Source organism: Felis catus, chromosome D1, assembly GCF_018350175.1.
Source record: "Felis catus isolate Fca126 chromosome D1, F.catus_Fca126_mat1.0, whole genome shotgun sequence".
NCBI lineage: Eukaryota > Metazoa > Chordata > Mammalia > Carnivora > Felidae > Felis > Felis catus.
Genome location: NC_058377.1, coordinates 78,580,074 through 78,652,162, shown reverse-complemented (window position 1 = coordinate 78,652,162; position 72,089 = coordinate 78,580,074). Strand labels below are relative to the sequence as shown.

General features: G+C 36.8%; 1 pseudogene; it reads left to right on the top strand.

Annotated features, from left to right (window-relative positions):
* The first annotated feature begins 30,638 nt into the window (after positions 1–30,638).
* LOC101100331 lies at positions 30,639–63,795 on the top strand (annotated as a pseudogene).
* Positions 63,796–72,089: the final 8,294 nt, after the last annotated feature.

The following is a 72,089-nucleotide window of genomic DNA, read 5'->3' as shown; positions in this document are numbered from 1 at the left end:
ATCAGAAATCGGCAAAAGGTAGAAGCAGCGGCTCCTTATTGCCCGGAACCCTTTTTATAATCCACATTTTCCTGTTAAACTTGCTGTTGAGGGGCGCCTGTGTGTCTCACTGGTTGAGTGTCCTACTTCCGCTGAGGTCATGATCTAAGCCTTTCTGGGATTCCAGCCCCACACAGAGCTCTGTGCTGACAGCTCAGAGCCTGGAGCCTGCTTTAGATTCTGTGTCTCCCCCTCTCTCTGCCTCTCCCCCCGCTCACACTCTGTCTCTGTCTCTCTCAAAAATAAAACATAAAAGGGGCGCCTGCGTGGCTCAGTCGGTTGGGCGGCGGACTTCGGCTCAGGTCATGATCTCACAGCCCGTGAGTTCGAGCCCCGCATCGGGCTCTGTGCTGACAGCTCAGAGCCTGGAGCCTGCTTCCAATTCTGTGTCTCCCTCTCTCTGACCCTCCCTCATTCATGCTCTGTCTCTCTCTGTCTCAAAAATAAATAAACGTTAAAAAAAAATAAAATGAATAAATAAAATAAAACATAAAAAATTTTATGTTTGGAAAGAAAGAAAGAAAGAAAGAGAAAGAGAGGAAGAGAGAAAAAGGAAGAAAGAAAGAAAGAAAGAAAGAAAGAAAGAAAGAAAAGCAAGAGAAAGAGAGGAAGAGAGAAAAAGAAAGAAAGAAGAAAGAAAGAAAGAAAGAAAGAAAGAAAGAAAGAAAGAAAGAAAGAACCTTGCAGCTGCATTTGGGACCAGGGTACATTTCTGGACATTGCTCACTCCCGCTACCCACGCACCTGAATTAGGGGGAGTGCTATGCATTTCTAATTAGAAAAATATGTGTAAACGCCCACTCTACAACCCCAAACTGTTTAATCCGGTGAGGGACACCTACCCATGACTCTAAATGCCCGACAGTCTCTCCCTGTGAATCTGGACTCATTTCCTGCCTAGTACACCCATCTAGTTATTGTCAGATTCGATTTCTCTGGCCTCCATCCCCTCCCCCTGTTCCTTCCCATTCTGGACAGAAGCTGGAATCAATGGTGGCCCAGGACAGGTGCGCAGCTGGTACACCCTAGCGTGGGGCCTTCGTTGGGTCTCTTCCCTCTCCCCGCGCCGCCTCCAGCGCAAGTGACCATGCGCCCTTCGGACTCGGGAGCAGACAGTCCGGGGCAGGGCTGGCCTCTCAGGGGACACCGTCTCGGGTCTCACTCCCCGTTTTCAGCGGGGCCTGCTCCTCCGTCCATCTCTGTCGGCCCACCGCGGGTTAGGGCTTGCAGCCGCCAGTGACAGAGCCAGGCAGCGGGGAGCGACAGGACGCGAGGGAAGTAGAACCCTGGCAGGCGCCCTGTGCCGCTCAGCCCCGCGCACTACATGCTGCCTTTTCTGCAGGCGCTGGGTGTCAGCACCAGGTGGGTCCCGGAGCGTGAGTGACCCGAGCCAACTGCTCTCTGTCACCAGTGGGGGCCTGGGCACCGCAACTGCTTGGTCCTCGCCTAAGTTAAAAATGGGTGATGGGCATGGAGGAGAGCACTTGTCACTGGGTGTTGCATGTAAGCCAAGCTGACAATAAATTATACTTTTTAAAAAAATGTGTCTCTACTATTCAGAATCTAAAACACTAGGGGAGAAGCAAGCCTCATTTGGAGAAAGTGATTCGGCAGCTCCCAACTCGGGGACCAATGGCTTTCCCTTCCAGAGATGTGTTTCCTTCCGACCCTAGCAGTAGTGGACAGGTAAAATTCAGGGAGCACAGAGACCAAAAATAATGACAGACAATGAAGAGGTAAAGAAGAAATTGTCATCAAGTGATGTTCTTGCACTACAGGGGTCTAATTCTCAGTGTGCCCTGCCCTCTGACAAGTGTCTGATAGGGTGTAGGAAGTCAGAGAGCAGATTAGCCATTGAAATGTGGAAGCAACTAATAAAAGCTCTGGAACCCCCAAATGACCTGTCTTAACTTCTTGGACACATTCATCAGTGAAGGAATACCCCACATTTTCATTTGGGAGATCTAAGAACTGGGCTAATTAAAACACTACGCAAGGCAATTAACAGATGACATTCTCTGAATGCTGGTGCAGTGACCTACAGTCAGCAGTATTGCAAAGTGGACTTTCTCATTGCCTTCTCTCATTCTTCTCTCCCTCTTTCCCTCTTTCCTTCCTCCCTTCCTTCCCCCATTCCTTTCCCTTCCTTACCTTCCCTCCTCCCTCCCCACCCTCCCTCCTTCCTTCCTTTCCTCCTTCCTTCCTCTCTCCCTCCCTCCCTTCTTCCCCTTCTTTTCCTTTCCCTTCCTCCCTCCTTCCTTCCTATCCTCCCTCCTTCCCTGCATCCAACCTTCCTTCCTTCCTTCCTTCCTTCTTTCCTTCCTTCCTTCCTTCCTTCTTTCCTTCCCCCCTTCCGTAGAGGCCACTTTCAGGCAAATAAGCTTGAGCAATGAAATGTAGAAAGGGCCACAGAGACCACCTGGCTGAACACAGGCAGACCCATCAGGGGACACACCCCAAGATACCCATAGGCTCTAATTAACCAATAGGCTGCTAACAACCAGGGACAGTTGCCAGAAAAGGGAAAATTCCACACATCACCTTACCTCCTTATCGTACCCCCTTAAATGTTTGTTTATTTATTTTTGGGGGGAGAGAGAAAGAGAGAGAGCATGAGCAGGGGAGGGACAGAGAGAAGGAGGAGAAAGAGAAGCCCAGACTGGGTCCCTGTTGTCAGTGCAGAGCCCTGGACTCCTCTTCCCACTTTAAAAACGACCCCACCCACTGCCTCATTGCAGACAGCCTTCCTCTGCTGTCAGGCCCTCAGCGCCTGAGGTGTATCCAGTAAACTTCCATCTCCTTTGTTCTGCCCCAAGTGAATTCTTTCACCTCCAGTCACTGGCATCCACCCTATTGTCACCCCACATTTGGGGCTCCCCATCCGATGGAGAGACACCCCAATTAGACACAACTTCCTTTCTTCCTCCTCCTTCTCCCTCCCTTCCTCCCTCCCTCCTCCCTTCCTTTCTTCCTTCTTTTCTTCCTTTTTTACTTTCCTTCCTTATTTTGCTTTCAGTATTTTAAAATGAAATTCCTTGCAAAACATCATTTGTATCTGTTCTCACATATATGGCATATTCTTAGGCCTCTTCTTTTTTCTTTTCTTTTCTTTTCTTTTCTTTTTCTTTTCAAAGCCTTCCTTCCTCTCTCCCTTTCTCTCTTTATCTTTTTTCCTTTTTAAACATTTTCTTGTTTTTTTTTCTCTTCTTTCTTTCTTTCTTTCTTTCTTTCTTTCCTTCCTTCCTTCCTTCCTTCCTTCTTATTGACAAGAAAGAAAGAAAGATAGTTGTGCTGAGTAGGTAAGAGAATGGGTATATTCTTCTGTTAAATAAAAGGAAGACCTATGGCAATGAGTCATATCTGCATCAAAAAAAGAGCATGTTTACTTAAACATTAAGAACTTTAAAATGAGTATAGGAAGGATTGAGGAATTTACTGTTGACAACACTAGTCAAACAGAAGCTGAAAGTCAATCAAATAAATAGTGCGCACACAGTATGTTTTCATTGATGCTGTGAGACATCATTACCATTAGGAGATGATTGAAATGCAATTATGTCTGACTTGTTTGCTGTTGCTTTGGAAATGTTTTAATGTCTTCAAATATGCTCTTAAAAGCAAAGTATTGGAAACCATGTGGATAGGAGATTATACACAAAGAACTCAAACTGCTTTGTATTGCATAAACTTCTCAATATAGCTTTGTCTTGGATAGTTTGTTTTACCTCTCACAATTTCTCAAGAGTTATGAGTGGAGGTTATGTGGATCCAGTCATAGCCCATGAAAAACAACTATCAGGCCATTCCTGGAAAGAATGCCCGTGTATGAGTGTTAGAGAAAATCCCACTGCTGGAAATTGTACGCAGTGTTTGTTGCTTGAATGACTTACCTCCAGGAAATCCAAGGTCCTAAGACCAAACATTAGGAGGAAGAGGGTCAGGTTATTTAGGCAGAATGTGAAGGCAGTATCGAACAGTGAGTGGCCTTGAGACGGGGGTCCCAGGGAGGAAGGAGTAATGAGACTGTTTGTTGGGAATATTCATGGCCATGCTGAGAAATCACCACTACCATAAATTCTCCAGCAGTAAGAGGAGCACTGGAGATTGAAAGAAAAGAAAGCTGAGATGTCCCCTTTTGCCATTTCCCAGATTTCTGAACAGAGACTAGAGTCGAGAAGCCTTGAATAAATCTAAAATTTTCAAGTGTCTATGATGCAGCAATTGTTCATCTGGATTTTTTTTCTTCTGGAGCAGATTCTAGAATTACTCAGGGGGCTTAACATGTGGAACTTAAGACTGTCCTCCCCTCCCCAGGAAATTACTAATCTGCTTTCTGTCAAATACATTAGTTTACATTTTATAATAATTTATATGCACACTATGTCCTTTTTTTGTGTGGGATCTCTCACTCCGCCAACTTATTTTGATATTCAACCAAGTTATTGCGTGTTCTAGCAATTAGCCATTTTTTTTAATGCTAAGTGGTATTCTATTAGAGATATATAATAATTTAATTATCTATTTACCCGTTGATGGACATTTGTGTTGTTTCCAGTTTGTGGCTGTTATAAATTAAGTTGCTATGAATATTCTTGTACAAGTCTTTGTGTATTGAAACCGTTTATGAGCTATTTTGTCATCCATTTGCCAATCTAGCAATAATGGGTAAAGTGTAGGTAAAACTATTTTGCTTATTTTCTTTCTGTTTTCGTATTCTTAAGTTTTTGTCATTCTTTATATATTCTTTATATAAGTTCTACTCAGATACATACTATTCAAGGGGCACCTGGGTGGCTCGATCGGTTAAGCGTCCAACTTCTGCACAGGCCAGTATCTCATGGTTCATGAGTTCAAGCGCCACATCGGGCTCTGTGCTGACAGTTCAGAGCCTGGAGCCTGCTTTGGATTCTATGTCTCCCTCTCTCTCTGCCCCCATCGTGCTCTATCTCTCTCAAAACTATATAAAACATTAAGAACAAAAGATATATACTATTCAAATACTTTCTCTCAGTCTATGGCTTGTCTTTCAATTTGCTTAGTGAATTTACTCAATTTACCTTTTGAATAACAGGTATTTTTAACTTTGAAAAAGTTTCCTTTATGGGTGGTGCTTTTGGTGCTGCATCTCAGGAATAGTTGCCTAACCAAAAGTTAAGATTTTCACCGATGTTTTATTCCGATTTTTGTAGTTTATTTTTAACTTATGATCCATTTTGAGTTAATATTATACGTTGTACAATATGTAGAGTTTCAATTTTTTGAATGCAGATACCCAATTGTTCTGGCATCAATTGTTGGAAAATTATCTTTTATTCACTGGAATAGCATTGCACTTCTGTTGAAAATCAACTTATCATATGCCTGTGGTTATGCTAAACTCATCTGGTTCTATTGATCTTTTTGTCATCTTTATGCAAATGCCACTCTGTCTCAATTACTGTAGCTTTATGATAAGGCTTTACTTAAGTAGTATAAATCCTTCCATATCCTTGCTTCTTTTCAAGGTTATTTTGGCTATTATGGATTCTCTGCATTTTCATATGTATTTTAGAATCAATTTACCAATTTCTACCAAAAAAATCAGGTGCAGATTTGATGGGGATTTTTTGGGTCTATTGATTAATTGGAGAGAACTGACATGTAAGCAATATGAGTATTTCAGTCAATGAACATAGTGAATCTCTCGATTTATTTAGTTCTTTTTCATTTTTCTTTTTTTTAATTTAAATTTTTTTTTAATTTTCATTTATTTTTTTTTGAGGGGGGGAGGGGCAGAGAGCGAGGGAGGCACACAATCTGAAGCAGGCTCCAGGCTCTGAGCTGTCAGCACAGAGCCCAACATGGAGCTGGAACCCACGAACTGTGAGATCATGACCTGAGCCGAAGTCTGATGCCCAACTGAGCCACCCAGGCGCCCCTCTTTTTCGTTTTTCAAACAATGCTTTGTACATTTGCACTTGCAGACCTAGCACATTTTTGTCATATTTATCTTAAACTATTTCATATTTTCTGATGCTATTAAATGCTATTTATTTTTGAAAGTTCAATTTTGCATACTTTGTTGTTAGTGTATAGACATAAAAACTGATATATGACCTGAAACCATGATAACACACATATTAGCTTTTTGTAGATAGCTTTTCTACTTAGGCAATGTGCTGTTTGCAAATAAAGACAGATTTATTTCCTCCTTTCCTAGATACTATTATTATTTCCATGCTTTACAGTACCAGCTAAGACCTCCAGTTTGGTCTCTTACAAATCTAAATTTGATTTAACATGTAAAAATCAATTAATGTATTTCATATTTTCATAGATCAACATTTTTAAATCATATGTTCATCTTAATAGCTGCAAAAAGGTTTCTATTCAATAATGTTGAATTAAATTTGGCATATTTGAATTAAATTGGGCATATCTGACTTATTCCTGATCTCACAGATGAGATATTCAGTTTCTACAATTAGTGTGATGGTAGCTGTAGGGTTTTTATAGACACGTATTTTCTAGTTAGCGAAGAGTTGTTTTTTTAAATCACAAATAGAAATTAAATTTTGTCAAATGCCTTTTTGCATTTATATGTATTTTTTTCTTATTCTGGATTTAATTTGCTGTTCTTTTTCAGCTATTAAAGTAGATGCAGATGTCACTGTTTTGAAATCTTGCCTACTTTTCTGATATAAGTATTTGGTGCTGCAAATTTCTCCTTGTAATCAGAAGAAACACTATGCCATGCTCCTCCTTATAATGGTCTTGTCAATTCCTTTCAATGAAAGATCTCTCAGCATCTACTTGCTTGAACAAAGTTTTGTTTATTGACTCATTTTGATGACAGAGATGATATTTAATTGGAGAACCACAAGTCATCTCTGTAGGAGGGTATTAGAAATGACTTACAAAGATTTTGAGCATGTGTTAGTCACTTTTGAGAAGGGTTCAAGGAGGTGGGGTGTTGATTTAGGTTGAATGCTGTCAAGAATTATTAAGAATCTTAAAAATACTTTTCTTTTAAATTCTTACTTATTTTTGAGAGAGAAGAGAGAGGGGCAGAGCACAAATGAGGGAGACAGAGGCAGAAAGTGAGGGAGACACAGAATCCAAAGCAAGATCCAGGGTCAAGCTGTCAGCACAGACCCCAACACGGAGCTTGAACCCCTGGGACCACAAGATCATGACCTGAGCCAAAGTCCGATGCTTAACCCACTGAGCCATCCAGGCATTCCATTAAGTACCTTAACGATTCTTATGTAAACTGTAGGAAGAATGGAATGAGACTGGACCTGGGATTGGGAAAAAGGCAGAAGTCACTCACATTAGTCTGGATAGAAGGTTTGATCACTTTTAGACAATGTTCATGCTTTTTGTCTGCATTCAGACTTTATTACAGAGTGGCCTTATATTTCTTGATTCATCCTGACTCCAGAGTTGTCTTATTTGATGCTGATATTCTGTGACATTTTGTTCAATAGGAAAACGTCACTGACTAGCTATGAATGTCAAGCCAGCTTCCACTTGTTAGAAATCCTTTTTTTTTTTCCTTTTCTCAGTTAAATAGCTTTACATTATTTGGTTCCAAATTGGGCTGTACTAGCCTTTTTTCTCCTGTCACTTCAACAGGCACATATATTTCCAACCAGTACACCTATACTTTATAAAACTTACACATAAAATGCTCCCCCAACAGAACAGTCTCCTTCTCATCTGTTCTCAGCTCAAAAGTTACCTCCAATATCTGTTGTTTCCTCTTTTGTTAATTTTAGCCAGTCTGACAGGTGTGAGATTGTAGTTTTGATTTGTATTTCCCTGATGATCAGTGATGTTGAGCATCTTTTCATGTATCTGTTAGCTATCTATGTGTATTCTTTGGAAAAGTGTCTAGTCCTGTCTTCTGCCCACTTTTTGACTAAGTTATTTGGTTTTGGGGGTGTTGAGTTTGATGAGTTCTTTGTAGATTTTGGATACTAACCCTTTACCAGATATGTCATTTGCAAATATCCTCTCCATTCTGAAGGTTGCCTTTTAGTTTTGTTGATCATTTCCTTCACTGTGCAGAAGCTTTCTAACTTGATGAAGTCTTAATAGTTCATTTTTAATTTGTTTCCTTTGCCTCAGGAGATGTATCTAGTAAGAAGTTGCTACAACTGATGTCAAAGAGGTTACTGCCTGTGTTCTCCTCTAGGATTTTGATGGTTTCCTGTCTCACATTTAGGTCTTTCATTCATTTTGAATTTATTTTTGTGTCTGGTGTAAGAAAGTGGTCCATTTTCATTCTTTTGCACTTTGCTGATGTTAGTAAGGATGTTAGTAAGGATGCTGATGTTAGTAAGGAAACTCTTATACTGTTAGTGGGAATACAAACTGCTACAGCCATTCTGGAAAACAGCATAGAAGCTCCCAAACTACCCTACCATCCAGCAATTTCACTACCAGGTATTTACCTTACCAAAGGATACAAAAATACTAATTTGAAGGGACACATGCACCCTGACATATATATAGCAGCCCTATCAACAATAGCCGAACATGGAAACAGCTCAAATGTCTATTGACTGATGAATGGATAAAGAAGATGTGGTATACACACACACACACACACACACACACACACATAGAATATTACTAAGCCTTCACAAAGAATGAAATCTTGCCATCTGCAATGAAGTGGATGGAGCTAGAGTGTATTATAAGTGAAATAAGTCAGAGAAAGATAAATGTTATATGATTTCATTCATATGTGGAATTTAAGAAACAAAACAAAGGAACATAAGGGGGGAAAAAAGAGAGGAGAGAGGGAAACCAGAAAATAGATTTTTAACTATAGAGAACATACTGAGGGTTGCTTGAGGGGAAGTGGTCAAGGGGATGGGTTAAGTGGGTGATGGGTATTAAGGAAGGTACTGTTTGTGATGAGTCCTGGGTGTTGTATGTAAGTGATGAATCACTAAATTCTATACCTGAAACTAATATTACACTGTATGTTAACTAGCTGGAATTTAAATAAAAACTTGAAAATACAAAAAAAAAAAAAAGATTACCTCCAAAAGAGGCCCTCTCAGTCTCTTTTCCACATGACTCCATTTTGGCTTCTTTATAGTATTGTTATTAGGTGGGATTTTCCTGTGTATTAATTTATTTAATGTAGGTCTTTCCCCAATTTGGGGACGGGTTATCTGTCCCTATCATCATATCCAAAGCAGTATTATTAACACTATTTATATATAGGACCTGATAAATACTTGCTGAATTATTTTTGTATATTATGAATGTTTGAACATGTAACTCAGACATGAATGCAACTTTGATTAGTTCTAAATAAAAATGGTACGAAACAACTAATTTGAATAGCTTGTTAATTAAACTGTATATACCTTAGGTGATACAGAGGTCTTTAGGACTTTGATTCTGCTCTTTTTGACTGCTAAATAGATCTCTCTGGCTTTTGTTTGACATTAATCTGATTTTGAAAAATATCAGAATTATTATCTATGCTTACATGTGCCATTTTATCTAACTTTCAAAGGTCATTGCAGTCATTTACTTTTTTTTTTTTTTGTAATCTTAGGGAGACTTACAAGTCACTTACACCTGGTCTAATGCATTCATTTAACAAAGTTAAATGATTGGAAAATTAAGAGCCACAGAATGAATGGCACAATTCTTTAGTGATTCATTGTTATTTTTATATACAATGTTACTAATTCCAGTGAAAATAGGACACTTTAAATAGTAATATAATAGTTGATTCATATGACACTTTGATAGAAAACATCTTCAAAGTAACTCAGAGCAGAAAAATAGAAAATATCTTCTTTCAATTAAAAATGATGGTTATAGATATACTCTTATTCAAATTCCCCATTCCTTCCCTAGAATACCAATGGAAAACAAACTAAAAGAAATGCTGGAAATGACAGAAATTGTTGACTAAATATAATGTTCTTGAAAACACAACATTAATACTGTGCCAATACAAAATATTTTTAAATCAAATATTATACTCTTGGTTGAGATTTAAATTTCTTAGAAAAGAGCATGAAAATGTTTCATTTTACCTCTAAAAAAACAATATTTTTCTTCAGTATTCTAAGTGTTACATAATTTTCATAGTTACATATTCCTAAAGCACATTAAAATTCAAATTGCCGCTCCAGAAGGTATGACTCTGTCCTGTGTAATCAAAGAGAGCAGAGTAGCAGAGCCTTGCATCCAAGTGACTCATTTTTCTTTTGACCATTTCTAGATGGATAAGGCATTAGATTGGGAAAACAAATCAATGTGACCACCCACACCTATATATACTTTGCTTATTGAAATGTAAGGTTAGGTATGGATGGTATTTTAGTATCTAATGACATGTGAAGATCATACAGGCATGTGAGCTGCTTCAGCAATATTGTTTTTTCTTGGAATTTTTAAGATATTATTTGAGGGGCGCCTGGGTGGCTCAGTCGGTTGAGCGTCCGACTTCGGCTCAGGTCATGATCTCGCGGTCTGTGAGTTCGAGCCCCGCGTCGGGGTCTGTGCTGACAGCTCAGAGCCTGGAGCCTGCTTCGGATTCTGTGTCTCCCTCTCTCTCTGCCCCTCCCCTGCTCATGCTCTGTCTCTCTCTGTCTCAAAAATAAATAAAAACGTTAAAAAAAAAAGATATTATTTGAGAGGAGTCTTGTGACGAGGAAGGGAATGTTATATGTCATCCATGATGGCTCACATAATCAAATCTTCAGTGTTTATCTGAATTATGTTGGGGTAAACCATTTATAATTGATTTGTTTTCTATTAAAAGCCAGCAAAATAGTCAGTTTTACATACATTAAATTCAATTTCAATGTTGAGTTTTTAAAATGGGGCATTTGAAGATCGATCCTGCAGTGAGACACATTGGGGTGTGTCCAAAAAAGTGACCAGAATGCTGAACAGATGCAGAACCACCTGTGAAGGCCATCTGGGGGAAAGAGATAATTCACCTTGAGCAATTATACTAATATTTTCAGCTAGACATAAATTTCATAGTTGCATGCAATGATATTTTTCAGTGTTCCTGCCAGAGAGCCCTAGACTTCCAGCTAGGGTTTCCAAGAAGGCCAAAGGGGAAGTCAAGTAATTGAGTTCTTGGCTTTTCACCCTCTCTAATCACAAGTTAACACTTCTGGTCTGAATTTTATTTAAAAGGATATCACATGTGACTTTTGTTTTATATAAAGAGTTCCATTACTTAAAAAGTAAACAAAAACTAATAACTATATGGATGTAGCACAAACCTCTCCATTTGCAGATAAGGAAACCATGTAAGATGTTAAATCACATGAAAAGAGGAGACATTCAGTTGAGCGAACTATAAAATAAATAAGGAAAAAAATCACCTGTGTTCAAATGTCTGGAAAGCCCATGCCTAAGGATTATGCAGTAAAAAAATAATAATAATAATGTCATAATTGAAGCTGCTTTAAAATAAAGGAGAGTTACCTTTAGGAAACAACTTCTCTCAGTTGTAAAGATAATTGAGGCACAATCTTGAAATCCACTTTTAAAGGTGATACAGAGACAAATATACCAGATACAGAGTTGGAGGAGGTAACCTTCAAAACTTTTTCAGCTCCAAGGACCTTTGGTTTATCATACACAGTAATCTCTTCACTGGTACCCCCCAAGGCTATGGAACATCATGATTAAAGTATATTTGAAATGTCCTGCTGAGCATCATTGTCCTTGTTCTTTGTGCGTATAGCCAACTTGAATTCTAATCTGCTGTATTCCTCCATTTCCTTCTATAACCTATTGTGAAAAAAAGTGCCCATGTCATAAAAATGTGTTCTTCTGTTCCCTCCTGCCCAAATATTATGTTAATATAGTCAACAAATGTCAACTCAAATATCATCTATAAATGATTACTATTGCCTGCCAGGACGATTCTGTTAAAAAAAATCTGAGGTTTAGTTGTAGGTGAGAGAAAACGAGGAGCACTTGATTCCGATACAGGCTATCCCTTATATTCAATCAATCAATCAATCAATCAATAAAAGATTTTATGAGTGGCATAAACAAAGCAACATGCACATGGAATGGCTTAGAAAAATTGTAAAATTGCCTTTATCACACCTTTCACTATTTGCCTATGAGATTTGGAAGTTCAAATGGGTGAAGGAAAGTGGAAGATACAAGGTTGCAGAAACGAAATAAATCGTAGGAATAAAAGGTATAGCATAGGAAATACAGTCAGTGGTTTTACCATAGTGTTGTATGGTGACAGATGGTAGCTACACTTGTGATAAATATAGCATAATGTATAAACTTTTTGAGTCACTATGTTGTACACCTGAAACTAATGTAACATTGTGTGTCAACTGTATTTTTTAAAAATTCCACTTTCTGGAGAAGGAGCAATTGCTGACTCTCTGGAAATTCTATTGATTTCATCAGATTTTGAAGACCATAAACATCAATTATGTATAGAAATCCCCAGAGTGTTACTGGTAGGATACTATTTACTCCCAGACTTTCTTTACAGAATGATGTGCTATAACTGCTTCTGTAATATTTCTAAGAAGCCATTTACATGAGGACTATTTCAACTGAGGATGCCCCTGGGGTAAGTCATTTCACTTTTTGGAGGGGGGAAAAGACTGAACATTGAGTTGTGATACTACTCTTCCTAAACTATCTGGAGTGGGTTATTGCAACATGGTCTTTTATTAGCATAAGTAGTAAATAGGACAATGTATATGAATTTGCACTGTTGTGTAATGGACATTATTTTCACTAGCAATATAAAATTGTCAGGGGAATGAAACAAACGAATCATCTAGAGGCATCAGTTCATCATGATTTCTCTCTCCCCTTTTATGAATTTTCTTTATTACTAAAAGATACCATGTAGCAAGCTGAATTATTTCAGTGGTTTTCATATTGTAATTTATAAAGCCTTATTTTCTCTTTATAAGTACATTTTAAAATACAAACTGCATCATGTTTTTCTTCAAACCTTACCCAGTGGCTTGCCTCATTTTATTATATTATATACATTGCACTAAAGTACAAGTCAGAAATAATTGAGTCTTATATTTTTTGTAGAAAACAGAATTTTCTGTTAAATTAAATTTAAATTTAATCCTACAGGCTAATATTTGCCATTTCCAAAAGAGAGGGTTTACTTTTTTCTTTCTTTCTATTTTATTTTATTTTATTTTATTTTATTTTATTTTATTTTTTATGTTCTGAGGCAAACATATAATAATACAATCGGGAAGAAGAACTCTGGTTCTAAATCTTTTTCTTTTTCTTCTTAATTAGGATAAATTATCCTTTTTTATTTTATTTTTTAAGTTTTTATTTAAATTCAAGTTAATTAACATACACTGTAATATTAGTTGCAGGTGTAATTTAGTAACTCAACATTTGCATCACCAGTGCTCATCAAAAGTGCCTTCCTTAATCCCCATCCCTCCCCACCCCATCCCCCCGCCCCCCCACCTCCTATCTTATAATCATCAGTTCTACAGTTAAGAGTCCATTTCTTGGTTTGTCTCTCTCTCTCTCTCTCTTTTTCCCTTTGCTCATTTGTTTTGTTTCTTAAATTCCATATATGAGTGAAATCATATAGTATTTGCCCTTCTCTGACTGACTGAATTCCCCATCAAATTTACCAATGTGTGTCCTTTTGTAAAACTGTATTACAAAACATGCAAAATGACAATGATTAGAGGAGAAATCTGTAAATTTAACCTGTAAGATTAAATTTTAATGAAGTAAATTTTAATAAAATTTTCATATGATCCTACCACATTATGGGACAAGCATGGATGTTCAAGGAATATCAACTATTCTTATTATCTGGAAGCTGCATTTTACCACACTAAGAATTGAATTTCTACTCTAGTCTTAGAGTTACTCTGTTTCATGAGTGCACTGGCCACACAACTAGTTCGTTCTCTTAGGATTATTAAATTAAAGGTGGTTGGTGTTTTTAAGAAACTATTAGGCAGAAAATGAGAGATCCATTGGTCTACCTCCCCATCATTGAGGAGCAATAAATGTTAGCTATCTAGGGAAAAAAAAAGTTTTTCTTCACGAAGATGCTCATCATGGATAGGTACAACATAAATAAATTCCTCCAAACTATAGGTTTCAATATTTTATTATACTTGCAACACACTGGAAGTGAGGACTTATTTCGTGATTCTTAATTCTAACTAAAATCTCTTCTTTTTATTTGAAATCTTTTGGTTTTGTTTTGTTTTGTTTTCCATTTTCTTTTCTTCTCTTTTTTTTCTTTTCTTTTTTTATCCTTATTTTGCTGCTTTATAACGGCCTTGGAAAACAAATACTCTGACCAAGATTGGCTTCACATTTCCCTCAGCTTGACTAAACTTTAGACAGACTTCCTCCTGACATTGGCCCTAACCTCCCTTTTTCCTAAGAGCATTTACTTTAGAAAACTTGTAATTGTACATTATTATTATACTATGTTAATTAATTAATTTATTGCCCATCTAAGATGTCAATCTCTTGAAGAGCTTCTTGCCAGTTTTGTAACCCAAGAATGTCTTTCTCAGGAACCTGGAAGCCATCTCTTTCTTTTTTTTTTTTTTTTTTTTTTTTTTTTTATTTTCCATGGGAAATGTTGGTAGCAGGACTCATATTGGAATGGGGGCCATCTCTTTGAAATGTAAATATCAAGGAAGGTAGTGTCCCTATCTGTGGGAGGGTCAGAGCCCAACTTCCTCAGGCACTAATTAGCAAACACTGATGGCATAATCATACGAACAAACATTTGCAAACTGAGAAATAACTGGATGTGCTACACATATTCCATAGATCAACCTCCCCTAATGTCTTCCAGTACTTTTCCACAAGCTCACCCCAGCGCTGAGAGCCCCCTCCCTTTGTTTCAACAGAGTTCAAAGTGCTAGACTCTCTTCCCTATAAGAGTTACCTTGACTAAAGTCCATCTTGCCTGTTTAATTTTGTCTTATAAGATTTTTGCTTTGATAACTCACTTCACTGCTGAGAAACAAAGATAGAATTGTTAATCGTATCACATTATAGCATTTTGTAAAGTCAAAGAGCTTAAAATACTCTGTCATTTACTCACAAGCGTTTAATTCCATCTCTATTATTCATTCTTCCACCTTTTCCAGTTTTAACTTACCCTTTTTAAATCCAGGTGGCTGAGGCAAGACGCAGGATTCTAAGGAGGAACTGTTCATTACAGAATAAAAAGACTGACACCTGAATCATTAAATATTCGAATCTAGTATTCCTTTCTAATTATATTTAGCTTTGCCTTCCATGGCCTAATTTATCAGTTTTTTTTTAAATTCCTGGAGTCAGTTCTTCCTTATTCTATATTTGAATTTTTACTTGCTCTATTGCCATTCATTATTTGGCTCTGTAATATCAGTGAATTCTTTTGGACTTCAAATTATGAGCTCACTTAATTCATCACTTACTGAGATAAAATTAGCTTGATCTTGATTCCTTTATTCAAGCTGTCCACAAAGATATGAGACAGAATCTACTTCAAATTGATGACTTGTCTGATAGGGTCTGCCAGATATGGCAAATATTAGGTATTGCCACATACTTTGTAGACATGATCTCATTTAATTCTCCCAGGACTCTATGAAGTGGATGATATTATTCCCATTATTCAGATGAGGAAAATGAGGCCCAGGAATACACACTTGTCTAAAGTACAAGAGCCGGCCTTGAAGATAAACTTATTTTCTACCGTAGGCCATGCTTCTAACCAACTCAAGACACTCTCTCTTCTTTCCATCCTTTTTTCCCTTTACTTCCATTTCTTTTCTACTATCTGGTGTGTTTCCTTTCTCTTTCCTTATCATTTTGGAGGCTGGGGGAGACAACAAGGAATTGGGTAGAGACCTTGCTTTCAAATACTGCATAGGCTCCTCCTTCATTTCATCACAGTGCTATGTATGCATTTAACATTCACTGGATATTTTCAATAAAGGAACAAATAAAATATATGAACCCCCATGTAGCCTAAAGAGAGGATCAGTTTTCCCATCCCATTATTCTACTTACACATACAAAAATATATAAAGTATCCTCTAATCTTTTATTTTAGGTATTTTAGAACTCTAACAAGTCAGCTCTTATTTAGAACAACTTTATTCTATAATCTGATACCTTCATCTTATATTACAAAGATTTTAGGAACATATTTTAGACTTTAAGTAATGGGTGATACGTGGAAGATTTTCAGAAGGGTTTGGTGGGGAAAATATACCTTTGCACAGTTTATGCCTGATGGACAACTTTAAAAATTGCTTTTTGGAAGTAATTGACAGCAGGAAAATAAAAAATGCAGAGTTCACACATGAAAACAAGTCAACCAAATAAACCAAGAAAAATGTTTGCTTTTCCAATAAATCATAGAGAATTAAGCTCTTGAATGAATCTGGGGAAAAAAATGGCATGGTTGAAACAGAAAAGGAATATGGTAAATAGAATTAATCAAGCAACTAATTTAGTTACTTGCACAGGGGGATTTTTTTGAAGTGTTAAATATTAGCATTGTAATGAACTTTTTATTTTGAAGTTCAATGGTTTCTTAGAAATGTAAATGAAAGGAATATAATTATCCATAAGAAACTTCATTATATATTAAATTAGGAAAAATTAATTGCTCTGTTGAGGAAAAATCTCCTAAAAGCAGTAAATAAGTAATGCTTCACTTTAAAAAGGATCTGAGATTTAATGCTTTGTGTTTTTATTTCCTCAGTTAGATGGATTTTACTTAGAATAATCTTTTCAAAATCATTAGCACATTTGCTATGGTAATTACTCTCAAGTCATTGTTTATCTGAAACAATTCAGCTGTCTAAATTAACATTACTTCTGCCTTTTTAGAGTCTTGTAAAAATAAAACCATCTAACTTTATTCATTTATAAGGTATGGAATATCTGATTGTACTTTATTTTCTCACATTTTGCTTTCATTAAAGTTTAACTACATCCAGCCTTACAGCATCAGTTCCTCTCTATATTTTGAGTAAGCAGTGTTGCTCTGGAGAGTTCTCAAGGGCATAGATTCACAGCAATTTTGGATTGATTTCTATGATTCCTGATTTGTTGTATTGTTAGAGTTAAAAAATACAAAGAGATGTGAAGACACAAGATTGTTTCCATCTTCAAGTATTTGACTGCTGATAGTTTCTCTCAAATGTAGCACTGAAAATGAATGGGGCAAGAAAAGGAAGCCTTGCCTCTTAAACAGTACATAAATTTAATATTTGCAATCTGTTGAGTGCAAATTCACTGCCAACAATTGGGTTAATCACTTTGGATGTGTGTTCTCATTTACTTCTTCCAGCACACTCAGTACGATTATTCTTTCAATATTTACTATACTTATTTTATGAACGAATAAAAAGGAGGTTCAGAATGGAATTAGAATCTACCAACAGTGACACAATTAGCATATTAGTTAATAACCATATTTAGCCACAGATAACAAATCTGGAAAACAGTGGCTTGAAACAGATTTTATTTTTCTTACCCAGAGGTTTGGAAGTAGGCATTTCAGATTAGGGTGGCGATTCCACGAGACTGTCGGGGTTCTGACAGAAATCTGAGTCCTCAATTGCCAAAAGACTGACCTAGAACTTGGGGCCAAGTTTGTCAAAGTCTAATCTAGAGCTCTTAGTTGCTATATTATGGCACATCATCTGGATTTCCTGAGATTCAGAAAAATGAAAAACTTGAATAGCTCGTAGTAGGACTTAATAAACACTAAATGTTCCATTAGGAAAATCTTATAAAAACATGGTGGGAACATAATGTACCTGAAGAATGTCTTTTTTTATTTCTTATAATTGCAAACTTATAAAACATTTATAATATGGCACGCATAACCCTACTGAAAACATCATGTTGAAATTTTAAGGATGTGAGAAATGTGTTCTGTAGGTGTAGGAGACAATTACCTTTGTGTGCTTGATTCAAGTTCAAGACCACTGTAGATGAATTAATTTATTTTGATCTCCATTGTCCCATTTTTATAGAGATGTAAGCCTTTCTGTGCAGAATTGCAAGGAGCAAGGTAATTTTAGATGCTTACATTTATTCTAATTCATCTTTTATTTTCTTTGACCTATAAACTCATATACATTAAGAAAAGAATCAGTTGTGTTTTTTAGGAAGCTGGCAGTTTAGAAAATCTATTGAGGTGCTTTTATCTTTCAAAAGAAATAAAGCAAGTATGTTAATGAATGTCACCAATCTAAAACCTTTTTTTTAAATTAATCTCAAACACATGTTAAAAATGAATAATGTATTCTGCTTATTAACTTATACCACAAATACTGACAAAATTTGTATTTTGGTCCAGGTAAGAGTATTATATTCTTAAAGACAGATTTTTTTTTAATTCTTAATGTTTATTTACTTTTGAGACAGAGAGAGACAGAGCATGAATGGGGGAGGGTGAGAGAGAGAGAGACACAGAATCTGAAGCAGGCTCCAAGCTCTGAGCTGTCAGCACACAGCCTGACACAGGGCTCGAACTCACAGATCATGAGATCATGACCCGAGCCAAAGTCAGAAGCTCAACTGATGAACCACCCAGGCACCCCTTATAGACAGACTCTAAGTGCCAGTTGTAAGTTCTTGCTTTATTCATATATGAAATTCAGCTTTGCCTATAAAATAGACTGCAAGAGCCTTTATGCTAGAATCATCCCATGCTTATCATAGGAATTCATTATACTAATATAAAATATGTATAAATTAATAATTTGCATTTTAAAAGAATTCATGACAGATTATTTAAATTGTCAAATTGTATAATATTAACAGATGCACAGGATAGCCTAGTTAATATAACATGATTTCTATTTAGTACAATTTATCATGCATTCACCTGATATTTAATTATGTTTTAGTATATTCTATATATATTTATGTACTTATCTTACTAATCTTTTTTTTTCTTTTTTACATTTCTGGAAGAGCAGTCCACTTACATAGAATGAAATTACCTTAGATTTTATTATTCTGGTTCAGCTTAAAAACAGCATTACTTAACTCTTTTTTATTTGTTTCAAATTAGTAGATCAGACAATTAGAAGCAAGATACCCATCTATCTGTGGCTTACAATACTGGAAAGAATTAGCCATTGCTTGTCCTATAAATAAATAGACTGAGGGTTTATGATAAATACCCTAATGCTGTAGTGAGGTCCCTTAATTTGAGCACAGACCATAGTGTTAGCTAAAACCCTTTCTAGTAACAAAAGCTTCATGTTAATAAAACTGCAATTAAACTTCTGGCATCTCCCAGGTGAAAAAATTTAATCCTTTTACAAAATAAAAAAGGAAAAGAAAAAATTTCCAGTAATTGGGGGAGGGTTAAATGTAATAAACAGCTGATGAATTATTCAATACATGTATTCAATACAGTAATCATTCAGATTACTGGCAAATCTAGAGAATTTAATAAGCTTCTCTAATTGACTTTCATGCCAAATTACATTATTTTTTTCTACATTTTTATAGAAAAGTGCTTGTTAGCAAAATGCTGAGTCTTGACAAATAAGTACAACAGCATGACCACTCCCATGTTAAAGATATAAAAACGTTCATAGGCATCTGGGTGGCTTGGTGGTTAAGCATCCAACTCGAGATTTCGGCTCAGGTCATGATTGCACAGTTCATAAGTTCGAACCCCACATTGGACTCCATGCTGGCAGTGTGGAGCCTGCTTGGGATTCTATCTCTGTTCTTCCCCAGCTCTCTGTCTCTCTCTCTCAGAGTAAATAAACTTTCAAAAAAAGACGTAAAAAAGTTCTAATACTTTCCTTATATCTTATGAGTGTGTTTACTTATACAATGGTCAAATTAGGCAAATCATTCTCAATTCCAAATGAGTAAAGGCATATACCAACCTGAGCTGGATTCACTCAACAGAATTATATTGGGAGGAGAGAATATCTGTGCAGGCTGACCTTATGTAGACAGTCTCCAGGTCTGACCGAGTTGGGAAAGGGAAAGTAATGGTGTGAAGGACAGTGCAAACTATGCTTTCATAGAATCTTATGAAGCTAAATCTTGGCCATCCTCCTCTCTTGATTACTGGCTTTCCTTTGTGTCCAACATAATAAAGTCAAACTTTGAGTTGGCATCCTTAAGAATTTGCTAACAGTGCCTAGACTGTACATAGCAGCACAGGCCTAGTACTAAGATGTTCTACAGTTAAAATAAACGAAAAATCAGCTGAAAATGTGATTTCTTAGCTAATGAACAAATGCGGTTTTAGTCTGTCCCCTCATTCTTCACTCTACTACAGGCTTTGTTCTCACACTGTTATAAAGAGTGTACTTCTTTTTCATTTTTAAATTTTTGTCCAGCTTTATTGAGATATAATTAACAAACAACACCACGTAACTTTAAGGTGTATAACATAATCATTCGACATCTGCATATTGTGAAATGATTACCACAATAAAGATAGTTAACATATCGTCACCTCACATAGTCACCATTTGTGTGTGTGTGTGTGTGTGTGTGTGTGTGTGTGTGTGGTGAGAACATTAACTCTCTTAACAAATTTCAAGTATACAATATGTTATATATTAGACACCCAGAACCTATTCCTCTTGTAATTGAAAGTATGTATACTTTGACCTACAGCTCCTCATTTCTCCCACGCTCAAGCCCCTGGAGGCAACCACCAATCTATTCTCTGTTTCTGAGTTTGATTTGTTTAGATTCCACCTATAAATGAGATCATACAGTAATTTGTCTTTGATTTATTTCACTTAACAATAATACCCACAAATTTCATCCATGTTGTCACACATGTGAGGATTTCAGTGTATATATATGTGTGTGTGTGTGTGTGTATGTGTGTGTGTATGTGTGTATGTGTGTGTATATACACATTTATATACATATGTGTATATACACATATGTATACATATATACATATGTGTATATACACATATGTATACATATATACATATGTGTATATATACACACACACATGCACACACACATATATACACATATATATATAAATGTACGTGCACACACTATATTTTCATGATCTATTCATCCATTGATGGACAGTTAGGTTGTTTCCATGTCTTGGTTATTGTGAATAATGCTGCAATGACCATGGGAACACGTAGAGAGTCTATTTTAGAGGCAGGATCGTGTGTTGTTTAATAGCAGGAACACTTAAACCAGGTTTCTTGGTGAAAGTGTTTGCTCTGGCTTCTACCATGTAATATGGTTATTTATTCACTTTTCTCCCATTTAGGCCCATAGCTACCTGGACAACCATAGTTATAGAAAATGAGTTTTAGGGACCCATTAATATTCTACTGGTCTGAGCGTTTCTTATAAAACAAACAAACCTACAACCATATACGTCTACTCTTAGATACCTACTTAATAAAAACTAAAATGTGTTTAAAATAATCATGTATCTGAATATTCAGAGAAGCTGCATTTGTAATAACCAAAAACTCTAAAACAAACTAAATGTCCATGAAAGGTTCACGGATAAACGAATCGATCATTCTGTGTACGGGATGCTACTCAGAAATAAGGGAAAATCTACTTATTCATGTAGTAGTGTGTCTATACCACAAGATATGCTAAATGAAAGAAGTTGAAACAAACAAGTACATATTGTATGATTCCATTTATTTGAAATTCTAGAACAGTCAAAACTAATTTATTAATGACTTAATAAGTTTTCTGGTAAGATGTGATAAAGGAGCCATGAGCAGGGAAAAGCTGTATCAAGATCAGGAGTGTCAGGACATATATGTTGGAAAACCAAAAATATTGTGTTATTTGGCAAAAAAAAAGTATAGTTTTTGCTTTAAAAATTTTTTTAAATGTCCTTTGATTGGTAAATCTGTTTACAAACTTGATTTTTCTTCCATGCTTTAGTCAAATGTAATGCTTGCTTCAGGGGGGGAAAAATCTCCTGTAATTGAAGACTAGGCATTTATCTGTCAAGACAACAATACTGAGTATGTTGAGTGGCTCTTCTGCATGAATATTTACAAACCTCAACAAGGCAGAGCATTAAAATAGTGACATGAGAGCCTCCCATTGTTTAACTGAATTAGCAATTTTACCAAAAGCAGTGGTAGAGTTTCCATAAAATTCAAAATAACAGATATGAATGTTCTAATAGATATTTGTGGGTTAATTTAAATACAGCTTTGAGAATAACAAAGGGACTTTTTTTGTTTTTAATGCAAAAAGAATTTGTGAAACTCTAATGGCTTATTAAAGGGGAATAAATGACTTGGAAGGAAACTTGCTTTCCATTCTGTCTCCAATAATTTGGATTAGTCACCTAAGTTGTAAGGAATATATTCCCCTTTGCCACCCCTTTGCCCACCCCGTTGCCATCCACCTATTCCATATTCAGATGTCATCATGTTGCTTATAGGCCTGGTGATTGGGGAAACAAAACAAAACAAAACAAAACTTCTTGACTCGAGGGGTATATTTTATATTTTATTTATTTTTTTTATTTTTTAAAGTTTATTTATTTATTTTGAGAGAGACAGAGACAGCACGAGTGAGGCAGGGGCAGAAAGAGGGAGAGAGAGAATCCAAAGCAGGCTCCAGAGCCCAACATGGGGCTTGAACTCACAAACCATGAGATCATGGCCTGAACTGAGATCAAGAGTTGGACTCTTAACCAACTGAGTCACCCAGGCGCCCCTTAAGGGGTATATTTTAAACAATAATAATAATGAAAATAATAGCTTTTTTATTATTTCAAGCTTTTATGTTCTAAGCACTCTGCAATAAAGCTTTTGAACATGAATTATATTATTTAAAAAGCAAATTCTCTGGAGACAAAACTATGAGGAATCTCAGACTCTGAGAAATAAGTGATTTTCTCCAAATCCAAAGCCAGAAGAAAGAGGCAGAGCCTGACCTCACATCTGTGTTTGTCTTGCTACAAGCCTCTTATAATAACTGCATTTTCAGCCTCCCTGGGCTTCTGCTGGATCCACAGTAGCAAGCAGTCCATCATTTGTGTTCTTCCTCTGACTGGTGGGGAATATGGCTGCTCAGCTCTCTTGGTGCTTAAAATTCACCTGGACACTGATTAACTTGTGATTAACTTGGCCACTTGCCCATTTATTTCATTCTGCTCCTCAACTTTTGTAGCTAAATGGCCCCTGCCAAAGCCGTAGGGCTCACAGTGCTATGGCCAATGGACATCCCAACTGAATCTCCTTTGGAAATGGTTCTATAGACTTTTGGTAATTCTCAGTTACCATTCATCTCTACAGATACTCCTGAAGTTTCTGTGGATGACTTCAAGGTCCTAGTATCCTTAGTTCCCCAGGGTTGCTTGTTTCTTCCAATGACCAACTAGGAGATAGTTTCTGTGAGTTGTTTCCCTTTTTTGTAAAATGACATGACCATTATCTATGCCTCTACATAGAAAAAGGTGCTCTGAGAATGCGTAAGTTGATGGATGCAAAAACTTTTTGAAGTTTTTAACACCTTTAATGTTCTCCTCTCTCAATTGAAGAGGATTGGACTAGGTCATCTCCAAAGTTCCCATGGATCAATGATTCTGTGATCTCTAAGTTATGAGTTTCCTGTTCAAAATCCTGATTTGGACTTCAAATGCCTCTGTTTACGCTGAGGCAGACTCTAGTAAGCATTCCATAAATTAATGAGTTCTTAGAATGAACTTAAAAGCACTCAGAAGGCTAATTTCTCAACTCTTGCTTGGGTTGCCTTATTTTAAAGGTCTTCTGATTTTCCTGAAGCGAGTCTCAGTAGACCACTGTAGCTCACTTTTAAAGACATCGGGCCACTAAGAAGTTTTAGATAATAGAGAATTTCTCTTATTTCCTTGGTCTGAGCTGTACCTATTGTCTCAAGAAATTTCAAATTGGCTTATGATGGCTATTGTAAAAAGGCCTGTTCAGTTCATCCAATCCCAAATTGAACATTTTTAATTCTAAAACAAATTTGGGGTATTAAATGACAGCAGTAATGTTCACAGCTGAACTATTGAGGGTGAAATGACGCTGAATACCTTCTAACATTTTGGTACATTGGCCATGTTTCAATCTGTAGGATATTTGGTTTATGTGCAAACAAAACTGTTCTATTTTTGCCTTTGATTTACAACTAAAAAATCTTACCCTCCAATTCAGTGTACTTAACATTCAGTATTCCATTATAAAATATTAAATTTTTATGGAGAATTTTTATAGCAGAATCACCTTACCACTTTCAAATAAGTAAGGAGTAAAAAGCTAGCAAAATGTAAGATTCTTGGAAGTCACGTCTTTGAACACTCTGCCTCGCCTTTTTTAGCTGTAGTACAAGTGATGATCTTCCTACAAATAAAGCTGCTAAGTATAAAAATATCTACATTTCTTTACTGAATATTAGTGTTTAATTGCTTGTTTTCAATTGAGAAAGAGATAGTTAATTGTTATTGAACTTTTTAATGGAACTTTAATTTCTAATGGCTCCATTGTCACATTTACCTCATGATAAATAGAATTTAGTAGCTACTGATTGCTTCATGTTTACAAAAATTTTCACTGGCTTTGGTTCTCAGACTAAATTACCATTTAAAATATATTTAATTCCGTAATTAAATCTTACATGTATCATTTTAATTCAAAACATAGGACTTATTAATGTAAGATTGCAAACGGAGACAGAATTAGGAATAGGAAATACTTTACAATAGGAATGCTTTCTAAAATCAATCACATGATACATATTTTCCTAACAACGTGTTAGCATCTCTATTACCCTATTTCACATGGACTGGAGATGTAAGATTCAATTGTGACATCCCCTCTTTGATGAACGCATCTGAACTACATGAAATAATGATGGCTTCTATTTATTGGACATGTAAATGTACTAGAAAATCACATTATCTTTTATTATTATGTCAGTTCCTCAAAATAGGTAGGATTGTATCTCTTTTCAGATGGAAAAACAGAGAGGGACAAAAATTAAGTACCTGATAAAAAGATTTTATCACCTAGTGAGGAGCAGAGGTGCACTTTATGCGCACATTCGCCCAAACCCAAACCTCTGTTTTTCCTCTACCTGGCCTCTGTTGCCTTTCTAGGATTTATCCTTAACTTCTATAAAGAAATAAAGCCCATTTATCTAAGCAACAGCTGTTGTTTCTGTGCAGCCCCTCTGACGGATAAAGAAAACTAAACTGTGGGGAGTAATGACAAACTTACCTTCAAAATGCAGTGAAAAGTCTCAAGAGTCAGCTTGGTTCAAATGCTGGCTCTGCCTTTTAATGTGCTTTGTGATGATGTACAAGATTCAGAAGCCCAAAGCCCTAAGTCTTCCCATACACAGATCTGACAAATAAGGTTAAATGAGCCTGTAAAAATAGAGATTATGATCGGTAATAAAAACTATACCCATCTTCTTCTTCTGACTCTTCTCTAACTACCTCGCACCCTCCTCTTTCTCCTTTAAATGTATGGGTAACCGAGTAGGTCCAGGAACGAATGGCAGCTTCAGTTCTGTTTCGTGATGTTGGGGAAGTCACAGCCTGCCGGCATGTCTGTTTTGACATCTGTAAAACCAGAATAATAGCCTACAAATGCACACCATACTGTGAAGACAAACGCAGTAACACCCACAAAGCAGACTGAGCTCAGGGGAAGGCAGGAACCCTGTGCAATAAAAAGTAATGGCAGCAACCGATTTAAAACTTTTATTTCCAAGATATTCACTAAGGAGATTTGAAAACCTGCTGTTCGGGACGTAGTGTCCTTTCATGAGAAACAAACGTCTGCCCGTATTCATTCACGTCCAGGTCAGCAAAGGATGGCTGTAGTTTAATATACTTGTTGCACCCTCTGTAGATTAACAAGGAGCCATTGGGAAAATAAACTGTGTGGTAATGGTGCTGGCAGGAAATTCAAAAAGCAAAACAAACAAAAACTGCAACCCCCCCCCCCCCCCGCCCAAGGCCCATTCTGTGCAGTTATCTTTCAGCTGACAGCATGTTTTACTGTGAATTTTATTGGCTTTACCCTAAGCTAGCTTTAACCACCTTAATTGGGAGATTGTGCCAGCATCTTAGATGTCACTTTGCCCGACAACAGGTGTTCCTAATACGCCATGCCATAAGTCCCCCGGTGTCACATTCGATCGGATCTACTCTTTCCACGGAGCTCGGTAATTAGAAATTGTGCAACATTTCACACTTGATTTGAGATTTAGAGTTTTCAACATTCTCCCAGAGGAGTACTGTCAGGAATAGAATGCTTTCAGATGAAATCGTTTGCTTAAAACAATGCATGCAAAAGCATGAGACACACTGATTAAGGGCAAGCGTTTTTACATTTCTTTAGTTTTAGAAATGCCTCAGCTCTCATTGCTCGGCATGGCTGTCGACGTTATAAATGACCATGAATATATCAGCAAGCCTTTCTCCCGCTCTTGCTCAGTGCCCCTGACAGGTTCTGGGGAATGCTAAACTGTTACAGGAGACACATTTGCAGCTCAGCCCGGGCAGTGCAGCCAAGCAATGGGAGTGTGCTGGGGGAGGACTTTTGTCTGGGTGTCACTCTTTGATTGAAAAAGAGCACAGAGCAATGACCTTCTAACTGTCCTGGCAATGAAAGAATTACCTGGTGTGAGGAGAGTTAGTAAAATATTCCTTTTAAAAGTTAGAGCAATATAATAGCAGAGTAGAAAAGGGGGACTAAAATTAGAGAGAAAAGAGGCCAGTCTTTCAGGAGAACGCTTTGTCCCTTTCAGAATAAAATCTTTTAAAAACACACATCAGTAATCCACCCAAGTCAAACACCACCCATTGTTCAATGCCTTACAGCCTCAATGGGCCTTTTTTTATTGTTCTCCCCCCCCCCCGTCAGATTTGATACTGATTTTTTTCTCCCAGTCAGATTTGATACAGATTGACACTGATTTGTCTGTAGAATCTGGTTTTCTTGTTTCAGAAAACTAATGAAAAGTGGTAATAAAAAACAGATTCCTATTTATGAGGCTTGTCCCATTCAGAGTTTTCATGGTGTCTCACACTCAGTAAGTCTTTGGGGGGTGGTGCTGCTGCTCTCCCAGGGAGTCAGACTCCTGGCTTCTCTCATGCCTTCCAAGCACCATCCTTCAGAGCGCTGTGGGGCTAATCCTCCAAAAGATTGTCTGACTCCCAATTTCTTTCCAGATAAGGATGTTCAAGGCTTCCTTGATCCAGTCCCCAATGCTTCACAGTCCCACCTCACCGCCCTCGAGCTTGCCTCCTAACATTCGTGCCACATGATTGCCTATCTCTGCCCTGCATTTCCTGTTTCTTTTGCTATACACTGTATCTGCAGTCCTTTGCCTTGTGTCCCCATCTCCATGTGTCTTTTTTGTCACTTACCCCACCTCTGCCCCTTAAGCTTAAATGAATTGCTATCTGTTCAAAAATCCCATACAATATATTCAGATGCTTCCTAAGTCATTTCATCACATCTTCTCCCGTGCATCATCATATACTGTATCATACGTAGGATAACGTAGTGCAATACGATATACACTATATAATATAAAATACCATATAAGATCGTGTATTTGTGCCATATATTATGTTTCCTCAAGGTCTAGATTTAATTTGGGCTTATGCCTCCTCTATACAGCACCTCCCAGAGTCCACTCTATTCAGTGTGTACTAGATAACCTAAACAGATACCAAAAGGAATATCTGTATTCTCATTTCACTGATTCTCCCTTCGTTGGTACAATTTTCCTCTTGATTTGTTCACAAATGTCTTCATTCTTCTGGCTGAAAATGACAAGGTTGCAATGTGGTCTAGACAGAAGGCAAGAGTGAATAAATCCCAAAGAAACGTTGAGGTGTATTGTGGCAAAATGGTTGTTGAAACTGAAAGGCGCCTGGATTAATTTAGCCCATTCTTCAAGGTACCAACTCCTCCAAGGAAACCTGCCCTGATCCCTCAGGAAATGTTGCCTTTACCCTGGAATTCTGTGGACCACACTATATAAAAATATCACAATTGTGTGGACATCAGCACTAACTCTCACAAAAACTGGGACTATATTTTTAAACCAATGTTGGTTAAGAAAGCAACAGACTTTCCACTATTTTGTTCTTATTTGGAAAACATGCCATTGCCTCCTGTCCACTCAAAATACTATGTAAATTCTGTTTTAGGATTTAACTAGACACACATCAATTAGCAAGCCCAAAACCCAATTGTAATCCTTTGCAACTCCAAACAGCCCACAAATAAAAGCTTTTAGAAAAAGAAGTTAGTCTTGTCATTTGAATTCTAACATTCTCAGTCCTTTTTCATTCAACTTGTGAAATGTCTTTAATAATAAAATTCTGTTTGTGTCCCTTTCTTTATTTGTATCTTTTCATTTCAAGAGTAGGGCATATTATTTTAAGGTTATCAGTTTCATCTTGATAGGTCTCAATTTTCTCATTTTCTACATACACATCATGATACCACCTGCTTCTTTGGCTCCTGGCCATCTTTCAGCTGGTGGAAATTGACTTTCAGAGCATTTGTAAATGACCGAGTTCCCGCTCTATCTACCTCACTGTGCTATTGTGAGGATTACATTTGATAATGTGAAAGTGCTTTCAAACTAGAAAAGTCTTATACTAATCATATCATCTCTGAATTGTGGGTCATTTGAGACTGATGGCACAGTCTTAATGGTGCCAGAATCACCGACCTTTAGATCAGTTAATTCCGTGAAATTAAATAATGTGCCTTGTTTCAACATTTGACCCAGTTGTTCATAGCTGGGATATAAAGTGTTCTGAGGTGTGTGTGCACGTGCACGTGCATGGGTTATATAGAGGAGGATGTTAACCTACTACAAAGTAAGTGCAACATAAAAAATCAATGTCAGTGATGACAACCTTATTTCTCAGTTGTTTAACCTGATCCAGGGCTCAAATTCAGATGGTACAATGACATGGACATGCCATTTGTTAAATATTATGCTTTCATTTGAGTTAAAACTCTCCACTGCTTCCTCTTACTCCTTTCCCCTAGAACCCTGCCCCTTTGCCAAGACAACTACTGTTCTGATTGGTCGGCGTCTTGATAAATATTTGATATTTGCCTTTTCCTAACTGTGTAAGTAGAAAAAAGGATGAAAGAGAAAACGAGATATGGGTTGCTCCTAACCTGGCTTGAACTTTACAGAGGAGGGAAAGAAAAGGGATGAGCTTCCTAACCGGGTCTTTTCTTTCTGATCTCTACATTTCTTATTTTCCGGTTCCCATTGCTGGAGATAGACCCTCCTGGACTGTTGCAGCACCCTAATTCTTTCTCTAGTCTCATAATATGTTCCAGTCTCCTCACGCGAACTGCCATTATGCATCGCTGGCATCTAAGGAGATATTGCCCTTCCTAGGTGCCTTTATTTACACCCTAGGCATTCAGGGTGACACTCCTGTGTGTTCCCAGTGTGCCATAGTCTCATCCTAAAGCGTGTATCACTGTGTACTGTAATACATTGCCTTTTTACTTGTTTTTTATCCCCAAGACTGATCATTCCTTATCAAAGTTCTCCGGCACTCAGGGAATGATCCACAAATGAACGAATAAGTAGGCTTCATGTGTTGAGATTTAGTATACGAGACCATGTGTGACCATTAAATGCATTTGATCTTGGTTAATTCCTGTTTCAGGCACATAAACAGTGATACTCAGAGAGAGTATCACCATTACACAGAACAACTGTCTGGATTTGAGCGGAGTCTGTCTGATTCCAAAATCTGTGTCTTCGCAATGGCCTCACATTACATTTCAAGTGAGGAATAAATCTTTCCTTTCCCACTGAGCCTCATAGCCCATGGGCGTTTGTGGTTCACCGAGCAGCCCCATTATTCTCTGACTCGGTTTTCTCCACTGAGATTTGAGAATTTTTTTTAACCATTTCTAAAGTTTATCCCATATGAATCTTTGCAACACAGATTCTGCTCTGTATCCAGCAATCAAATCAAAAGCCACTGAGGTTTGGGATTCTCCAGGCCATTTGTCAAAACGATTCTTGGGCTTGAATGCTTTATGCTCCAGTATTCTCTTTCTTTTGTTCTTTTTTGGGCCTGTGACATTTTTTAAGGCTTTACTCTTTGAAAACATTTTACAATTCCCATTGTTTGCGCAGATGTATCGCACAATAGAGTGGTGTGGTATCTGCCTTTCCAGCTCTTCCCCTTATCTGATCTTTCACATTGTGCCACACTTTTTTTAAGTGTTTATTTATTTATTTATTTATTTGAGAGAGACAGAGACAGAGACAGTGCAAGTGGGGAAGGGGCAGAGAGAGAGGGAGAGAGAGAGCATCCTAAGCAGGCTCCACACTGCCAGCGCAGAGCCCAACACGGGACTCGAACTCACGAAACTGGGAGATCATGACCTGAGCCAAAGTGAAGAGTCAGACACTTCACCGACTAAACCACCCAGGAACCCTGGTCTTAGTCTTCATCAAATTATCCAAGAGAAAGTTTTTTTTAGAAATGTAACTTGTACCTGGTGTGGTTTATAAATTGGTATTTCTTCTACTCTTCCTAAACATGTGACCTCTTTTTCAATGCCATGGAAAAGGCCCACAGACTTCAGGCAGGTGGGTGTGCCTGCCTAATATGTACCACAAGGCTGGTACCAACGGCTGCTCAGCCCTTCGTCCAGATCCTGGCCAACCCCCGGCTGGTAGCCTTTTTTGGATAAGTTACAGTTTTTTGAACACTTATGAGTTTTCTCATATGCTAAGAGGAAATAGAAATAATAATCACCTTCTTGGGTTGGTAGTAGAAATAAATGTACCTTACTTGACTTAGCCCTGAAGGAATTTTAGTAAACTGATTTTGTATGTAATTCTTTTAAAATAAGGAGATTTCAGTTAGAAATTAAAGAGAGAGGGGCACCTGGGTGGCTCAGTCGGTTAAGCATCCGACTTTGGCTCAGGTCATGATCTCTCGGTTCGTGAGTTCAAGCCCCATGTCGGGCTCTGTGCTGATGGCTCAGAGCCTGGAGCCTGTTTCAGATTCTGTGTCTCCCTCTCTCTCTGACCCTCCCCCGTTCATGCTCTGTCTCTCTCTGTCTTAAAAATAAATAAACGTTAAAAAAAATTAAAGAGAGAGAGAGAGAATATAAATGGTTTTGAAAAAAACTCTTGGCAATGCTAGTGTATTGTATTTTTCATCAGTTTCCAATGCATCCTAATGGTGTATGGGAAAGAATTCCCAGGATTCTTACTATCAATGTGTTTTTAAAAAGCAGGGAGTGGTTAGCAGAAAGGAAAAACAAATTCTCTTCTATAGACTCCAGAAAAGAGAACAGCCCAGCCTACATCCTGACTTTAATCTGTGAAACCTGTCAGGCTTTGGCCATGTAAGATAATTAAGTCTTGTTGTTTTAAACAGTAAGCCCGTGGTAAGTTGTTACAGCAGCAAATGGAAAATGAATACACCTACCTTGTTTCACCCACCAGGAAGTATGCTTCATGTGAACAGGAACTGATCTAGTGGTCACCATATTTCTTGTGCCAAGAATAGTGATTGGTACATAGTAAATATTCACTAAATTGTTGATGAATTTCAATTAATAATTTTAGATTAATTAATCATTTTGTCAGATTCTACATAAAGACTTTCAAAAGAAAAATGTGTCAAACAATACCTGCTTACATTTTGTAATTCAACAAGCATCTTTCTCTGTTATTTGGTTTTATTTTAAGATAGAATATGAATGAAGTACATGGTGCATTTAGTATCATTTTTAATTTAAATACTGAGAAACTGAAGATCTGAGATGTGAAATAAACTTTGCTGCTTCAGGCAGGTGGAAAGGGGCAATCCTGTACTCCAAGTCTGGTATTTGGATTTCAAATCCTTCTGAGCATTTAGTGATTAATTAATTAATTTATATTCACATTCATCAATAATCGAGTACTTAAGAACTGTGCAGCACACTAAGAACTAAAACAAAGTAAATAAATGACCCTGCCTCCATAATTCAGAACCTAGGAACCAATACAGACATACAAATAATCACTCAACATAATAAGATAAAGCTCACAGTTAAAGAAGGCAGATTCGACACAGTTTTCAATGTCTCTCCAGTTACAGTCCCAAAATGGCAACACAGAAATAAAATATGGAAAAAACTAATAACGTCAAAGCAAAGTCAAAAGGACTGAGCACACAAGGTTGCTCCGTCGTGTGTTTTCAGACAGAAGCGAATGAACAGAAGAGGTGACTCCTGTGTCTGGGCAGAAGTGGTCACAGCTCCAAGTGTTCGAGGAGATGGATCCAGAAATTAGGGAACTGCCAACAAATTCCTGCAGAGGGTCAGACCTGAAGCAGTCCAGGTACGACAGAGGAGGAACAAGACACAAGCTGAACACAGGGACACTAATCAAGAATCTGGATCTATCACAGTTTTCTTTTGCATAACTCTCCTGTTTCGAAGATACAAGACACTAAAGTACGCACACGTGCTTTGACAGACAGCGTCGGTTCACTAAAACAGTACCTTTTCTCAATTCCTTTCTTTCTCTCCTGCCTTCACTCTTTAGCCTTAAAAAATTGCATACCTGCCCTTCCCGTTCTCTAAAGCGTTTGGGGTAGCTTTGTGCAACCAGTTTGGCTGATGAATTCCAGCCAATAAGATCAGAGTGGAAACATTTTGGAGATCTTTCTAAAAGGGTGTAATGTACAAAACAATGGCAGCATATTTACATGACAGGATACAGAGGAGAGAATTAAGAATACATTGTCCTGATATTGCTAAGCTTTTAAACCAATGACAGTAACTTTCTAGTTCTAGATTTCCTACTATGTGAAAAAAGTCACCCCTATTTCCTTAAGCCATATATAGAAGTGTTTTCTGTTACTTGGAGGCAAAAATCATTCCTAAAATTTACATATACATAGATTTAGTACAAACTCCAAAAGATGTATGTATATGAAATCATGAAAGAGAAGAAAATGTTGAGCCAGTTCCTGAGCGGTGGACTCAGGAGCCCAGGTATAGATTAGCTTTGGACAGGAAGATTGAGGATGTCTGTTTTGCTAGGACAGAAAGGACAGGTTTGATGATGAATATAGGTTCAAAAAAGGGTTAAGGGAGGGACAGCATGCTGAGAAATCTTTTGCCAGAAAACCTGAATTTTACTCTGTAAAGTAGGATGCAAAGTCGTGTGTGTGTGTGTGTGTGTGTGCGTGTGTGTGTGTGTGTGTGTGTGAGAGAGAGAGAGAGAGAGAGAGAAAGAGAGAGAGCAGGCATGTGCCTGATGATAGATACTTTTTTGGTGGAGGGTTTGAGGAGTTAAAGAGAAAGTGACGTTTGCAGCCACAGTTGAGGTGGCTAGGAATGGAAGCTGACTACAATCATGGAGATAGTTACAAGCATTGGAGACCCACCGTGACTGCATGGTGATGACTCAGAGGTAGAGCTTTGCACATAAGAGAGCTGACAGTGATAACCACAGACGCGTGTCAGAGGAGTCTATGCAGTACACCAGGAGGGGGAACAGGGATGTATAGTGTAGAATCAGGGACGTAGAAATCAATTGTTGCCATATTGTAGTTTTGAAACATTGAATAGGATATGTAAGTTCTTGAGTCTCTGGTTCTTCAACTATACAACAGGGCAGCAATGCCTACTTCAGAGGGTTATTATCTTGTTGCATGAGATAAATTTTATTAAAGGCTCAGTAGCAGACCTCACGTATGCAGCACTTTTCATTATCCTCTAAAAAAGAAAGCTGGAAACGCATGTGGTCCTGGCAAGAGTCGGGTTTCAGTTAAGGTTGAGACTATCAGAAAAGAACCTCTAGTTTTTGGATTGTGCCATCAGATCGCTAGGAAAGAAATTTAGGATAAGTTATTGCAGCTTCCCCCAGCATCAGCTGGCTTTAAGACACTGGCTTACAAGCGGGAGAAAACAAATGGAAATGTCTCTCAACTATGAAGTCTTAAAACAGATTCCCAATTAGAATTTCACAGTGATTGCAATTGCATTTTTTTTTTTTTTTTGCCTTTAGACATTTCATCGATACATTCTATCGCCTTGCCTGCTGGAAGACTTTCATCAAGGAGAAGATAACCTTTTAGATAGTTATAAGGGTGAGTCAAGAGACCAGCAATCAATGAATCACTCAGGCTTTGTAAATGACACGGCAGTTTCATGATCTCTAACCTTTATTGCACAATAGATATTTGTTAGGAAAGATAAATAAAAGAAAGAAAAACCATTGTGAAACTACTCTACTGGTTAACAGTGATAAAGCTACATAGTATCGTGATTATTAAGATTAATAGAAGATGACAACTTTCCGGTAACTCTGATGACTATTACATCAATTAATTTTTTTTCATTTTTAATGTATTTGAACTTTCAAGCCTTGATTGATCCTGGATTGTGTCCAAAAATCAAAAGCCCACAAGAAATATTCTCCATGTTTATGTGAGCATGAGCTACACTACATTGTTCCATATAATCCAGAAGCATTAAGAGGTATTAACGTATCTGAATTTTACTGTTCTTCTAGGGTTAAAATTTGTTTTTCTAGTAAGTAAGCAAGACATTTATTCTCTATTTCATGGATAACGGAATGACATATTTCAATCTGTGCACATTTTTACTGTACCAGAGAATTTTATTTTTTCCTCAAAGCCAAAATTGTCCTTTTTTTTGAGGAAGAAAATGAAATATCTACTTGTTAGTCAAAATACAGTCAATTATTATTACAATTATTTTTTATTAAAATTTCCCAAGACATGCTGATCTTTGAGAAGTCTGACATTTTGTTTAGTTAACACTTATAAAAGCCATTCAAAACAGAACTTTGAAAAACATTGAATCTCAGTCCAGAATTAAATGGGGTTTGGTAACGTTTTTGGCCTTTGGTTATTCAACTAATCTAAGGGAGAAAGAGAATAAATCAATTCTTCTGTGGATAGGTATGGCCAAGCCAATCAATCACTGTTTCCAGTTTTCATGTTACAAGTTGTTAATACAAAGACACTAGAGACAGGTGTTCTGTATTTAAATATTACTCTGTGAGCATTATTTAAAAACAGATGTTAGATGGGTTATTTTGAGTAATTTTAGGTTTATAGAAAAATACAGAATAGGCAAAGTATTCCCATGTTCCCCAACACCCTTCCTCTGGATTCCTCTATTATTAACATCTTGCATTATTGTAGTACATCTGTTAATATTGGTGAGTACTCATGCATTATTATTCATTAAGATCCATAGTTTAAATTAAGGTTCATTCTTTATGTTTAACATCGTATAGGTCGTCTATTCTCTTCCCTTCAAATTCTGGGCATCTACATATCTTTTTAGTGTCTCCGTAGTTTTGCCTTTTCTAGAATGTCAAATAGTTGGAATCATACACCACGTAGCATCATCAGATTGGCCTCTTTCACTTAACAATATGCACTTAAGTTTTCTCATGTCTTGTGGGAGCTTGGTGGCTCACTTTTTTATTGCTGAATAATATTCCATTGCATCGATGTGCCAAGTTTGTCCATTAACTTACGAGCATCTTGATTGCTTCCTAGTTTTGGCAATTATGAATGAAGCTGCTCTGCAGGCTGATATTCAGGTTTTTGAGTAATAAGTTTTCAACTCATATGGTTAAATATCATGGAACATGATTGCTAGGTCATATGGCAAAATGATACTACGTTTTGCCAGAAACTCTGCAAAACTGGGTTACAAAATGACTGTGCCATTTTGTGTTTCTGTCAGTAATGTACAACAGCTCTTGTTGCCCCACATCCTCACCAGCATTTGGTGTTGCCAGTGTTTTGGAATTTTGCCATTCTAACAGGCATGTAGTGGTATCTCACTGTTGGTTTAATTTGCAATTTCCTAATGACATATGATGTTAAGCATCTTTTCATATGCTTATTTGCCATCTGTTTATCTTCTCTAGTGAGACTTCTGTTCAGATATTTTGCCCATCATTTAATTGGATAGAATTGCATTTTTAAATAAATATTTGATGCCTCAGGACAGACATAGACAAAGGCAATGATGCCGAAGCCAGCAAGATTTGACCAGGGGTAATGGAAGTCTGTGTCAATAAAAGGAGGTTTTTTAGCCATCGTATAATTTAAGTGAGAGCTGTTACCATGTCCATTCAGGTTCTGTTAGGTGTAAGAAGACGTATTCTCAAGTACATTCCAATTGTTGGAATGGAGAGATTGACCCATTTTTCTCTTGCTGTAATCAAACATTTCAGTGTTTAATATTTAAATCACTCCTCTTGCTTTAATGAACAACCCTGTGTTAAGAATTCTTTCATTTATCTTACAAGTATCTATTAAATTGCTACTGTGTGCTAAGTACAGTTTTAGGTTGAGAAACTGTAGTGATGAATCAGACAGATGTCCCTCAGTTGGAGGAACTTACTGTAAATTTGGAAGAGTCAGACAATTAAGTAAGTGCATAAAAAATAAGACAGTTTTAAAGAAAGAAAATTAAAACAAGAGAATGAATAAAATAAGATAGGATTAGTGAGATAGAGGCTGATTAGAAGGGGCATCAGATCAGAGAAGGAGCCTCTGAGAAAGACATTTGAACCAAACTTAGGTTAGGAATCAGAGGTGGGCAGATGGTGGTGATAGGTGTAGGTTTGGGCTGGAAGAGTGCTTTCCAAACCTGAAGGAAGAACAAGTGGGAAAGCCATGAAGTAGGGCCGAACTTGGCCTATTTGAGAAATAGAAAGCCAGTATAGCTGAAGCGTGATGAATGAACTGAGTGAACTCTAGGGACACCTTGCCCAACTGCTGATGGTTTTCAGGAAAACAAACGAACAAACAAAAGCACACGAAAACATTTCAGATACAAAATAAAATCTTGCACTACTGCTAAATTAAAACTTCAGAGGAATTAAGCAATGAAAAGTTTATAGTATCACTCTCCAATAGGCAATTCGATATTAAAACAATAAATACCAAACCATAAAATAAGTATATGGAAGTCTAACTTAATTCTGATGTTTCCCTGGATGGCTATTATGGCACACACTAAAATATTACCCAACCTGTATTTCTCACCTCCATTCCTATTAATATAACCTAAAATTTGTTGGAGATTGCAAGGTCCCAGCTTGCTATTTCAGTAGCTCTAACCGGGGAGAATTGCCATATGATACAGAGAATAACAGTAAGTCATCAACAAAATTCAGATGGTAAATTGTGGGAAATCTGTTGATTTCCTGATAAAAGAGCAAGAACAGAAGAGATTGCCTTCACTCCCATACCCCTTCTGCTTTGAGGACTTTCTTGGTGTATCCATCTGTAGCAGCTATGTTGCATCATTAGGCTACAAGCCGGGTTCTCTGATAACACCACAGTGCAAATGAACCTGGACAAGTAACAGCACATCTCCCGAGGCCTGGTTAGCTGAGAAAGCAGTACATGGCTTCAATGTAGTCAGGCTTTCTGTCTCTGTCGCTCATACATGTTCCTAATTGCTAGAACTATTTGATGATTTCTTCTCTAATCAAATAGCAAAGGATCACTTTTACTTTGAGGGGTGTGGATACACTCTGTACTTGTGCTCAGTATAGTCACCCCGACTTCAAAGAGCACAAACAGGAGGAAGCCATGTGCACTGAGCTCTTACCAGGATCCAGGGGAAGCTCTTAAAGCCAGATGTATTTATCACTTCAGCATCACTATGAAGCTGGTGCTCTTAACATTCACAGTTTATAGATAAAGAATCAGAAGTTCAGAAATAAAAAGTAACCAGTCCACAGCCAAACACCTCATGAGTGGCAGAGTCAGGGTCTGAACCCAGGTTCCAGGGCCCCTGGCTCTAATCATTCTGTAGGACTCTCTCCTAGAATTAATGAGCCATTTCTTTACGTAAGATTCAGTGGACCAGACCAATGAGATTTTATGTACAAATTCTGATTCCTTCAGAGTTGATATGAAAAAGGATAAATTCAAAGTGACTCTACATGTCCATATTGTACATGTACATGTAATCTACTTGTACATATTAAGGTTTAGTATTTATATATATGTTTTTATCATGGTCTTTATAATGAGTAGTTAATAGTCTCGCAGGGGAAAAAGTGGACTCAAATAGCAGTCTTGATGGAGTGCCAAGCATTAGCCTCACTTGAATTAAAATGGCTAAGTAATATATATTTTTTCTTTTAGAAAGCAATTTTAAAGAAAACACTGGCAGATTGTTATGAGACGAAATTAGAGAATAGTCTGCTAATAAAGGCCATTGAACAGTGTGTGTTTCTGTTTGTTTTGGAAACTGAGAAAACGTTTGTACACGGTCACCGCAGCTGTTCAATGTCTTTCTTGAGCTAGAGGTTCCCTGTTGTTGTGGCATAATTACAGAGCCCTGTGTGCCCAAGAACCTCAAAACAATCTGCATTTCAAAGGAGCTCAAGAGCCCAGCAATCTGTCGGTTCAAGCCCATACACTATTCAAAGAAGAAACTTGACAGTAAAAAGTCTTTACACAAATAAGAAAATTGAGTTACAATAAAGTTAAGAGAATTAGTTCATGTTTCACATGTTATTCTGTTACATGGATTTTAAGAGGATGGCATCTCTTTAACCATTAATACTCATTAACGAAATTTCTCATGAGTGTATGAAGGCAATTAATAATGGTGTTATTGTACCCCTAAGAGCCCTTCCTATTGCTTTTATATTACCGGAAACAATGCCAATACATATCTTTACAGTTGTGTTGATGGTGGTACAAAGTACTCTTTTTATGGAGAATACAAAATATCTAAACTCATATACTGATAACCTGGACAAATTTCACACAATCTCAGCATTCAAACTGAATCATCAAGTATGTCAATGATAAGCAGCCTGTTCCATTGAGGTATCTGTTTGATTGTGACTCTCAGAGAGGCTTCCTTACCCCTTCAGAAAATAGCAGCCAGCCCTCATTTTCTCATTTCTTCCTTCCTTTATCTTCAGAGAACCTAAAATTGATGTATCTGTTTTTGTTTCCATACTTACCATCTTTTATCCCTCTAGAATAAGTCTTTGTCTATTCTCTGCCATTAGGATGCTGACCAGGGCTGGACTGATGGTAGATGCTTATTAAATATTTGCTGAAATAACTAATGAATGCACATTGCTGATTTGTTCTCTGAACTACTTATTCAACGATACCAAATAGTCATCATGTCTTACTCATCCCTTCAGGTGAAATACGGACATCATAAGGTTTAACGAGCATTCCTTCTGGAAGATGTCCCCTTCCTTCTCCTGTGTGATAGCATAGCATATGTAGACAACACTACAAATATATTTACTTGTCGGATTAAATGCTTTTTTCATAATTATTTTGATAATACAAGTCCTTGACTCTTGGTTGAAAAAAACCAAACATTATGCTTATTATATTTTATTCCAATATAATGTAACTTAACAAGGACTATGTAATTATTACACAAGATTTCATTTTAAAAGTTTAACATAAGGACTGCAGCAATCTTCACTGGCATAATAGTTAAACCCAGGTGGCACATAATTATCTTCATATTTTCTTATCTTTTTGTAACCGTAATCCAACAAATTACTTTAATTAACCATAATACTAAGGAGAAACAGGAGAAGTGATTAAGAAAATAACTTTCTAATGGAAGCATTTACTCTTATCCTTGACGCTGAAAAATAGATTTACGATGAAAATTACAAGACTTTCTCTCCGTGGGCTGAGATATAAACCCTCCTTTGGTACCGAACACTTAACAGAATATTTAATAAGCTATCAGAGGATAAAACAGAACTTACTAAATGAGAGGTTTCCCACACTCACACCTGAGCTCTTCTGCTTCTCTATTGAATCCTAGAGAACAAACCTTCACATTATAATCCAGAGGGAAAGGTACCTCTAGTCAAGTCTGAGAATCTGCCTCATCTACTTTATCATCACCCCTTGACTTATTTCAAGTTTCACACTTTACAACAGCTATTCTTTCCAATTAGTAGTTAGGTGTTATGACTACTTCAAATGTTTTTTTTTTTTTAAATGAGTGGTGTTTTCACATTTTGCCTGTTTTTGAAATTTATTTATTTGGTTTCCTTTGGATTATTTCAGTGATGGCAATGCAGATGGAAATCCCTTTGCTCTGATATATTTAACTGGAGGATAATGGGTCTCATCTAATTTAAATCAGTACTTTCAAAAAGAAAACTTGATTTGTCTACAAATGCATTGATGATTCCATGGTTTATTTGATTAGTTTTGCACCCACATCTATATCTATGTTTAATATAAATTGAAATTTGTCTGTAATTATGACATTTAAAAAAACAAACATGAGGGACATCTAGGTGTCTCAGTCAGTTAAGCATCTGACTCTTGATTTGGGCTCAGGTCATGATCTTATGTTTCATGGGGTTCGAGCCCTGCATCAGGCTCGGCACTGACAGTGCAGATCCTACTTGAGTTCTTTCTCTCTCTCCTTCTCTCTGCTCCTCCCCCATGTATGCGCTCTCTCTTAAAATAAATAATAAAAAAACCACACATGAATATGAACCCCTTTGATTATTTTAAACTCATCTTTTGTTGTCTTCATGGTTATTAATTTAGTTTTTATGTATTATATAACAAAATAGCAAGGTGAGAGCAAGGGTTTCAGTTTATTACAGATAAGTACCTCAGCACAAATAACACATTGCAAATACTCTTTTTATTCATAGAAATAAAATATTCAACTACACGTAATTACTCCACATTGTATGTCACAAGTGCTCTTTTAGGAATCAAAAACATAGCATTAAGTTTGAAACTACTGTGGTGGGTAACATAGTTCAAGTATGTTTGTCTAAATTCTCCTGAATGTTGCTCATACTATTAGATTCAATTGTAAAAAGAATTCAACTATGGAGTTCAAAAGGAAAGGTTGTCATTATTTTATTTAATGATTTACAGACATAGCAATGCCAACAAACATCACCCACATCTTTAATGTGATAAATAGGACAGATGCTGGTTAAGATATGTTAAGCCTCCTTCTGTGTGTCATGTCTTACAGTCTACATCTAGTGTTATAAGCACAAATGCCTACAGAGACCAGGCAGAAAACGAAAATGGTAAGTTCAATTAGGTGCAAACATTAAATTACACCACCATATGAATTTGTCTTTTATTTTCTACTTTTTATAGAATTCTGGAGAAAGAGAAAAAAAACTTCACTGTAGAAAAGGAACAGTGCAAGCACCATGAAAAATAGCGACTCCTACTTGGACCTAGTGGCAGGGAAATAATAGAGCGTAGTAATGGACATAAATGATCAGACTCTATGCACATTTATAGAAGTAGTTCTAGTTCTAACAAGGTTAACTGTCTGTATGTATATATATATATATACACACACACACACACACACTTTTATAGTAGGTAATCATTAAATCATTATATTAAATGCTTATATATGTATGTATATATATTCATACATATAAATATATATATATATATATATATATATATATATATATATATATATATAGTACGTGCACACACACACACACATATTGATGTAACTATTTGACACCAAGTAGAGATATCAAATAAGCTTTTAAGGGAAGAAGATTTCAGGGAAGTGGTTCTATTTATGTTAATTTGACAGCACTCAGCCCAGAGGGATGGTATTTAAAGCCATAAATGAGATTATCTACACCCACATGGACCAATATGGTAGACTTAGCCACAAAGGGCTTTTGAACATTAGAAACATGAGTCATCTGAATTGAGATGTATGGTAGGCATAAAATACCATAGATTTTGAAGACATTGTGTGAAATAATAATCTAAAATACCTCACTAATTATTTTATATTGATTGTACTTTCAATCATGTTTTAATATGTTGTCTTAAATAAAATATATTTTAAAATTAAAATTGCCTATTTTTACTTTTTATACAATTTTATTAAAAAAACAATTTTTTTTGAGAAAAAGAGTGTGAGCAGGGGAGGGGCGGGGGGGGACAGATGATTCAAAGTGAGCTCTGCACTGACAGCAGCGAGCCTGATGTGGGGCTCAAACTCATGAACCAGGAGATCAGGACACTGAACTGTGGCTGGTTTGACATTTTTGCTAGATAGTCCCAGTTTAGAGTATGAAGGTAGAGAGAAGAGACAAAAGCTCCAATGACTGACCCATAAAACTCTCCTTTAATTAGAGGCAAGGTATTAATTTCTGAAACTCAAGTGAATATGGTATTTCAAGGAGGAGAGAATCAAATATATTAAAAAATGTCGACAAGTCAAAATTAGATTAGAATGAAGAAATGACCACTGCTGTTAGTGATTTGGAGGTCATTGCTGACTTTGACAAGGGTTAGTTCAGAAAAACTATAGGGATGAAATCTAAATGGAAGTGAGTTCCAGAGAGGTGGGAGAAAAGGAATCGAGTGTGAACAACTCTTAAAATGGATCAGAGAACTCTTTATCCATTCATGTATCAATGGACACTTGGGCTGCTCCATAGTTAGGCTATTGTAAATGATGCTGCAATAAATGTAGGGGTACATATATCCCTCAGAATTAGTGTTCTTGTATTCATTGGGTAAATATCCAGTAGTGGAAGTACTAGATCATAGGGTAGTTCTATTTTTAATTTTTTAAGGAACCTCCACACTGTCTTCCACAATGGCTCCATAAGTTTGGATTCCCACCAACAGTACACAAGGGTTTCTTTTTCTCCACATCCTTGCCAATACTTGTTTTTTGTGTTGTTGATTTTAGCCATTCTGACAAGTGTGAAGGGATATCTCATTGTGTTTTTGATTTGCATTTCCCTGGTGATGAGTGATGTTGAGCATCTCTTCATGTGTCTGTTGGCCACCTGTATGTCTTCTTTGGAGAAAAATCTGCTCGTGTCTTCTGTCCATTTTTCAATTGGATTATTTGTTTCTGGGGTGTTGAGTTGTATCAGTTCTTTATATATCTTGGATACTAACTCTTTATCAGATATGTCATTTACAAATATCTTCTCCCATTCAGTAGGTTGTCTGTTAGTTTTGTTGGTTGTTACCTTTGCTTTGCAGAAGCTTTTTAATTTGATAAAGTTTCAATGATTTATTTGCTTTTTTTTTATTTCCCTTGCCTCAGGAGACATGTCTAGAAGAATGTTGCTACAACCAGTGTCAGAGAAATTAGTTGCCTGTGCTTCCTTCTAGGATTTGTGTGTTTTCAAGTCTTATATTTAGATCCTTAATTCATTTTGAGGTGTTTTTTTTTGTATGATGTAAGACTAATTTGCTTCTTTTTATTATTATAAGAATGTTGCACTGAGTAGCATTTTGACTGAAGTTTTATTTACATCTTTGATAATTTTATTAGGATAAAGTATAATAAATTATAAAGAGAGGGCATATATGAATTTATATAAATTTTAATAACAATGTTAAAGAGTTCAAGAAAAATATTAGACCAGATTTCACTCTCACTAACAACACATGGAACTACCTCCTCCAAGAAGTCTTAAAAATAGTCGTTATAAAAAACAAAATGAAAAAAAAGTGGTTATCATGATTACAGAGGTACTCCTGTAAAAAATAACTACTGCAAAAATATTTTGAATGTTTTCTAAATTGAGAATTTGGTGAAATTCCTGAAGCTTATTCCAAAAAAAATAAAGACTCTTCCAAAAATTTGTACTCAAGATAAGAAGGTGCTGTGACTTTGGTCTTAACCCACTTTTCCCATTTTTATATACTGAGATTCTAGGATGAAAATAAACCGGAAAACATTTTAAGTCACTTCCACACAATCTCATTGTATTTGAAGTATGTGAAATTGAATGCAAATACAAAAAAAAAGACATAAAAACATGCTTTGTAATTCACATGAATATCCTTTCCTTCATTGTAAGACCAATGGCAACAAACCTGAAAAATGTTTGGCCTCTCTGTTTCAATTTCACAATGGTATAATTAAGTTATTGACCTGTGTTGTACCAACTGAGGCCTTTGTCAGAAAGTAAAGCAAAGATTGGTCTTTGTAAATATATGTAGGCAGTTAGAATTGTAATTATGCATGATTTCAGTTATGGCAAGTGCTTGAATAAGCTGAAAAATGTCCTGAGAAACAGCTGTTTGTGTACTGATACAGGGTTTCATAGTTTTCTAAATAATAGAGGCACAGAGACTATTGTGGATGTTGACGTGGGAAGAAAAGTGGAGTAGGGGTGATGAATTGCTCAGCAGGGTTGAACATTCAGGGCCTGGTGATTATAATCTCTTTAGAAGGGACACTTAATAGGATATTATACAAAGTAATAGTGTAACAATTGGTGAAGTAGAAGTTAAAATATTGCACTTTACAAGACATATCATGAGAAAATGTGTGCCAAGTAAGGTGTTGCATTGCTGAGTTCATATGCAGTGTAGGGAATTTCAAGGGGGTCATTTGCATATTTTTAAGAGCTAGAGGACAGACTCCATGTTTAGAAAATAGTACCCAGCAACTGCCAAGTGGAGTTGGCTACATCTAAAAGAATGTTTTGCTTTTGACCTGTTGGAGTCATTTTCATGTGTGTTCTTAGAAATCTCGGAGGTAAGAATAGGAAGAGTACTTTTTGAATGTCTTCTTCTTCTTAGGCACCCTTTCAGTTTAACTTTGTGTAAGATGTCACCTGTAATCTCTTAACTCCCCTCTGGTTGGAATTAATTCCCATCTAGAAAACAAGGAAACTGAGGCTCTGGAAGGTTAAATAACTTTGTCCCCTGTACACAATTCATGGGAGATGCTGATATTTGAACAAAGTAGTACAACTGAACAAAACAGTGCCCAAATCTAAAGTTCATCCTCATTTTTTAAGCCATGAAGGTGTAACATGGGAACTTGTGATGATTTAAGATTTTATTCCATTGTCACACTGAAATAGGTATTAACATTCTGTTTGGCCTCTGCCCTGAAATAGGAGAACTTCAGCTTGAACATAATATTCCTTAAATATGTTCAAACTTTGCAGGACATTGACATTTCCACCTCTAATTGGTGATGTACATCTCAAAACAGAGTCCACCACTATCAAAATGAAGTCTAAGCATCTTTGTTGCCTATTTTCGTCTTCTGTCATGTCACCCTGAAATCCTAGCTCCAGACATGCTCACTCACTTCTAGTCACCTAAACATGCCAGGATCTCACCAACTTATTCTGTTCTCTATGCCTGAAGCACCCCTCACTCTCCAATCTCAAATAACTGATACGCACCTTGACTTCTTAGTAATTTTCTACCCAAATCCTTCTCTGACATTTGTAAGTTGAAAGCACTGCCCCCCTCCTTTTTTTTTCTGTTCCTATCACATTTCAGATTCGGCCTTTTGTATCATTTAATGTCCTATATTTCAATCGTCTGCTTTCTTCTCTATCTTTCTCACTAAACTTCAAACACTTTAAAGGGTGGGGACATCTCTTAGTCATTAATGTAATCTAATTTGTTGAGACCTTAATAAATAATAGATACATTAATATATAAATTAGGTATAGTTTAAGTATGTTAATATATAGTAGCTATAGTACATATACAACTAAGTGACTCAATCAAAGCTATTTACTTGCCAAAAGAAAAAATAACGGTCTGAAAAATGAACTGTCTATGTTAAGGGCTCTACCATGTTAAGCTGTGGGTCACCCAGACTTAATACCTCAGAATCATTAATTAATGAATAACTAATTTGACAGAATCATAAAAAAAGAAAAAGAAAACAAATTAAAAAATCTAATATTCATAACACTGACATAAAATTATTATCATTAACAGAGAGCTATAATTATTATAGTTTTCTGTCATATATGTATTTGGAAAGTTACGATCATAACTTACATCCAATTTTATATTCTGATTTTTTAATCTTTTTGGAGCTCTCTAAGGTATTTTATTTGTTTATTTATTTTTACTTTAAGCTTTTATTTTAATTCCAGTTAGTTAACATAGAGTGTTATATTAGTTTCCGGTGTACAAAATAATGATTCAACAATTCCATACATCACCTGGTGCTCATCACAAGTTCACTCCTTAATCCGCATCACCTATTTAACCCATCCCCTCACCCACCTCCTCTCTGGTAACCATCAGACTGTTCTTTATAGTTAAGAATCTATTTCTTGCTATGATTATCTCTGTCTCTCACTTTTCCCCCATGAGCAATTGTTTTGTTTCCACATATGAGTGAAATCATATGGTATTTGTCTTTCTCTGTCTGGCTTATTTCACTTAACATATATGCTCTAGCTCCATCCACGTCTCTTCAAATGGCAATATTTCATTCATTTATTATGGCTGAATATAATTCCATTGTATGTATATGTATACACACACACATATATGTGTGAAGATGTGATATATGTATCTTCTTTATCCATTCATCAAGTGATGGACACTTGGGTTGCTTCCATATCTTAGCTATTGTAAATAAGGCTAAAGTAAACATAGGAAGGCATGTATCTCTATGAAAGAGTGTTTTTGTGTTCTTTGGGTTAAATACCCAGTACTGCAATAGCTGAATGGTAAGGTAGTCTATTTTTAAATTTCTGAGAAACCTCCATAATGTTTTCCACAGTAGCTGCACCCGTTTGCATTCCCAAACAGTGCATAAGGGTTCCTTTTTCTCCACATCCTCACCAACACCTGGTGTTTCTTGCGTTGTTGATTTTAGCCATTCTGACAGGTTTTAAGTGTTATAACATTTTCCTATAATAAAAGCTCTTTAGAAAAGGCACTAAAGTAATTGAAGTTGGCAGGGGTGGGTAGAATCCTCAAAGTACGTACTTTCAGAGAGCTGATCTGTATTGTAGAGGAGAAAAAAAAGAATTTTCCGTATACTTTTCTGAATTCCTATGCACACGGGAGACCATAAAAAATGAGCAACTCTCCAAAGTGGCTTACAATTCTGGATTAAATATCATCGTAATAGGAAAAGAGGAAGGAAATGTAGGCTTCCTGGGGAGAGCAAATGATTTTTAGAAAAGATAAATAGACCCTTAGAAGAATAGATGAAAGGTATAATAATCTGTGACAAAGTGTCTGGATGGGGTGTCGACACTTCTAGTTTCCTTCCCTGTGATAAGACTCAATCTTCCCTAGTGATGAAACTGTAGTGGAGAGGCTCTATAACAACTGAGTTCCTTTTGTGGGACCTTTATTTAGACAGCCATGGGAAGTCCAGAAAACTTTTCCCTGAATTTGCTGTTTTTCAAATGCCTATGGCTCAAAATAATAAGCCAAAGTGGCCTGTTTTGAGTAGCATATTCTACTATCCTTCAGGATTACTGAGATTGATCATTTGTCCCCTCACCTGCAGCTCAAATCTGTATGTGTGCAACATTTTATGCAAGGAAGAGGCTCACAGAAGGAGAGGAGGGATTGCAGCAATAGAAAATTTCCTGTAAGCTATGTTTCTACTTAAACACTGAGACTGCCTATTTTATACCATCTTTATCAGCACCGAGTCAACTTTCTTCTTGAACAACAAAAACAAAAATATTATGAAAAGAATTAAGAATCATAAAGCAAAGATTGCAGAGGAACTGATACATAAACTGTTATTTCCAAAGGGGAAAAACAATCTTCAGTGTGTCAGCCAAGATAGACAGGTGAGTGGCTGAAAATCCCATTGAATGCAGTCTCTATGTTTAGATTCAAACATAATAAATATCTGTACTTTTCGGAGATGAATTGCCTTTTTAGCATTATATGATAATTAGCATAAAATAAAGAAATGATCGAAGAAGCCGGAAATTTGGATTCCCTAAAATTGATTTACATTTGAAAAGAAGAGAAATGTGTGCAGAAGGATTCATTATAAAATCTTTTGGGGAGCCTGTTTGGCTCAGGTCATGATCCCAGGGTCGTGGACTCAAGCTCCAAGTTGGGCTCCACTACTGGGAGTGGAGCCTGGTTAGGATTCTTTCTCTCTCTCTCTCTCTCTCTCTCTCTCTCGCTCTTGCTCTCTCTCTCTCTATCTTTCCGTCTACCCCTCTTGCCCTGCTCAGACACACTCCTCACTCTCTAAAATACAACTTAAAAGAATTTTTTAAAAAGAATCTCTTACCCCACAAGTTTGAAAGCCAAAATCTTTTTAAGTATTACTCCTAAATAAGTGATGAAGCATTTATTTTAATGAAAAAGCAAACAGCATCCTATTGAAAAATCCAGAAGCAGCAGAGCAAAGTGAGCACTTGACCTGACATACCAGTTTCCAGGCATTGCTTCTTTCTACTGCTCACTTTCCCAAGGCTTCACACAAGTCATTACCCTCACTGCACCCCTGTGTCTGTGTATAGGTGAGGTTTACGTGAAGAAAAAAAATAATGGGACAATGTATGGTAACATGCCTTGAAAACTGGAAAATTCTGTATGAACGTTAGGACAATTAGTAATGTTGTCCAACAGGAGACTATTTATCTGTTTCTAGAAAATAAGCATGGAATATCAAATCTCCAAATCATGTAGGTGCTGCTTGGATGTATAAAATTAACCATGTTGATCAAATACCTACAAAGTTAAGAAACAATATCAGGCATTTTATAGACTGGGCAGGGGAGAAGATGGCGGGATGCACAGAGTATGCCATTTCAAGGAGCTGATTCGCATTTCTAAGATTTCTGATTTCCCCTCTCTGCAGTCTAGAGTTCCAAGAACATTTAACTCTTTTGACAAAGATTTGTTTCTCATCCAGATTTTAGGATCCTTCTCTTAGGCACATCTGTGCACTTCCTTGTAAAATCCAGCTTCAGCAAAAAACCTACTAATTCAGTTTAACCAGAACCTCCCACGCTCAATATCTGATCACCCTCAATATCTGATTGGGTTAGTCATCCTCCCCAATCCCCCAGGTGACACCTGATTACCCCATCTTGTCCTCAGTAAGAATCCTGTTATATTGCTTTAGCCAATGTCCTCCTTAACCTTAATGTTTCCTCTTAGTAGTTTTCCATCCACTGACCCTACCCTGCTTCTTAGCCATAAATTCTGACTTGCCCATGTTATATTTGGGTTGAACCCAATTCTATATGAGGTCTCTTTTCCCCTATTGCAATAGTCCTGAATAAAATCTGTTTTTACCTCTGTAACTAATGACTAGCTCTAGTTTTTCTTTGTAACCATGCAATCTAAAGATCTGTTTGGGAGCAAGTGAACATTCACATCAGGTGATAAATAGGCTTAGTCAAAATTATGCAATATGGCCTATGAGCAGCCTGGAATTTATGAACACTTGAAAATGAGCAGTGCCTTTAGAAATGCTCCTGAATAAATTGAGAGGACAGGATTGACTTCTCAGCAACCAACTCAAGCCATTTAACTGCTTCCAGAAGTTTTTGAGCAATAAATACATCTATGAAAAATATGGCAGAAAAAAAGAGAAATTATCGATATAAAGGAAAACTGCAGGGCATCTATTAGAGGTAGGGTCTACCCCACCCAAATGAGAGGTGGGGATCAGATGGCAAGACATCAGAATAGAAGTACTTTGAAGAAAAACATAATAGAACAGCAGTGGATAAAATATCTGGGAGGTACTATATTTTGTGCTACAGGATCTGAATAGAAAATAAATCTTCCCCTAAAGGAGCCCTTAGTGAAGGTTTGATTTGCATTATTAAAGGAAAACCCTGCCATTCTCTTGCCTCTTTAATCACTGGTTTCAGCCTCTTTAACTTGACAGGGATCATTCAGTTGCAGCAAATTACCCCAAGTCAACCCAACTTTAGGAATAAAGGGAATTTCCTGGCTTTCATTATATGGACCTCAAGCTTGAAAACATTCAAGGATATTTAGATGCAGGAGGTCAAGAGATACCTTCTGGATTCATGCAGGGTTTCTTTGTCTTTCCTCTTTGTCAGCTTCTGTAACAGGTAGGCTATCTCTCCATAGAAAAGTTAAATACCTGCTAAGCATTCCTGAAACACATTCTCAAAATTTAGCAACTCCAGGAGTAAAAAACTATCCTGTCATTTTTCAGTAATTCTTGCAAAAAATTTGGGATTCAAACTGATGTACTGTGCAAAAAAGAAAGAAAGTCTGAGAAAGAAAATCAGAGGTCCTAAGTCCTTCTTATCATTCCCATCAGGCTGTCTAATGTTTCTGATTCCAATTTACAACGTGTTGGTTCTTTCCTCATACCAGCAAGCAGTTCTCCAACAGCAGCTGGATGTCCTGCAATTTCACTTTCTGACACAACCTACCTGGCACATAGCACTAGATTTCACAGGCTAAAGGCTCAGCCCTACAAGACTGCACCCCCCAGCCCCACGCTTCAGAAGCCAATTTGTGTGTCCACGTTTTCACCTGTGCTTCTGAACAACTAACTATAGATTGGACTATCCAATGACTCCCACCTTACATTTGATTAATTTGCTAGAGCATCTCACAGACTGCAGGGAAACATTTTACTTACCAGATTACAGGTTGATCGTATAAGTGAGTTACTTCGAAACAGCCAGATGAAAGATGCATACGGTAAGGTATGTGAAAAGGGCAGAGATTCCACGACCTCTCCTAATACACTAGTATCCTCAAATTTCCATGTGTTTACCAACCTGCAAGCTTTCCAAACCCCATCTTTCTGGGGTTTTATGAAGGCTTCATTACATAGCCATGACTGATTAAATCATTGGCTGTTGTTGATCCATTCAACCTCTAACTCATCTTCTCTCCCAGGAGGTCAGAAGGATGGAACTGAAACTACCAACCTTCCAAACATAGGTTGGTTCACATGGCAAACCAACCCCATCCTTAGATAGATCCAAAAGTCACCTCATTAACATTAAACTCAGATGTGGTTGAAAGGGGGTTGTTACAAATATCAAGACACCTCTATCATTCTTTTCACTTAAGAAATTCCAAAGGTTTTAGGAACTCTGTGAAGGAATGGGATATTAAGACCAAATATATCTGTTTTATAATAAATCACAATATAACCCTGGTCTTTTTTTTTTCTTTCCTCTGTTGAGATGAGTAATAAACGCAAATAGTTCAGCCAAATATTATGTTTCTGGTAGTCACTGGATTTAGGGTATTGACACCGTAGAGAAAAAATAAAATTACACTGACTTTGTAATATTTAATTGTCTTAATGGTTGTGATTTCATCATTAGTCAGAGACCCTTAATTTTATTTCTGATCAAGTAATTATGTGTCTTCCTTTGTTACTTCACAGAGTGTCTCTGAAACATGTGTCAGATCACCATATCGTTTATTCACAAAAAAATTAGTGCATATTTGTGTGCAAAATATATCATAAGCCCCAGGTATTTAGTAAGTATATAGTAAAATGCTAAAATGTAAGAGGATATTAGATGAGAAATTACATAATATAGAGGAAGGCCAATTTTAACTGGTGTTGTTTTTTTTAATGTTTATTTGAGAGAGAGAGAAACAGAGACAGAGTGAGCAGGGGAGGGGCAGAGAGAAAGGGGGAGACACAGAATCCAAAGCTGGCTCCAGGCTGTCAGCTGTCAGCACAAAGACTGACCGGGGGCTTGAACCCACAGACTGTGAGATCATGACCTGAGCCGAAGTCAGATGCTTAACCGACTGAGCCACCCAGGCGCCCCAAGGAAGGCCAATTTTTAAAAAATCAAAAGAAAAAGTTCTGATCTTTCTTTCAATACTGTTTGAAAATGTTTCTTATTTAGATTTTTACATTTCATTTTTTTCTTCAAAGCAGATAACAAAGAAGCAAATACTTCAAATCCTGTGTCAATAGAAAACCTCAATACACTGCCAAGACAGAATGAATATACTCAAAGATGTAGTCTAAGTAAAAATATTAATGTGTTTTTGATGAATTGCACTACTATTAATTTTTATGGCTTAATTTGACCTAATATCAAGAATATAATTGGATAATTGGCCTAAATAAATAAGAGATAGCTTCAAGCTTTGATTCTTACTAAGAATAAATTATTTCCTAATTTTTCCATTTTTCTTCCACACAAAAAAATAAACAGCTACTTCTGAGAACTATTTCATAAACAGCTGTTGTCGTATATATTATTTTTAGTGGAGTTAGTACTTATTGCAATTTTAAAACAATGATTTCAAAATGCTAATCCTTGAAATGCACTGAGAAAATTTTGAGGGCTAAATATTTGAGCATTACATTCTCATAGAAACAGTCCTATTGTCCTTGTATAACATCAAGATGAACAGAGTCTTGACAATGTAATATATTTTCATTATACTTTTAATTACAGTTAGTTGTTAATTAAGGACACCTTATACTGAACAGCAGCCATCTGACAAGATTAAAGGGGAAATAATTGGTGTCAGTAGATAAGAACTTTGTCAATATGAGCATAGCTGTAAGTAATTTATGACATATTGAAAAATAATCATAGCATAACAAACAATTCTGGTAATAAAAACATGTTGGTTGGAAGTTGACATCAACTTGTATATTGGGAAGAAATTTTATAGCTTTGCCTATATGCCCAGTTATGACCTTGTTGAATCAATTGAATTGCACTGATGAGGCAATGAGTGGCAAAAAGTAATTTGGGTCACTGCACTGACAGAATCTCCATAGTTTTAAGTTCTCCTTGAAAGTTAGTTTGGCCAACATAATGGATATGATAGTTTTCATCTTGAATTAAATGTCATTTTGGCTTCAAAAATTAGTTGACTTGAGTTTTTTTGCAAAGGTTCAGCACATGATATGGCGTAAGAACTTTCTTGATCCCAGTAGAGGGAAGAAAAGGAGTAAGCAGATGTTAGATAAGTTTTAATGTATTTTCATAAAAATGGAAGAACAGAACTTAAGGCATGGTTTAAGTCTGTTAGCTGGTTGTAGAAATTTTGCAGGTTCTCAAGACCTCAACAATAAGAATTAATAGATTTTTATTTCAAGAATTTCTATGACTCAGCTATCAGCTCATGCTGCTGCTTCCTATTTCATTACCAACCTGTTTATAATTTATTATATTAGATTCGTCTTGACCTAGGCTCAAGATTACTTTGTGACAGACATACTTTTTCCACCTTGGCTGATGATAACTGGCCAGCTCTCTCTAAGGGGCTCTTAGTTCCAATTACCGAGATCAGATGTGATAAGCCAAAATTACACTTTTATTAGATTCAGTGGGTTATAAATCACTCTTTAAAGCCCAAACCAGGGGCGCCTGGGTGGCGCAGTCGGTTAAGCGTCCGACTTCAGCCAGGTCACGATCTCGCGGTCCGTGAGTTCGAGCCCCGCGTCGGGCTCTGGGCTGATGGCTCAGAGCCTGGAGCCTGTTTCCGATTCTGTGTCTCCCTCTCTCTCTGCCCCTCACCCGTTCATGCTCTGTCTCTCTCTGTCCCAAAAATAAATAAACATTGAAAAAAAATTAAAAAAAATAAATAAAGCCCAAACCATTGTTCTGTACTTTCTGTTCCTTTAGAGTGACTAGAAAATGGTGATGACCAGAGGAAGTTTAGGTGTCATTGGATGAAAAATATGGCAGAACTTCTCCCTTGGCCCTCAACCAGTCACTTCTGGGTGGTTACATAAAGAAGAAATAAAATTTCATACTGTTTAGCCATATTTTTGCAGGTCTGGAGGAGGTAGCTTGATAATTTACACTATCCAATTCAGAGAATTTACACTATAGCTAGAAGTGAAATACTGATATAACAACAACCACAAAAACTAAAATGTGTGCCCTTCACTTTAGTATCAGAGAATAGGTGATAAAGAAACACACAAAACAAGTGACCTCTAAGTACCGAGGTAAAACCACTAAGTGTTGAGGTAAAACAATTTAGTAAAACCACCCTGTGCTATAACTTGAAAGGCCTTTATGCGGTCACAACTATTAGAGACTATTACTCTAGAGAAACAGTTAGACAAAGGTAGACTTATAGGAGAGATGGAATGAAATCAAGTTTCCACAAGGAAGAATCACTCTCTATATTCTTATGAATAAGAGTTCTAAAAACCTCATTGGCTGGACTTCTGCTTATAACTATTCTTATTCCATATTAAACAGTACTTAAATTTCACCAGAATTTACTATTTACCACAATAACACATTGAGGCATTCAGAGCAAGTAATATTCCTATTTTCATAAATGCAGTTACAATTGGTCAAGGTCTAGGTCCTACTAATGTCATATTCAAGATGAGACCTTGTGTTTGTGACTCTTAGTTCAGTGTTCTTCCAATAATTGTACATTATAACATAAAGATTCAATTATTTTTATTAGCCATCCTATGTTTTCCGGCATAAATCTTTAACTAATCAGTGTCTATGTTTGGACATCTGTCTGTAACATGTTAATATCCACTAGAGAGCATCCAAGTACAAAGAACACCGAACAACAAAGTAGACAAATTATCTCAGCCAGTTGATGTCAGTTACCGTCTGTCTTTAGCCAACATCGTTCTGCCTTGATGCGCACATATGAACTAAAAAGACCTAGTTATAGGAATGGAGGCTACACATAAGCCCAATATCAGGGACTCTACTTCCCAAGACTAATCTAATCATCATTATTGCCTAATGTCTGAAATGCCAGCAACAGAGAGCCTTGTGAAGTCTTCATATGATAGCATACCTTTTTTTTTCCTTTTCTTTTTTTTAAATATTTTTAACTTTGAGAGAGAGATAGAGTGTGAGCGGAGGAGGGGCAGAGAGAGAGGGAGACACAGAATCTGAAGCAGGCTCCAGGTTCTGAGCTGTCAGCACAGAGCCCGAGGTGGGGCTCGAACCCATGAGCCGTGAGATTATGACCTGAGCCGAAGTCAGACACTTAGCCGACTGAGCCACCCAGGTGCCTCCATGTGATATCATTTCTTGACTAGACCAAGTGGAAAGTTGATTTCTCTAGAGCCCTTCCTTGGAAAGAACAGAATTACAAAAAACAAAAAAAACAAAAAACACCACACACACACACACACACACACACACACACACACTTATTCTGGGTAATGGATTTGTTTTTTCTATCCCCTGGACTTTGACCTCCAATTTCTGAAGGCTTACCCACTACTTGATGCACTGGAATGGGATCCCACATCACATCGCAGGAGACTAGGGCACTCACTTTCAGCAAAGAAGGTGTGGGTGTGGGATTATGATTGGGAGATCCATTTTTCATATTGCATTCATCACCTGATAGATTGTTGGGACAGCCTGCTGAAACCACAGCTGATTTTCCCCTTTAGGGTGATACTCTGAAGGATAAGATACTATCCTTCAGGACTCTGACTATATATTCAATACAAAAAAAAAATGTTACCCACTAGAAAAAATACACTCGCATTTAGAAACCAAGTGAGGAAGCTGAATGGTCTCATTATCATTTCTGATGACCTAAGAGGGATTTGATGCTTTCTGTTTCCACAACTCTGGACCCTGTAGGATCAGAAATCCTGATCTTTAGAAGGAAATTACTTTCACATAGGATACATAAAGTATCTTATGTAACCATAATTACAAAATTCAGGGGTGTCCAGGTGGCTCAGTTAGTTAAGCATCCAACTCTTGATATCAGCTCAGGTCAAGATGTCATGGTTTGTGAGTTCAAGTCCTGCCTCTGACTATATTGACAATGCAGACCATGCTTGAGATTCTCTCTCTCCTCTCTCTCTGCCCCTCCTCAGCTTGTGTTCTCTCTCTCTCTCTCTCTCTCTCTCTCTCTCAAAATAAATAAACTTAAAATTAATTAATTAATTAATTAATTAATTAAATTAAATCAGATGATTCCTGAGCATATAGGGTGCCTTTTGTTTCCAGGACATCTACACAAGAAGAGGAATTACTCCCTAAGCAATGGTAATGGACCCCGACAATAATGAGAATGTAGCGCTGCTGTTACACGAGACACAGAAAAAAATGCATGTTAAACTTGGTTGTTCCATTTGGATGCTTCTTACTACACTTTGACCAATTATAACTATAAATATATAACAACAGCCATTTTCTGAGAAGAGCAGAGGATCCGGGCTCAGACTCCTTTGAAAGCAGGGTCTAGGTAACTTCGCCATGCAAGATACTAAGGCCACAGAGATAGTAGCTCAGAGTGTTGAGAAATTAGAAATCGATAGTGAAAGAGGGAGACAGTAAGCATCATTTTTAGCCCTGAGACCAGCTGTAATTTGTCCAATTAATGTCTATTTTGTATGGTTCTCCTCAGAAAGAAAGGTCCATTTGCATCCTTGAGCAGCAGCTCTCTTAATGAATATGGAAAAGTCAATAAAAAATGCCAGATCTTTCCAAGCCAGGTTGGCTGCCCAGCTGCAGTTTGTGAGGTCAGCAGACAGCCTCCAAAGTCCAGATCTTTAAAGTCTGCCTCACCTGCAGACAGCTACCTTGTTTGGGGGAAGCCACATCCAGTGACAGAGGGTCAGGATAGATAAGCCCAGCCACTTCAGCTTCTGTAATACACACTGATAGGCAATGCTCATTGCAGAGGACTCCATCAAATTAGTCATGGTGTTGACAGCCCTGCATTGCAATTAAACTTTTTTCTCTCATCAGCCTTATTGGTCCACTTTCCGTTTACACAATTTCATCTCTGGGGCACCTGGGTGGCTCAGTTGGTTGAGCGTCCGAGTTCGGCTCAGGTCATGATCACATGGTTCGTGGGTTTAAGCCCTGTGTTGGGCTCTGTGCTGACAGCTTAGAGCTTGGAGACTGCTTCAGATTCTGTGTCTCCCTCTTTCTCTGCCCCTCCCCCACTCATGCTCTTTCTCTCTGTTTCTCAAAAATAAATAAACATTAAAAAATGTAAAAAAATATATATATATATACCTGTTCATGTCTAATAAGCTTTTTGTACCTGTATGCATCTGGAGAATCCAATGTGCAAGACATGACTAATAGTATTTCTGCCCCCACTCACCATTAACTACTACTCCCCTCCACAGTTTTCCTTATTATGAAGTTGCTCAGAAAACAGAAACAAAACTTTGAAGAATCATCCTTGGTGACTTTCTTCCTCTCATACTCCGAAAATATTTGGTTTGCTATCTCTTCAAAATTATCCACAATCTTACCGCTGATAATTATTTCCAAAAGTATCATATAAGTCCAAGTTACAACCATCTCTTGCCTATATTATTATAGTAGCCTCCTAACTAGTTTCTCTGCATTGACACAATGAAAATAGTGATCAGTTCACAATATAACTTAGATCTTGCCACTTTTCGGCTGAAAACCCTGCAATCAAGGTAATCAAAAAATGGGACAATGCTGCAGAAAATTTGGCCTTTCATTATTGGCTTAGTCTACCACATTGTTTTATGTTCTGATAACTAAAGTTACATTTGTGTAACAAAACTCAAATTGAACACACAGATGCATAATGTGGGGGGAGGGAGGGGATATAGTCATAGATATCAAATAGAGTAGTGATATAGATACTTGCTAATTCATTGGCCCAGCTTCAGAAGTGACCCCTTTATAACCTGAAAAGCAAAGACTGTAATTCTTCGTTTCACAGTTATTAGTTCTCCAAAAATCATTATTTCCCAGGTTAAAATCCTTGTAGCTACCTTAGAATTAAAAAAAAGTATCTTAAAGATTTCACAGAGGAAGTTCATTAGTCCTAGAAGTTAAATGCCACCTGAAAGCTCACAATATAATTTAGAATGAGATCCAGAATTAAATCAGAATTGATGATTTCCATTAGGCAACACCTTGTCTTCAGGCATACAGCCCAAATTAACATTGGATGGAACAAATGACTTATCTGTTCAGATTGACCTCTATCACCATGGACCATATACTTAAGTTGATAATGTTTTCCCCAAAGACCCTAAGTCTTCATGTACTTTATTCTCATTTGTGAACATCACTGTATAATATCCAAATATGAAGTCAAATTTTAAAAATAAATGTAAGGAATAAAACTTTCAATAATAGCAAGAGCTTGAACTAGAGACCATAAAGAATCCATGGTGAATAGAGTCTTCATTATTAAATATCATTTGTGGCTATGAAATTGATTGACAAGTTGAACAAAAGATTATTTTGGCTATATCAACTTGATCATCTTTCTTTCCGAAAGCATTTTCTATACTCTACCCTAAAGTAATAAGGTCACTAGAGGCTCTGATCTGGAATCAGTACAGCTCATTCATCACATTTAGCCCTTTAGTCTACCCAGATGTAAAATGATGTAGTTCAAACATGGGAATGATGGTGTTTTCATTTGTTTAAATGAAATTCATGCTAAAACAATTGGTGATAATAATGATACAAAAAAGAAGATGAAGGGGGAATCAGAAGAAGCAAAAGGGGAGGGAGAAAGAGGAGTAATATTCATTTTATTTTTATTTTTTAATTTTTTTTGTTTACTTATTTTGAGAGAGACAGAGCGAGTGGGGGAGGGGCAGAGAGAGGGAGAGAGAAAGGATGCCAAGTAGGCGCAGCATTGTCAGTGCAGAGCCTAACGCGGGGGCTCAAACTCAGGAAACTGTGAGATCATGACCTGAGCTTAAACCAAGAGTCAGGCTCTCAACCAACTGAGCCACCCAGGTGCCCCAACACTTTAAAGACTGGTTCCCACCATGAGCCATATTCAATGGTAAATATTGCAAATAGAGCATATCTAGTATTCACAATAAACTTACTTCTAATAACTTCATTTTAGATATGAAAAAAATTAGGATCAGGGACTTTTAAAATTTTTTTTAAACGTTTATTTATTTTTGAGATAGAGAGAGACAGAGCATGAACAGGGGAGGGTCAGAGAGTGAGGGAGACACAGAATCTGAAACAGGCTCCAGGCTCTGCACAGTCAGCACAGAGCCCGACGCGGGGCTCGAACTCACAGACAGCGAGATCATGACCTGAACCAAAGTCGGCCGCCCATCCGACTGAGCCACCCAGGTGCCCCATGGATCAGGGACTTTTAAAGTAACTTTTCAAAGTCAAAACGACATTAAGTGTCAAAAACCAGAATTCAAACACATAACAGCTTATTTTCTAAAACAACTTAATTTGATCCCACACAGCTTGATTTATTCATTAGTGCATTATATTTACCCAATATAACCTATTAATGATAGATATTTAAGTACAAAGTGGAGGATAATGTTATAAAATGAGAATGCATTTCTTTGAATTTTAAATCTAAGTTTAATAAAAGATCAAAATACTATAGTTGGAAAACTCTAAATTTTAACTTTACTTAAATATCAAAATTAGATTAATATATTTTATTTTCCTGTATAACCAAAAGAAAAGCATCTTTATTTATAATTTCATAAATAGTTTTTATAATTTAGCTATGAAAGAAAATCATTAATCTCAGTGTCTGAACTAATTTATCCTGTTCTATTTCTTTGTACTTTTGCTTTTTCTGAATCTATTAACCTCATTAAATTGAAACTTTAGTTTGAATTTCATTTTTTTAAGATCAAAAGCAAAACATAGACTTTGTGGATCTTGTTGACTATTTGGAAGAGAGGGCACAGATCTCAACTTACTAATGCATTCTCTAATGGCATTCCATAGTTTCAGATTATTATTGATAAAGGGTAAAATGCAAAAAAAGACTCAGATTAGATTTGCTTCATTAAATTAAAATTAGAGTTAATGAATGACTAGTTGATTGTGTTATCATTAATTTTATCATAACCTACAGATTTATAAAAAGGAAGTTACTTTTTTCCACATTTCTGCAAATTAGGATGAGTAAATTCAGGTTAATTATCAGGTGGTGGATTGGGGGCAGTATGCATTGTGGTTTACAGAAATAGCTTCCCTTTAAGCATATTCAGAAAGAAAAATTAAACACATTTTTCAAAAGCATATTTATTCAGTAATAATAATCCTAGTAAAAAAGTATACGCAATTAAATAATTTAAAAAGTTTCAACTCTGGAGATTCTCCACTATTCAAATTAGGTTTAGTGTAACTGTAGGCTAAGGCATTCTATGTTTTGATGTGTCTACAAACAGTGAAATAGTGAGCCTATGACTCATGACGTATCTGGCTCAAGCAATTTGTCCATAAATTTCCAGCAAGATTCTTTGCCTACCTTCTGCTCTCCTAGTCTTTTTCCAAGTGACTTTTATTTTTTCAGTAATGATAAGCTAGGTGTTACTGATCATGATTTCATTGATCTCCCTCAGCTTGATCCTTGCCTAATTGAGAAAATAAAATCTTTTACTCTTATTTCCTATTTGCTTTCTCTGGAATTAACCATAGACCCACAGTAATTACAATAAATTCCAGGTCACATCTGTTCAAGCAAAATCTTTAATCCTTCACAGGCTGTCACAACTCTATACCATTTATGTTATATATATTCATTCTCATTTGAGGATATTTGACTTCCTGGTGTTCTTTATTCTTTACCAGTCATCCATATTAAGGTGCTCAAATGGTTACTCTTGTGGAATAGGCAATTATTATTCAAGATGGGATAAATCTGTTATAAGGTAGAAATGTATTATGTCTCCTATTATGGATTTCAACTTACTTAAAAACACACCCAATTAAATAGAGCATAATGAGATTTCTGAGTTGAATTCTGAAATGGTGTCTATACACACATAGCCATAACATTAAGGGAAGACTGCCACGTATACATAAGTCACATGTGTCATGATATTAGGGAGGCTATATATAGGCTATTTTCTACTAAATTGAGAGCATAATATCAACATTTTATTATATTCTGTCTACCTATTTTATTGTCTTTTATAAGTGCACTTAGAACAAATAGATATATAAGTTGTTTACCTTATTTTTTTAACCTGCAAAACTCCTGTTTTTCTCTTTATTAGTAGAGAAATCTCATCTTTGACTCCATTTTTTAAAGTTATCAGGCAGCCATTGGCTGACACATCACATAATTCTTATGCTTTGTCTTTTTTATTTCTCTTTCAAAATACTTACCATCAGATATGGCTTAGACTCAGATTTTTATGCCAAAATGATCTTTTTAGCAAACAATGTAATTTTCTTTAGATTATTTACATTCTCAGCTTTTCATTTATCCATCTATGGTTTATTTTAACTACAAACTTACCAGTTATTCTTTATTATTAGAAAGGATAAAAATATCTATGAACCATTATTTTCGTCTTCCTAAATCAGAATCATAATAATTAAGAAGCCATTTACTAATTGGAAACATGGAACTAAATTTCAAAGACCCTTTTTTCTCTGTGTTCCAGACTCTAAATAGTAAAAATAGAAAAGTTGAACTGAGCAGGTCCTTTAATGTTACAAATGTCACTTTCCAACTTAGTCTCTTTTTTCAACACAAATGGATAAGACCTTTTTTTTTTTTTTAAGTTTTTAACTGCTGATTCCTTGAGTGCTTTGAAATGGAACCTGCCTATTCTGATACATCCATTTTCTTCTCCCTTATCTTTTCAGTTCTCTGGTGCATAGGAATGTGTTATTTAGCCATCAGAATCTATCATTCTGCCCCCCCGCCCCCGTCTGCTTCTCAAGGACATGCAACTTTATGTGAAGCTGACAGTATTAATAATAAAGACAAGTTCTATTGCCATCCATTGGGTAACTACTTTATGGAGGCACAGCTAGGCATTTTGGATATATTCTTTCTAATATTCACAACAACCACACATGGTAAATTTCATGGTCTCTGTTTTATAGAAAAGTACAAAGAGGCTCCAGAGGTTATAAAACTTGCCTATGATTACATAGGTAATAATATAGACTGGATGTGAACCCAGTCCATCTGTCTCCAGAACCCATTAAATTTTCATTAAGTAGGAGCTTCATTTTCTTAGGTTATGTCTTCATTTCTGTTCTTCACTTTTACCACCCACTATCTAAATTCTAATCTTTTAAGCTACATATATCCTATTTCTATATTTATATATCTATGTATCTATGTATCAATATACCATCTATTGGCAATCTTAAATTTATTCAGTAAAAAAAATGCTCACTGAAATATCTTCCTTTGGATGGGATAGAAGCTGTCTTCAGAATCAAGTTCTATAATCTGCATTTATAATTTCTTGTACCCAAATATCTGTCCCGAAAACATTGGCTGCATGTTTCCTGGACTATGGATCCATTTTCTAGATTTACTGTCTTTAATCTAAATGGTAGATTACTCTTGATTATTATCCTTGGCTACTTGCTTAAACAGAGTGCCTTAACTTTGATCCTCATGACCCTTTGCTTCAACATTTTCTTCTTGATGAAAAAGAGATTAGAATAATGACAAAGGTTTTGACTTTTATAGACAGACCTGAATTTGAACCTTAGCTTGGTAATTTATTAAGTGTATGCAAGATCCTTTATTTTACCTTATTCCAAAATTCAGCAAGTTTCTGATTCTCATTCCGATGTTATACCTACACTATGCCAACTAACATTGTTTGGCTTGGTTTTTAATTTATTTCCGAAATACAAACGAACAAAAACAGATCACCCATTTCTCCTATGCTCTAACACTGGCAACTATCAACCTGTTCTGTGTGACTTTGACCTTGCTTTTTTTGTTTAATTTATCTTTAGATTCCACATGTAAGAGAGACTATATGGTATTTGTCTTTTTTTGTCTGACTTCACTTAGCATAATTCCTTTGAGGTCCATCCGTGTTGTAGTAAATGGCAAGATTTCATCCTTTTTTATGGCTGAATAATATTCCATTGTTTATGTATACCATTCATCCATCAGTGGCCACTTAGGTTACTTCATACATTGGCTATTATAAGTAATGTTGCAATAAACATGGGGTTCCATATATCTTTTCAAGTTAGTATTTTATTTTTCTTTGGATAAATACCCAGAAGTAGAATTGCTGGATGATATGGTAGTTTTATTTCCAATTTTTGAGAAAGATCCGTACTGTTTTCTGTAGTGGCTGCACCAATTTACATTCCCACCAACCATGAGTGTGTTCCCCTTTCTCCACAACCTTGCCAACATTTATTATTTCTTGTCATTTTGATACTAGCCATTCTAACAGGTAAGTAAAATTTATTCCAGCGATGCAAGAGTGGTCCAATAGTTGCGAATAAATCAATGTGATACATCACATTAACAACAAAAAAAAGATAAAAACCATGTAACTATCTCAATAGATATAGAAAAAGCATTTGACAAAATGTCAGATCCATTCATGATTTAAAACAACAACAACAACAACAACAAACTCTCAACAAGAAAGTAGCAGAAAGAGAAATTAAGACAACAATCACACGTCTGTGCTGAGCTCTGCCGCCTGGGCCTCAGCAGTACTCCTAGTCTTGCCCCATGAGCACCACTGGGGAAAACAAGGCCAGCTGCACAGGGCCGGCGGCGGGGGGGAGGAGGGGGGGGGGACCTGGGGCTGGAGCTGTGGCAGTGGGCACGTGACTGGGGTGGTACTGGGCGCCTCCACTGTCTGCCAGGCACCGAGGTCGAGGGGGCTGGGTCTACTGGGGTTTACGTGCTGTGGAGCAGGACCAATGGAGAGGTGAAGGCAGTGATGTCCAGAAGCCTGTGATCGATTTCTTGATGCAGCTAGAGGATTACACGCCTATGATCCCAGATGCGGTGCCTAGTTACTACCTGCATGGCGCTGGCTCTGAGACCTTGGACCCAGGCATAATTCAGCTCATCTCCCTAGCTGCAGCTGCCCAGAAATCCATCTCAGATATTGCCAGTGATGCCTTACAGCACTGAAAAATGAAGGGCACAGCTTCCAGCAGCTCTGGAAGCAACAGCAAGGACCGCAAGCAGCACGCTAACCATGGAGGACTTGACCCCTGCAGTCAGCGGATTATGGCATCGATGTGAAGAGGCCTCACTAGTTCACCTGAGCCACTGGACCTAAAGGCACTTGTTTGTCCCCTTGTCCCCACACCAGCCTGTTTCCATAAAAAAATTATTGTGACACGGAAAAAATAAAAACACAATCCTGTTTAAAATTGCACCAAAAAGAATAAAATACCTAGAATAAACTTAACCAAGGAGGTGAAAGAGCTGTAATCTGAAAATTATAAAACATTGATAAAAGAAATTGAAGACAACTCAGGGAGTTTTTCATGAATCAAAAGTATGGAGATCAAAGTACACTTTGAGCTATAGAAATGTATGATGCCATCTTACTAATAAAATGGAATAATAAATGTATCATTGATATGAAGCCTGCATTAGTTTAGAAGCAGCGACTTGGTGTCCGGTCTGGAATTTTGAAGTCTGAACAACTTTTTGAGATCACTTAGCACGGCTGATTTTCTCATTTGTGTTATGAGAGATTTGGGCACTGTGAGATTATTATTCAAATTAACCCAGAAAATAAGCCAAGAATTTGGTTCTTCAAACCCTTAGCCCAGTTCACTCTCTAGAATATTCCCTTTAATTCATAAAAGTCTGTAAAACATTATTTCTCTTCAGTGGGCATGGTGATCACACACACATCTGAATAATGAAAACCAAGTTTTTACAAATAGGGTGATGTTATTTCTTGCTATTTTTCAATATCTTCTGCTACATAAAACTGGTCTCCAATCTTCAAACTAATTTTTAATTTTCTTCCCTCGATTATTTGTGTTTTACTTTTTTTGGGGGGGGAGGTCTTTTTTTCCTCCTGAAGGAAAAATCAGTATGAGATCAGTGATACAATATATACTTTTATACCTATGACTATTACCAGTTATTTATTGATTCTAGCTGAGATTTAGAGCACATATAGAATAAAAGTAATATGAATAAAAATAATTATAATAAGTTACAACTGTGCAGTGACCCTCGAACAACACAGGGCTTAGGAGCACCAACACCCCTATGCAGTCAAAAATCCACATATAACTTTTGACTCCCCCAAAACTTAACTGCTAATAGCCTACTATTGACCAGAAGCCTTAATGATAACATAAACAGTTGATTAACATATATTTTATATATGTATTATATACTGTATTCTTACAATAAAATAAGTTAGAGAAAATAAAATGTTATTAAGAAAATCATAAGGAAGATGGGGCGCCTACGTGGCTCAGTCAGTTAAGACTTGATTTTAGCTCAGGTCATGCTCTCACAGTTTTTGAGTTCGAGTCCCACACTGGACTCTGCACTGACAGTGGGGAGCCTACTTGGGATCCTCTCTCTTCCTCTTTCACTCTGCCTCTCCTCCCTTACTCTTCCTCTTTCAAAAATAAATAAATAAACTTTAAAAAAAGAAAATTAAAGGAAGATAAAAATATATTTATAGTACTATACTGTATTTGTCGAAAAAAATCGGTGTATAAGTGGACCTGGCTGTTCAAACCTGCGTTCAAGTGTCAACCTTATGTAGAATTTTTACCTCTTACAAAGCACTCTGATGAATTGCATCACATCTAATTCTCATAGCAGCTATGTAGTTAGAATTTATTGCTTTCATTTTATCAATCAGGGAAGTAAAGCTCGAAGAATGCTTTACTCAGCACAGATCTCACACTTAACTAATGGCAGTGATGAGACACCAGATCTCTGACTAAAGACTGAGCACTTTCTAGGACACCCCATCACCGATTTTTCAGTATCTTAGTATGTGTACACACTTCTTTCTCACATACACAAGTCTCCTATGCAGTTTGGACTCACACACGTGAATTTAGTTGGCAAGACACAGAATAGTGCAGAGAACTAAACTAACTATATTGTGATCATATAAATGCAGCCCAATCCTCCTCTCCAAGCAACATCAATATTAGCCACCACATAATCTATATTCTGTTAATTCCAACATGACTTGGTCACTGCAGACAGCACTGAAATACAGTGACTGTAACCATATTCTATTAACTACAAATGGTTAATGATCCAAACTCCTTACTCTACTGTCCTAAGGGTTCTCTAGAGATCCATTTCCTTCCACAAACCATGGCCTTGCCTTCAGATACTGAGACCAATTATTTTTTTTTAATTTTCTCTAATGTAGCATAACTCTGTCTTTTGACTACAAGTTTTAATTTAGGAGACAGCTAGAATTCATTTGGCATTCAGTCTGATGATGAAAGTTGATGACCAGATACAATCATATGTTCTTAATTTCATGTTGTCACTAAAAACAAACAAACAAAAAATAATAAAGTAAATAAATACATAAATAAATAAAAATCTTCTCAGACGTATCCCATAAAATCCACAAAGAATAACTGAAATAATTTAAGAGCTCTCTTGACCAACTTCCCTTAAAACATTTGCTAGCAAATCATTAATAAAGGTCTTGGTAAAAATTCGGAACATTCTATTGAATTGCATTTTTTCTGTCATTTACTAATTTTAAGATGTTTAAAGTCATCATTATTTGGGAAGACAAAACTCTGCCTCTGGCCTGATATTAAATCAAGCACAATGTAAAAAGGGCCTCTAAAAACAAAGCCAATTTCCCAAATATGAAAGTCCACAAAAAGAGTGTTTCTGTTTAAAACATATTTTTCTTGGTACTGCACTGACACAAACATAAAAGTACTTCAAGAAATTTTCTGAATAATTCCAATTTTTGGCTACTTTTGTCTTTGATGCCAGTTTCTTTAATTACTTTAAAGGTCTTGTAAATCTTTTCAACCAGAAGATGGTATCAGGAATCCCCTAAATTCCCTTTGAGATTGAGGGTGATTAGAAAAGTAGAATGAACAACAAGAATCAACGCAGAAACTTCAAATGGAAAAAGAAGGTCTTTCCTCTTTAAACCACATTGATGGGCTGTGGAAGCCTTCATCCTGCTCCGGTTGGATGCTATCTCCCTCAACTTCATTAGGAGACATGACACAAAGAAGTTTCCTAGGGTTTGAAGTATAGATAGGAAAAATAACCTGCATTTTCAGTTTCTGGAAGAGACATCGTAACACATTTCTCCACAGCAATGGTCAGCATTGATAAAACCAGTAACAGCAATGCAGGAAATACATATAGAATAGATAGGCTTATTTCGTCAGAGGCAAGCCTTCTGAACACATATGTATCATTGTCAAAAAAGTGTGAGGGGTAGAAGCTTCACTTACTGCAGAGAGAGCTGTTTCATCACTAGAGACAATGGGTCCTCATTATCATCATTAATCATCATCATTATCATTGTTTTGTCTTCAGGACTAACGTTTGCTGGACATGTGCTATAGTCTAGGCAGTGTTCTGAGTACAAACACTAATTCATTTAATTGTCACAACATTTACATGAGGTACACAATATATTATTTCCATATCACAGAAGGGGAAGTGAGAGGTGAAAGAAGGAAATTAACATGCAGAGGTTTCCATAGATTGTAATTAGTTGCATTCAGCACTCAAGATATGCCATCTGACTTGAGAGTTTACTTCTTGATAACTAAAATCTATTGTCTCCCTGTAATGGCTCTGGAATCAGACAGAAGTGGGTTACATTATTAAATTCATCTTTCACTCTTTTGGAGACTATGGTCAAGTAACAAACATACTAAGTCTCATTTTTGTCCTCTGGAAAGTGAGCAAATGATAATAGCTATTTCACAAAGATGTGAACTTTAAACAAAAGAATGATGAAAATGTTTCTGTAAGTGAGACTTATCCTTAAGATACCAAAATAATACTTTAGTAATTAGTGTTATGTGTATGCATGTGTATACAGGGGTGTGTGTGTGTGTGTGTGTGTGTGTGTGTGTGTGTGTGTGAGTGAATGTGACAAGAAGTATTAATCAAATTTGATGTTTCCTCAGAGAGTAATTTAGCACTCTGAAAATCTTGCTGATTAATCAGTGGTCAAGAAGACTTTTAATCTAAGTGCTTAATTAATTTAGCTAATGGCATAAACAATACCAGAGGACATAAGAAGTGAGGCAGCTCAGATTTTTGGTGCTCTTCATTCTGCTGCATTTCTCCTTTTTGGTCTCGCTTCCCATTCCTTATTCTCCCATGTTCGTTTTATTCTACTTTTATTGTAAGGAAGAAGAAGATTTGTCAGAGTTGGAATCTGGGAAGCAATGGACAAGTCAAGTACATTCCCCACCCCATCTCTATATACACACTTAAAGCCCTGAGGTAATAACCCTGAAACATTTGCAGGGATATTATAGTAAAGGAGCTTGAGGAATCCTCCTGCCTTGTACGACATACAAGACTCCTTGATTCTCTATCACATCATATTATTCTGCAATATCTGCTTCACACTATCAATTTGACAAAGATTCAAAAGCCAATCACATCTATGATGTTATGTTATCACCAAAACCTGCTCAATGGCTCGAACTCAGGACAACAAGTTCAGGCAAGGGTTATTAAATTCACTAGAACAACATAAATGGGAAAAGGGTGGGTAGATATTCAACTTTAGCATTTTCCATTCAACCCATCAGTGACTCTGGGAATGTTACATGTACTTTGCTTTTCTGAGAGTATTCTTAGATATCTGGAGTTCCTCCAGGTACAAGAATGAGTAGTGACTGTAAGGCTGTGCGTCTTGCCTTTTCGACGTTTTGACAATCATGTGAATTATTCCAATGGTACAAGTTGGAAGTTCCTAAAATATGAGATTAATAGGGAATAAATGGGATTTCCCCAAAAAATCCTCCGTGAGAAAATTTCTAATTTTAGCATTGCTTTTCCTGAAATACTTCCCACCCACTGCCCCTGTTCTAAAGGTTTGTTCTGTCAAATATTTTTTTAGTTAAATCTACTTTGTGGTTATAGGTTTACTAGCAAATATGTCACTTAAAGCCAATTATGTATTCTGTATGTATTTACTCCCACAATCAATACGATTGGTAGCAAAAGGGCTAGGTGGATCTATTGAGGTTCTTATGGGTTTCAGGCTAGTTCCTAAAGGTAATTTTTTTAGTCTAACTCTAATATACAAATTTGCCAGAAGGACATTTCTTTATAAGCTTATTTATCCTGAATAATTATGTAGCGTAAGAAAATATCAGCCTACCAAATCAATGTAAAACTTATCAAATCAAAAAGGTACTGGTGAAAGAATTTTTAGAAATATGTTTTCTTAATCATGGCTGGTAAGTGAATTAGTTACATCTGCACTTTAGAATAGAGCTGTCTGCCTCCAAAGAGCTCATCTTCTGTGCTTTCAAATTTCCTTGACACGCTACTAAAGATACCTTTCATTCAGAGCTTCCAGTTGTCGTGTGCTTATTAATAATAATTACCATTTGTAGGTTTCTTACTATGATCCCGAAACTATGTGTTACGGGCTGAATTGTGTCCCTCCAAAATTCATAAGTGAAAGTCTTAACCCCCAGTTTGACCGTATGTGAAGGTGGGGTCGTCAGGAAGTAGTTAAGGTCAAATGAGCTTTAATCCAATAGGACCAATGTCCTTAAAAGAAAAGCAAGAGATACCAGGGATGCTACATATAGAGGAAGGCCATGTGAGGACACAGTAAGAAGATGGTTGTCTATAAGCTAGAAAGGGCGTCTTACCTGAAACCAACCAGGCTAACACTTCATACTTTGCCCAAAGAACCATAAGCAAATAAATTCCTGTTGTCTAAGCCTTCTAGTTTGTGGTATTTTGTTAGGGCCACCCTAGCCAACTAATACGTTCTAATACTGAAGAAAGTATATGATTACCACCAGCTTTTTGATTATGAGGCTTAGAAATGTGAAGTAAATTTACCAGAATCGCACAACTAATGAAGGACACATCTGGACAGCTCTTACCACTGCATGAGAGAGGACTAGAAAAGCATGTCTTTGGATGTTTATTAATAGGAATTGACCAAGATGGCCTTAATATTCCCCTTAGCCTGACTAAACTTTGGACAGCTTTCTTCCTGACAATCGGCCTTTGACCTCTTTTCTTAGAGCATTTACTTTAGAAAGTTTGCAATTGTATATTATGTACACATTATTTGAAATGTGTGTGTAAGTCTTCTCCCAGACTCTTACCAGTTTTATAATCAAGGAAATGTCTTTCTCAACGACTTGGGAACCACCTTTTTGAAATGTGAACGTTGAAAGAAATAGTGCCCCTACCTCCCAGTCTTCGTGGAAGGTGGGAACCTAGCCTAAATAGACATCAAGGAGCAATCACACATGGCCTAATCATGGAGAAAAACAACTGCCAACACAGGACTAAGTGTGCTCTCACTAATGTCATCCAGGACTTTTCCACTTGCTCACCCCCACACTTAAGAGCGCTCCCAGAGTTGAGTTCACTCTTTCTCCTTTTTACACTAGTTTTGTATAAAGGCTTCTGCCTGCTTAACTATCCAGTGCAAATTTTGCTCTGACAGACTTTAAAGGGACCCAGACACCAAATATCTAGAATGGGATGTCAGCAGAATTTAACTTCTTAAAATATATGTAGAGGAGAGTGACAAAATGGAAGCGTCTAAGATGCAGAAACCTGGAAATGGGTGCTCAGAGGCTGTCGGGAGTAATCATTTAGATATTTGGGTCATTGAAAAGTAGAGCAGGAAGCACCCAGTTTTTAAAATGTGTGTCTCAGTTTGAGTTCCCCAGAGGTATACCCCAAGGCAAGGACTCAAGCGCAAGTAGCTTGTGTAAAGATGTGAAAGAAACACCAGTGGTAGAGAATTGAGGCTAAGAGAAAAGGCAGCCAATAAAGATAACCTTTTCAAGCCAGCTACTATTGCCAGTGAATGGAGGCTAATCTCTCATGAGAAACTTTGGAAATCGGTGTAAAACGCACCACACAAAATGTGAGGGACCTGGGATATTTGTGCACCAGCTCTGGTAGGCACTGAAGATCGAGGTTATTAATCACAAGCATTTCTTTCCTGCCGGGGAGGCAGCCAAAACTCTCAAGTGGCCCCCAACCACAGGGAGTTCTATAATGAAGTGTCCAAAAGCTTCTTTCCATTTCCATCATGTATTCCTTCTGAAGGATATTAAAGCAGTGCTGTTGGTTCCCCAGTGTATTGAATATACTTTTAAATAAAATGGGCAGTGCTGTTTCTTGTTGTTTTCCTTACCAAGGCTTCTCCCAGATCCTAATAAACATATCACCTCAAGGACAAAATATTAAGGAGACAAATTTTTCTAAGTCAAAAGTTTTCCAGGAGTTTCTGTGTTGTCATAAAAGTATTATGGTTTAACCTAGAGATAAAAAGAGCTTCTTAGAACTATTTTATTTCTACTAGGAGGAAAAGTGATGTCTGTTTTAGTACCTTGGCCACACTATACCTTTTGGATGCAGGAAAGGCAAATCCTTAATAACACATATACTGCCATTAACAAGAGTTCATACTCCTAAGGCGTTAAGAATGACTCAGAAGGTGATGAAGATGAAGCATAATGCTATTTATCACATGAAAATATTCCAATTTCAGCTCTCTTGCTTACTGTCTCAAAGACCTTGAAGCTAACAAAAATACCTTAAAGCTAACAAATTATTTTGTCAGAAAGAATCATATACATACACACACCTACATATACATGAATACTCCATACATTACCTACGCATCTACAATATATTTTTTTCTTAGACAAGAATCTTAGGTTATTTTTCTGTAAAATGGGGACAGAAAAATCTTACCCTGCCAGACTGTTGTTATGGAAAGGAACTAACACAATTTTATTGCAACGTGAGTTATCATTTCCACATCCCTTCCTATCACAGCCTCTGACACAAACTTACCCCCAAATGCCAAGGATATCCTTTCCTCCTTGCCCATACTTCATCACTTCATCAGCTGCTTTTAATGAAGTCTTGTCTTCCTTGGCTTTTAGTACATTTAGGAGTGTTTGTTTGTTTTTGCTGATTTTGGTTTTATATTTATAGAAATAGATGAAATAAAAGCATCACAGTCCATTTTTAAGGTAGGGGAGAAATTGGGGCACCTGGGTGGTTCAGTCAGTGAGATGTCTGACTCCAGCTCAGGTCATGATCTCACGGTTCGTGGGTTTGAGCCGCGTGTCAGGCTCTGTGCTCACAGCTCAGAGCCTGGAGCTTGCTTTGGATTCTGTGTCTTCCTGTTGTCTTCTTCCTGTCGTCTCTCTGCCCCTTCCCAACTTGTGCTCTGTCCCTCTGTCTCACTCCCAAAAATAAATAAACATTAACAAAATTCAAATAGAGGAGAAGTAAATAATACAGGCAACATGTGTGTACTCACTAGCTTACTAGCATACTTTGTTTCAAAGTGTTAAGCTCACTGCTGATTATTTTTCACCAAAAGATA